This window comes from Macrotis lagotis, chromosome 7 (assembly GCF_037893015.1).
Source record: "Macrotis lagotis isolate mMagLag1 chromosome 7, bilby.v1.9.chrom.fasta, whole genome shotgun sequence".
NCBI lineage: Eukaryota > Metazoa > Chordata > Mammalia > Peramelemorphia > Peramelidae > Macrotis > Macrotis lagotis.
The window spans coordinates 200680356-200741802 of record NC_133664.1 but is presented as its reverse complement, the minus strand read 5'-3'; the positions used below and the strand labels follow the sequence as shown (position 1 = coordinate 200741802).

Here is a 61447-nt window from a genome sequence, read left to right as displayed (position 1 = left end):
CACAACAAGTCTGTGAGCTGGATACTATTATCACCCCCATTTTACAGATGAGGAAACTGAAGAAGAAAGTACCAAGGTCACACAGCTAGTAAGTGACTAGATTTGAACCCAGTTCTTCCTGACTCCAGGTTTAATACTCTATCCACTTTGCCACTTAACTGGGAGAGAGATTATGAGTTCTGGTGAGTTTGAGAAATGCCTGTAGAGGTTTCAGTATGACATGTTAAAAGGTTGTTGTTGATGATACATTTAGTGAGTATGACCTGAATGAAGATACAGCAAAGGAGACTGAGAAAGAATGATGAGATAGGAGGAAAAGCAGGAAAGAGCAGTGTTTTGAAAACCTAGAGAGATTAGAGAATTCAGATGGAGATGATCAACAGTATCAAATCTTTCTGGAAGGTCAAGAAAGATGAAGATTAAGAAAAGGTCATGGGGGCAGCTAGGTGGAGCAGTGGATAGAGCACCATCCCTGGAGTCAGGAGAACCTGTGTTCAAATGTGACCTCAGACACTTAATAATTGCTTAGCTGTGTGACCTTGGGCAAGTCACTCAAATTCCATTGTCTGAAACAAACAAACAAATAAATAAACAAATAAACAAACAAACAAATACATAAAAGGGCACCAGGCACCATTAATTGAATTGTGAACTGGACCAGTCTTTCTGAAAAAACAATTTGGAACTATGCTCCCAAAATTAGTAAACTTTATCCTTTGAATTGGCAACATCCTTAATCATTAGCCCAAAGAAGCAGACAACACAAATAATCATAGCAGATCTTTTTGTGGTAGAAATGACTTAGAAATTAAGAAGATGCCTATTTATTGGGGAATGGTTGAACAAATTATAGTATATTAATGTAATAGAATTATATTCTGTAAAAAATGATGACTTACTGAAATGTGTGACCCTGGGCAAGTCACTTGACCCATTTCCTTGCCAAAGAAAGAAAGAAAGGATGTAGGAAATTGTTTCAGAGAAACTTGAGATGCACAACCAAGAGAACAATTTTAAATTGTAAATATAAACTATTTTGAAAGACAAGTGTTTGGAATTTAAGTATTTCAGAGGACTCATGATGAAATATATTATTTCCTTATGGAGATGATGAACTCAGCAGAGCTGAGCTAACAAAGGAATTTGTTTTACTTGAATTTGCATATTTAAATTTTTTTCTTTCTTTTTACTTTCCTTTCCTTTAATGGGGAAGGGGTGGTGGGAGGAGGAAAGATAGATTTTTGTTAATTATAGGAAAAAGTAATTTAATTTTAAAAAAAGAGTAAAATGACCATTAGATTATTTGTTAATTAAAGAATAATTGATAACTTTGAAGAGGGCAGTTTTGGTTGAATGATGAAGTCAGAAATAAACCCTACAGAGGGTTTGGAAGAGAGTGAGAGGAGAGGAAGTGGGGGCACCTAGTGTAAATGACTTTTTTTTCCCTAGGAGTTTAGCCAAACAAGGGAGGAAAGATATAGACTGATAGATAATAGGGATGTTTAGATCAAGTGAAGGGGTTTTTTGTTTGTTTTAAAGAATGGAAGAGATGTAGCTGAGTTTATAGACAAGAAGAAAGGAATCAAGTGGGTTGGGTAAAATTGAAGATAAGAGAATGGGGATGATGGTTCAGAAGGGGACAGTCTGCTGGAGGAGACTGGAGGGATCAAGGATGCCTGTAGAAGTATTTGCTTTGGCAGGTAGAAGGGCTGTCCCATCAGATAAAATAGGAGTAAAGAAGGAGATCTGGTGGGAGGGTGGGAGGGAGATGTCAGTAATTTTGGCTTGGAGGAGGAGCAGAAGAACTCTCATTTAACAATCTTAGTTTTAGGGAATGGAAGAAGCTGTTGTGAGAGGTTTAATGAAGGATGAAGAAGTTTGGAATAACTGTTCTAGTGAGTGGGGGAGATATTGCTTTGGCATAGTGAAGGATGTTTGATATGAAGTGATGAATTTGGCAAAAGAAATGAAAGAAGTGTTATTGGGGATAGGAATCAACCAGCCATGACAGAGAAATAAGCTTTCCACCCAGAGATTGTGCTAGAAAATAGAAGTCCTGGGGCAGCTAGGTGGCATAGCATATAGAGCATGGACCCTGGAGTCAGGAGAACCTTATTTCAAATCCAGCCTTAATAATTGCCTAGCTGTGTGACTTTGGGGAAGTCACTTAACCCTATTGCTTTGAAGCAAAGAAAATAAAATAGAATAGAATTCTCATTGAGATCAAGGCTCCAAAGCAAGAAAATAGGCATGGGAGTCAAGATGAGAAGATCAAATATATTCCAATGTAAGAGAGATGTTATAAGCATCATGTGCAGTTAGGTGGCATAGTGGATAGAGCACCAGCCCTGGAGTCAGGAGGACCTGGGTTCAAATTCAACTTCAGACACTCATCACTTACTAGCTGTGTACCTTAGTAAAGTCACTTAACCCTAATTGCTTTGCATCCAGGGCCATCTCCAGTCCTGATTCATATCTGGCCACTGGACCCAGATGGCTCTGATGTTGATTTAGCACAGCACTCCCCCCCACCCCAACTCAAATCCAATTCATGTGCTTGTCATAGCATCACTTCCCTGATGTCATAGTCTTCTTGGAGAATGAAGGACAAACATCATCAATATTACTAGCTTCACAGGGAGGAAGGGTGAGAAGATTTTCCATACTGGCAAATTTTCAAGACTGGCAAATTTATAGAAATTTAAAGACAGAAACCTAATGAGCCATTAGAGCTATGGTTATCATTGATTAATGTAGTCAATTTGGAGAGCCTCTCTGCAACAGAATTCCATGACTTGGGCACATTATAGAGGACTTTTTTTTCACAAAGTCAATCAAATCAATTTGATTGGATCTTCCTTTTTTAAATGATTAAGAAAGGAATCTGGGCAAACCTGGCCTCATAAAGATGAAGATGAATTTCAGTCATAATTGGCTCCCCAGGGTGAAATTATAAAAGAAGATTTATAATTTGTCTAAGAAATGGATTTGGAAGAGTGAATCTGTGCATCACTTAAATGACATCAGGATTTAGGTATTACCTTACCTTGATAGATCACCTTACAGGCATGTATAGGTCACAGGGCTAAATTTGCACAAGACATCAATATTGACAGTAACCATGGATAGAAAGTTAGCTTTTGGTACAAATAAAGTCTCTGGGGTTGGGGGAAAAGAGATATTGATCTCTCCCCCAAATGCAGTATGGTGGACATGATGAAATCTCTCCTCTTGGGGCTCATGAAAATTCTGCTGTAGTCATTTTGCTATTGATTTTGTAGAATGCAACTATTTAGCTTGGAGAGGATATGTCTATGATCAGTCCAACACTCTGCACCACACATTCCCTTTGTCACTCTCACATTCTGTCTGACTCTTCTCCTTACAATGACATAGTCTATTAGGTAAATGGAAGAATGTTAGTAGTGAGAAGTTCATGAGATGAACAAGACTTCAGTAGTAAATAACCATTGCTGTTACTTTTTCCAACTCCCTTTCTCCCAAGGATTTCTGGTAGTTTTAACCTACATTAGCATTATAGTCACCCAGAATTATAAGCTTGTCCTCTTTTGTCACATTGATAATAAGGGTCTTCAGGTCTTCATAAAATTTTTCTTTGATTTCATCAGGGTTTGTCATGGTGGGAGCATAGGTACTGATGATGGTAGTGTGGCATCTTCCCACAAATGCCAATCACATTTTCCTAGGCCTGCCATTCACTCTATTCAATAGGCATGAAGCCCATCTTTGATTGCACAGGGCTCCCCTTCACTGCAGCCATTCTAGAAAAGCATGTATCCAGCTCCTTCAGTAAGCTAGCCTTCATTTGCCAGCCTTATTTCACTTATGGATGCTCTTTGGATTTGATACTTGCTGAGTTCTCTCCCAACAAGAGCTGTTCATCTATCAGATCTATAGGATCTTGTGTTGTCTATGAATGTACACACATTCCATTTACCAATGGTGAGTGAAATCATCTTTAGAGAAATTTTTGTATATTTTTTGGTGGGGTTTCAACCTTCTTCACACCAGGAGATGAGCAGTATAATCCTTAAAGGACTGCTTGGACAGCCAGGGGGCTGTTGAATCCCACTGCTGCTTCCAGAATGAAGACGACCCTATGACCTGTGACTACTGTTCCCGGTGTATCTGCACCTGCCTGTCACCACAGACTTTGAGATAGGAATAGTAAAATGGTATAGGTGATGTCTTTTGATTTGTGATGCTTCTGACCCTCTAGACTGGGTTGTCTGTGTGCAGGGCTGTGACTATAGCTCCCAATGTCTCCTCATCTGCTACCTTATCATTTGCTTGTTGCCACAAGGACTTTGAGATAAATAAAAATGATAAAAAGGTTTGGGGTGATGTCATGATTCTCGCATAAATTGGATTTAAATCAGGTAGAGTTGCAAGAAGTCATCAATCTCACTCTCTTCTAGTCATCACAGTCCAGTGGAAGGACAGAGTCAAGACAACTGGTGATAGCTCGAGATACAATGGATAATCTTGGCTTCTTTGATGTCTACTAATAACTCCACAGAGCCTGTTTTGGCTGATTTCAGTGCTGTTGGAACAAATTATTTTCATTTGCCCATTCCCCCAGAGGAAGTCTTCACATGCTTGGAGTAAATATCTCCCTTACTCTCTGACAGGTTTGTGGTCCCTTGGTTACCCCTCAATCCAAAACAGTTTACAGAGTGTGGCAGCTTTGCATACTACAGCTTCTTGGAGCCTCAGGTGAGAGTAAGGTGACTCAAGAGGACACCAAAGTAGAAAACAGCTCTGAAAAGGGCTAGCAAGTCCTCAACCAGAGGTAGTAGTTTTCCCTGAACACAGCCTAAACCTACACAGCCATTATACTTTTTGTGATTTTTGAAGTTGGTAAGAAAGGGAGATAACACCTGGAGGTTAACAGTGTACTATAAGGAATTAAACAGAACTGTCAGTTATTTTTGATTTCATCAAGGTGGTAGAACCAGGTAGCCCAGTCTCCAGGATGTGATATAGAATTGTTGACCTCATTAATGCCTTTTTCTCTATTCCTATGCCATTCTTCCCTAGGGCTTCCTGAAATGCCTCAGTCTGGTGGGCAAAGGCTTGGAAAAGGCCCCACTCTCTGAAGGCACTGATGTTCACCTCTAAAATGATGTTTGTTATGTTGATGAGACCAGACAAGATCATGATGGCAGAGGGCTTAGTTGATTGGTTGTCTGTCCATAAGAACAACAAGAGGTGGGAGAGCAACCCAAAGAAAATTCAAAATCCAGACCACTCACACAAGTTTTGGGGAATGCAATAGATCTTGAGAAGCTACATGATTCTGGAGTCCAGAACAAGCTACTAATTACTAATTTTTTCACAGTTTAAAGAAGAAGATCTCTTTGGGTTTGAGAGAACCCATATTCCCCACCAGAGTATCCCCATGACTTCTGTTAACACAAAGTAACTTCTATGTCTGCCTCTTTTGATAGCTCTGTGAGCTATCCAGTAGTTTCACCTCTACCTCCAATCTAAGCCTTTATGACTTCACTAAGATCTCTGCCCATAAAAACCAGAATGAATTGGAGTCTTTGGCAGACACCTATGGGTGGCTTCTAGAAGGAGCTGCAATCTGCCCAAAGTGACAACTTCCTATCCTACTTTTGAAGAGAAATTGCTTGTTTGTTATGGGACTCAAATTGCTATTGAACTGATGCTGCAAAACCATATACTCACCCTCCATCCTGATTGCTTATTATTATGATGATGCAAGATAGTTCCTCTCACAAAATGGGTAGGGCACAGGAAACCTCTATCATGAAATAGAAATGATATATTCAAAATATATCTTACCCAGATCCCTTTGGTGTTAGTGCTATTTGCAAACAGGTTGTCATTCTTCCCGAGGTTCAGACACCTAATCCCAGTCCTGGCATTCCAATTCCTCTATTATCTAGGTGAATGCTACCTGTTGCCACCTCTTCAACTTGTCTCTCCCACCTCCTCAACCAGAATCTGGTTCTTGAGGAATGTTGTTTTTACCTGATTCACTAATGGTAATGAGTCATATAATTGAGGAATATGCAAATGGACTTTGGTGGTCATTATTCTGGTAATGGGGAGTAACCTGAGGGATGAGACCCTGGAGAAAGGACTGGGTGGGGGGGCTCCAAGCTTCATGTCTGGTGTGTAAGAGAAAAAATGCAGAAAAGATCTCCATCTATGGTCATTCCTTGGTGGTGGTCATGGGCCTGGAAATATGGTCTAGGACCTTGACAATAAAAGATTAGATAACCAAAGGTTTTTTTTTCCTTTGGGTTCAGAACCATTAGAATAATTTTGCTGATGACTCCCATGGTTTATGGAACATAAATAGAATTCTAGTCCAGGAATTAGGAAGACCTGAGTTTATATTCAATTTCAGCCGCTTACTGTGTGACTAATCGTCACTTAACCCTGTTTGCCTTAGTTTCCTCATTTATAAAATACGCTGGAAAAGGAACCACTACAATATCCTTGTCAAGAAAACCCTAAATAAGGTCACAAAGGGTCAGATATGACTGAAACAACTAAATAACATGACTGAAACAACTGTACAGTGGCTTTTGGAGCATTTCAGTACCCTTTGAAGATATTACATGCCCTTTGCTAAACCAAACTATTAGGCTGAAGTTGTTATAAGAATAGTAGCTAGTAGGGAAGGCAACTAGGTGACATAGTGAATAGAGCAACTGACTTGAAATCAGAAAGACCTTCAAGTCTAGCCTAAGAAACTTAACTAACTGTGTGACACTGGCAAGTCATTAACTCTGTGTGCCTCAGTTTCCTCATCTGTAAAATAAACTGAAGAAGGAAATGGCAAGCTTCTTCAGTATCCTTGCCAAGAAATTCCCAAGTGGAACTATATGAACAAAATTATAAAAACTCTTCATAAATTAAAGTCACATCTAAGCAATTGGAGAAATATTAATTGCACATGGGTAGGCTGATCAAATATAATAAAAATAACAATTCTACCTAAATTAGTCTATTTATTCTGGGCCATACCAATCAAACTACAAAAAGTTATTTTATAGGTCTAGAAAAAATAACAAAATTCATCTGGAATAACAAAAGATCTAGGATTTCAAGGGAATTGAAAAAATATGTGAAGGAAGGTGGTTTAGCCGAAACAGATTTGAAAGTATATTATAAAGTGGTTATTATCAAAACAATCTGATACTGGCTAAGAAATAGAGTGGAGTAGATTAGATATACATTGAAATAAATGATTATAATCTAGTATAAAGTAAACCTAAATATCCAAGCTTTTGGAAAAAAGACTTATTATTTGACAAAACCTACTGGGAAAACTGGAAAACAATATGGCAGAAAGTAGGTATAGATCAGCATCTCACACCATATACCAAGATAAGGTTAAAATGGATACATGATTTATACAAAAATATTTGATATCATACCAAATTAGAAAAGCATGGAATAGTTTATTTGTTAGACCTATGGATAAGGGAAGAATTTAGGACCAAATAGAAAGCATTAAAAAATGCAAAATAGATAATTTTGTTTATATAAAAAGTTTTTGCATAAACCAATCCAAAATTGAAAGGAAAGCAGAAAAGTGAAAATTTTCTTTTGCAAGTATCTCTGATAAAGGATACATTTTTCAAAATTATAGAAAACGGAGTCATCTTTGTAAAAATACAAATAATTCCCTAATTGAAAAATGATTAAAGATGTGAACAGGCAGTATTCAGGCAAAGAAATTAAAAGTCTATAGTCATATGAAAACATTATCTAAATCACTGTTGATTGGAGAAATGCAAATTAAAACAACTCTGAGGTATGACTTCACACTCATCAGAATAGCTAATATGACAAAAAATGAAGATTATAAATTTTGAAGGGGATGTGGGACACTAATGCATTGTTAGGGGAGTTGTGAACTGATCAGACTTTCCTAGGGAGGAATTTGGAACTAAGCCCAAAAGACTGTGTATGCCCTTTGAGCTAGTAGTACTATTGCTAGATATATATCCTAAAGATATAAAAAAAGGGAAAAGGACTTCTTTGTACAAAAATATTTGAAGTAACAATTTTTTTTGTGGTGGCCAAGAATTAGAAATCAAAGGAATACCCATTAATTGAGCAATGGCTAAACAAGTTATAGTATATGATTGTGATAGAATATTATTGTGCCATAAGAAATGACAAGCAGAATGATTTTAGAAAAACATGGAAAGACTTATATTATATGAACTGACACAAAGTGAAGTGAACAGAACCAGGAGAACATTGTTTACAATAAAAGCAATATTGTATTGTAAAGAATTGTCAATGACTTAGCTATTCTCATCAATACAATGAACTAAGACAATCCTAAAGGAATAAAGATGAAGCATACTATCTCCAGAGAAAGAATTGATATTGTCTGAAAACAGCCTGAAGCATGCTATTATTCACTTTCTTTCATTCTTTTTAAAAATCTGAATCTTCTTATACAAAATGACTAATATGGAAATGTTTCACATGATTGCCTATTTCTGATTGTTTACCAACTTGGGGGGAGGTAGGGGAAGAAGGGAAGGTGGGATAGAATTGGGAACTCAAAACTTAAAAAGAAATAAGCCAAGTTTAAAAAATTTAACATTTTATTGGGAAAAAAATAAAACATCATATATTTTTAAAAAGAAAACCCCAAGTGGGGTCCAAGAAATTGACCTGGTTGAGGTTTGATGACCATAATATGCCATTCTGATGTCATATCTTTTGGCATTTTAATACTGTCCATGGAGTATTTTTGGCAAAGATACTGAAGTGGCTTTCCATTTCCTTCTGCAGGGGACTACCTTTTGTCAGAACTCTCCATTTTGTTTGTCTTGGGTAATCCTACATGGTATGGTTCCCAGCCTCAGAGAGCTATGTAAGCCCCTCCCCCATGACAAGGCATGATTCCAGAAGAGGACCTCTTAGCTACCTTAGTACAAATGACCTTGACCTGGTTGAGGTTTGATGACTATAGACTATAATTATAGATTATAATATCTGAGCAGTGACCTGTGTTCCTGGTGTTTTTCAGAGACTGCTTTTCAACATTGGTAGCTCCACTGTGAACTACAAAAAATGTGACATTGACAACTACGTGGTCCAGATTGTCTAGATTCAGGTCTTTGTCTTTTTCAAAATGATATGGGAAAGCAAAGAGTTTTTGTCTTCTTTCTCTACCATATTCAAGGAGCTGTTAAATTGCTGCTATTGTTTTCTTTTTTTTGCTAGTTTTCTGGTTTAGTTTTTCTTTTCATACTCTAATACTGCTTCTAATAACTTTCTTCCATCCCTGAAATTAGAGTTGTTAAGTAATGACCCTAATGCTCTGTATTATAAAATCCCCTGAAGCAGGAGTGTCAAACTGAAGCACCCCCCCCCCCCCAGCACTCCCAAGTTTTTCCAGAAACAAGACTAAAAGGCAGTAGGGAAATACTTAACAAAATAAATAAAAATACAACAAAACATTGATAATATCTAATAGGTGGTTTCCTGAGGCAATATGCAGCCCATAGGGATTCTTATGTTTTATTTAGTGGTACTCATTTCTATTTGAGTTTGATGTGACTGCTCTAAAGACCTTGTCAGCAAGGTGTGGGATATGAGAGCAACAAAATCTGCCAGTTTCACCTGACAATGGGTCTCCCTCTGTCTCTTTTGCTAATGATGCTTTTGGTCTGGTTGTTCATTCATATAATATATATGATATATTTATCTTTATATAGCATCTGTAATCAGTGCTAACACAGCCCACAAAAAACTGTATGCTGGATGAGGAATCAGCAAAATTCCTTTGGTGATTTTGAACCCAAAAGACTAGGCCACTTTTCCCTAAAAGGCTAGGAAATTGTCCCTAAGATTTGACTGGCTCAGGGAGCTAAGGGCGAAGTCTTTGACTCAGTATCCTGGTCAATTAAAGATATAAAAGAGACCAGTCCATGCTGCCCACCAATCCATCCTCATCAGATGTGATAGATGACCTTTAGCTGTCCAAGTTGACACACCCAGTGGGCTGACTAGGAAATGAGAATGACTTCTATCCGAGCCAAGAATTATGACTTTGTTGAGTATTATTTCCATACTATACCTTATTAAACCTTCTTTTTGATAATGGTGTGAGGGACTATGAGTATCTCCTTTCATTCTTCTAGAACCTGAACTATCAGAGATACTTGAGACATATCCCACTCCTCCCATCTCTAGTGGAAGCAGTAATGTGCTGCAGCCAGTACAAACTGATTGCAGAGCTGATTGTTAAATTTCATTGTGAGCAAATGCTACAAACTGGGACTTGATTTATTGTTTTGTTGAATATTTAGACTTAAAAAGTGATGAATAAAATAGTAATTTTGCAGATTAAATTAAAGTTTGTTACAACTACATTCTCCCCTACTCCCCCCAAGCTGGTTGTTAAACATTTACTAGGGACCTCAGAGTGAATGGGCTTTGGCTCAGTATATAGAGGTATGGTGGTTATGGTGATTACTCCCAGTCCACTTAGAAGAAATTGGAAGGGAATCAGAAGATCAAGATGGAGTCCAGGTATTTGCAATAGAGAATACCATCTGTATCCAGAGAAAGAATCGTGGAATTTGAACAAAGACCAAAGATTATTACCTTTAATTTAGAAAAAAAATTTTATTTTACTATGTAATTCTGCTGTCTCTTATACTTTATTTTTCTTCCTTAAGGATTTGATTTCTCTCTCATCACATTCAACCTAGATCAATGTATACCATGGAAACAATGTAAAGACTGACAAATTGCCTTCTGTGTGTGTGGGGGGTAGGGGTAGGGAAGGAAGATTAGGAGAAACATTGTAAAACTCAAAATAAATAAAATCTTAAAGGAAAAAAGATGGAGTCTAACAACATAATAGCTGTATGATAGTAAGTATGACACTTCTTTAAGATTCATTTTCTTCATTTCTAAAGTTAGGGCTAGGTCTGTTTAGTATAATAATACATACACTTCAAGGCATTGTTGTAAAGAAAGTGTTTTGTAAACTTTAAAGCCCAACATAATTATTAACCATCACCACATTATCAACATGACTATTATTTTTATTGACAGATGAGGCACCTGGGTGGCACAGCAGAGAGAGTATTGGTTCTGCAATAAGGAAAACTTGAAAGTGAATCCAGTCTCAGACATTTACTAGTTGTGCGTCCCTGGGCAGTCATTTCACCTCTCTGTCCCTCAATTTTCTCGACTGTAAAATGGGAATAATTATAGAGGATCAAATGAGAGAATAGTTTAAAATAGTTTAAATAAATAAAAAATAAAAATAGTTTAAAAAAACTGCTGACAATAGTAGGTGCTTAATAAATACTTCCTATTATTTTTATTGTTGTTGTTGCTATTATTAGATTTGAAAACTGATACTCAGAGTGACTTATTTAAGGTCTTACATGGAATTAGTGTGGCAGAATGGGAATAGAGCCCAGAATCTCTAGTCTCCCCATCATGTGCTAATTCTCCCTCTTTCCCCGAAGAGGCGGGGCAGTGAGGATTGGAGATCCCTGGAATTTTGCAAGGATTAAGTGATTTGTGGGTTTGAGGCGATGATGTTTAGAAGGTTCGAGTCCTCTGGTGGAATAGAAGAGGGGAAGGATGTCTTTGCCTCTTTGTATGGAAGTCACTGGAGACCTGGGAACCCCCCGAAGTTTCATCCAGGGCTCTGGAGTCCCAGTCTGGGCTAGGGTTAAAAGTATTTTAAAATTTTTTTCAGCCTCCTCCGCTTCACCCCGCCTCCTCCTCGGGCTCTTCCTGCCCTAGCAGTGGTTGCGACACCCTGCTTGTTCCCTCCCCTTCTCCCCAGCTTTCTCGGCTCCCTCTCTCTGCTCGGATTCGGACCCCGGCTCCAGCCGGGGCTCGGGTTCTGGAGCCCGCCGCGGCGCCGCTTCTGACTTCAGGGCTCTCGCCACTTTGCTTAGCTCTCCATCCCAAGAGTCTGGCTCAGGCGGTGACCTCGGAATCCCCTGCTCCGTTCCGAACTGGCTCTCTCCCGGGCTCGCTCGCGGCTCCCGCCGCTGCCGCTCTGAGCCCTGATGGGGGAGTGAGACGCGACAGCCAGGCCGGACATGGGCCACCCCACCCTGCCTGGCCTGGTGCCACTGGTGAGAGATGGACAGGGAAGGGGCAATGGAAGGGGGCCAGGGAGGGGCATGGCTCTAATACCGCAAACCAGGTCACCAGAGTTTCCAGGAGATCAGACCCCCGACATTCTCCCCTCCCAGCCTCCCCCTTTCAATGAAAACTATCTCTAGGATAGGTCCTGTGGCAGGCAGGGAGTTGGCCCCTGGAGGCAGGACCAGAGGCTGAAAGGTTTGGGGATTTGGGGAGAGGGGGACAGGCCATAGGAGGAAAGGCAGACGGAGTCCTCAAAGCAAAACAGGTCGGGACACCGAAAGAATGTATAATAATAGGTATCATATCAGGAAAGGGCAGGAGACAGGTTTCATTAGGGGTTGAGGGAACTTGCCAGCTGAGGAAGAGCACGGTAGAGTGGTGGTGGGAGGATCAGCTCTGAAGAGTCAGAATATTTTGAACTTTGTTCTGCTGACAACAACAACCCTGCTGAGAGTGGATGAAACTCAGAGATCTGTGGAGAAAGGAAAAGACAATGTTAGAGATGAAGGTATGGTGGAGGGTTGCTGAGAACAGGGGCAAGAGGAGTGGAGCCCTGGGGTAGGACCTAAGGGTGGTGGATGTTTTGGGGTGCTAACTGGGGATGTTTTTTGAAAGAGACAGCTGTATTTCGGTGCTAAGTATTCCCGTCTGTCCATTCTTTTATTTAGGACCCACTCTCAGCTTTCACATAGCCCTAAATCCTTACCCTTGCCTTTGAGAGTTCTTGGACGGGCCCATCATCTTCCTGAAATAACACGGTAGAGTGTGCCGCTCGACACCCCACCTCTTCCAACCCTCAAACGCTAGTTCAGTTTCTCATCCCACAGCACAGTTTGAGGAAGTTGGAAAATTGTCTTCGTCATTAGAAAGGCCCTTTTCTCTCCCCTTAGCCTTACTGGCTCCAGGCCTCTTTCCATATCTCCTTTTTTTTCCCCTCTCACTACCTAGTCCTCTCTGAAGTCTTCATCATGGCCTTGGACCCACTCTAATTCTCTGGGCTCTTGGTTCTTTCTAGGACCTCTTTATCTTCCTGAAATTTTTTTTCTCTTTTTTACTTTTCCACCTTTCTCCTATCCATTTCCCCCTTTCTTCTCTTTCTTGTCCTTTAACTTCTCAATCACTTCTCCATTTTTCTCTTCTATTTCTTCAGCTTTTCTCCCAGTTTGTCTTTTCTCCCTCTTCCCTGTCTCCTGTCTTTTGCTCATGTATTTTATTTTCATTTTCTCTTCTCTTTTACAACTTTACATTCTCATTCTTTTCTTCTTTCATTTGACTTCTCCATCTTTCCTTTCCTATCTGAGCTTCCTGAGGGTGAGGTTTAGAACCAGGAGAAACTAGCCAAATGCAGTCACTTGGTAGATTGGATTCCCAAAATGTGGGTTAGGGTCCTGGCTCTGCTACTACAAATCACTTGTGTGACTTGGGGCTAGTCTCTTAATCTCTGTGAGCCTCAGTCTCTTTACCTGTAAAATGGGAATTGGACCAGATAATCTTTAAGTTTTCTTCCAGCTCAAAATTCATCCTAAAATGGTATGTTTTGGGAGCAAAAGAGAGAAATCAGTAACAAGATGTTAGGCATCAGATATGTCCTAGAGATGTTTTGAGTTGGGAGACAAGGATTGGGGGAGAGGAGGAAAAGGTGATAGTAAGGAAATATGACATAAGCCGTATAAAAGGAAGCAAACAAGCACGTGTAAGGAGGGCAGCGAGTATATCAGCTTTCCTGTAGCAGAGTTAGAAGTCTGGAGTGCAGTTAAAAAATGGAAAGGGAGAGATTGGGAAGGAAGTGAGGACATTAAATATAAATTAAGGCAAAGGAGATCAGAACTGATATAATAGGAAATCAGCAAATTCCTGGGCAGAGGAATGACCAGATTAATATAGTAAATAAATATAATAAATACATTTAAGTATTTGAGGAAGAGATATTGGTTCAAATCAAAAAGCAGTAGATATCAGGGACATCTTTATTCATTTTTATTCATTTTTATTCACTTAGTCAATATGTGATTGACTTCCTGACTGATATCTGAGAATGAATGACCATAGTCATAAATATATATACATATATATGTATATATATATGTATACACACACACACACACACACACACACACACACACACATTTATGGGATAAAGGGAGCTAGGATAGAAGACAAGAGGTGGTTGCTAAAGTTTAGATGTGAGACAGTGAGGACTAGGACTACAGTGGTGACAGGGAAGTGAAGAAGAAGTTGAATCTATGAGTAGAGAGGACAATTGCCAGAATTTATTGACTGATTGGCTATATAGAGGACAGAAAAGTAAAAATTGAACTACAGGAATCGTAAAAATGTTAGTGTTGATGTTTAGTTGGGCATAGACATTGATGAGTTTGGTTTTTGATAAGATTAAGTGGCAGATATTTGGGAAACATTCATATCTAGACATATGAAGCTAGAAGTTTGGGACTGAAGGTATATAGTTTCTTATTTTTTTGGTGGCAGTTGGGGTTAAGTGACTTGTCCAGAGTCACACAGCTATTAAGTGTCTCAGATTGGATCTGAACTCAGGTCCTCCCAACTTCTAATCCATTGTGCCACCTAGCTGCCCCTCCCCTTGATTTATTAACAAACATTTATTGAGTTCTACTATGTACAAGACACTGTCCAATAGGGTTTTCAATATCAAGGAGTCTACCATTTAAGAAGACATGTTATGAAAAGTGCCAGATGAGCACTGTAGACATATTATAAATGCAGAAGGAACATTATAGTCCAGAAAGTCTATTGGAGCTCAGGGAGAGACAAAGAGGTTCATGGCAGACAAGAATGGTCAGAGAAGGCTTCATGGAGGGAGTGGGAATTAAACTGGACTTGGAATTTTGAAATCAGAAGCTAGTTGAGTTCTACTAAATGCCCCAAGAGTCCTGTTAATAAGTGAAAGCTATACTTGTAGATGTTGATTTAAAAGCTTGAGTACTTTTGGTCATTGGTGGGGGATGAGTGGAAAAAAGGGTTAAAGTAAGTAGAATGAGTTGAGAGAGAACTTGTTAGGGATGCTCAGGGTCAAGGTTGGAACTGAAAAATTGAGCTATATAGCATTTCTTCCTGACTCTTGGTCCCCACTCACCTTACCACAGGAAATCACATTGAATAACCCTCTACAACCGGAAGCTGTGGAGGAGGCAGGGGTGGAGGTGGTTACAGAGCCACCCCCTCAGTGGCCTCCCACTCTCACTTGAGTCCCAGCTTCCTACATTTCCTCTGTTCCTTGGGCTGGGGACCTAAAGACCAAGTCTTGCTTTCAATTCTGAAGGGCACACTTAGGGTAATCAACTACAGGCAACAAGAATTTTAATGTGCTTACTCTTTGCTAAGCCATGGGGATACCAATGTAAGAAATGTAAGGAAAAGACAGTTACTGCTCTTGAGGAAATTATATAATGACAGGGGAAGACATTTAAAAGGTGGTGGTGGTGGTGGGGAAGGGGTGGCCAGAGAAGTACCCTTAAGAGGGCATACCATCTCTTAAGATGTAAAGACCAGAGAGTCAGAAGCACAACAGGGAGGAGAATGAGCTTGAAGTTGTCCAGTGGTAGGGTCATAGATATGGAATCAGAAGACACTGTAGTTTAAGATGTGTGGCTCAAATAAAGGTTCTGTTACTTGTTTACCTTTGCAGCCATTTTATTGTATGCAAGGTGAGGGAACTGCACTTGATGGTCTCTTCTAGCTTTCAATCTGGCAGCAGTATTTCTCGAAGAAGGAGAATGGATTGATATTTAGCTGAAGGGGGATGGCACAACTAGGAAGAAGACGTAGAGGGTCTCAGTGGGAAGATGTTAAGGGCTGTTGTGGGAAATAATGTACTGAAGAGTAGGGAGATGGGCTGTGACCTGAGAGAAAGGAAGTGGAGGTCAGGGGATATTCCCCTTTGGGATAGATTGGGAAAGGAGAGTTGCTGTTTCCTGGAATCTGTGGGCTAAACAGGATTGGGAACTGTTAACTGGACTTTTTTTTTTTTTTTTTGGTTGATAGGGGGAGTGAGGAGGGGGCCTTGCATGAGAATACCAGCAGTAGGCATAAATCTGAAGCAGTAGAGCAATGGGATAATGATTCTGCTGCTATCTAGTCCCTTTCAATGTCTTTCTGTTGAGTCATGACCTTTCATGGCAAGAGAAGTTGCCTGTTCTCCTCCCTCCCTCTGGCCTGAGTCACAGGGTGGAGATTCGGGGAAGAGATTTCCCTTTCCCGGAGTTGGATTAACTCTGTACGTGCTGTAGTAGTAAGAAATATGAACCACAAAGCTGCCTGTTTCTCTTTCTGGGGAGTTTAGTATTCAGTAGCACAAGGCAGAATTCTTATGGAAAAGACTTTCTCCTTAATGTCCTTAGTGTCCATACTTCTGGATTCTGACTCTGTTTCTCCAGATCCCACTTTTCAGGGAAAGAAGTCCTTAAAGGACTTAAACTTTAAGTTCTCTTTTCTGAGGAGGTAATTTATCTGGAAAATACTATATTTGCTGGTGAAAAGAATATTAGAGATGATATGGTGACTGTATTGTGCTTGTATTTGAGAATGGGCTTCCTCAATAGCCCTATATGTGAGGCTCTGACTATGTAAAAGACAGTGAACTCAAGTTATCCACCATCTTTAGGGCCAAGGCACCAACACCAGACACCCGTGGCTCTGGTAGTTACACTGGTACTACTTCAGTATTATATGGGGCAGCTTTGTGGCAGAGTGGATAGAGCAATGGGCCAGGAATCAGCTTCCTATGTTCTAATGTGGCCTTAGACACTAGCAGTGTAACCCTAGGCAAGTCACTTAACCCTGGTTGCCTCAGTTTCCTCATCTGTAAAATGAACTGGAGAAGGAAGTGGCAAAACAATGCAGTATCTTTGGCAAGAGAACCACAAAATGGGGTCACTGAGAATCAGAGAAGACTGAAACAACACAACAACACTGCAGTAATGCAGAAAAGCAGTCCAATGGTTTGTGCTTTGCTTTCTTTAAGGCTACAAAAGGGCACTGAATCATGATACTTGACTTGGCCTTTGGTTGGTACCATATTCAAACTGCCAGTCAAGTGATCTTATGATTGTCTAGTCCTCATGCATAAGCACCTCTTTATACTACTGAGTCACACACATTCAATTGGATAAATTAAAACTCCTACCAACTGGGTTCTGAAGTTAGTGAATGGGAATGACATCAAATTTGTTCAGGATTGTTTAAAAACAAATTAGGAAGACTATTGCTCCAAATCCACTGCCCAATTTGGCTTTCTCCCCCCCCCCCCCCCCCCCCCAGTAATTAGCTTCCTTCATTCACAGAACACAGGCAGTCAACATATTTTGGCCACCTAAGTTTACTAGAGTTAGTAAAAAATGAAAGAAAACAATTGTTCCCACAAGGAGTCCTTCTTGCAAGGCCAGACTATCCTTGCTCTTGGGTATGGTGGAGAGTTTCTGAACCTCCCTTACCTACAGGATCAGGGAAAAGAAATAAGGAAAGAGTGGAAGGGGTCCATGTGTTCATGGATCAAAAAATGGAAGCATGTGGAGGGCAAAGGCAGTCAGGAAGAGAAACAAGTCCTCGACTGGCCTCTCCTTGGGGCTTCGAGGTAGCTGATGTTTTCCTTCCCTTGGATCCATTTTCTCATTTCTCCTTAATGTCTACATTTGGTCTGCTAACAGCTCTAGTCGCAGGATTGGCAAATGGCAGCAAGCCACAGTCTAGGCTCACATTTTCTCCTGTGAGTCCTAGTCACCACAGATAGAAATGTGGACTGTGGCAAACAGCAACTTAGTTGACTCTTAAAGTTCACTGATTTTCACTGTATCACATGCAGAGATTCCCCCTTTGTCTGACTCTAGTTTTAATTTTCTTAAGTGCTTAGCACTTAGTAGGTGACTAATAAATGCTCATTCCTTTCCCATCTTCCATGATTTGCAGAAGTCTTTTTTGAGGGCAGAGGAAGGGGGAAAAATTCAATTCTGGACACTTGTCTAGATATCTTCTTATCTACTTGGAGTGCTCTTTCCCTTGAACCTCAGTAAAGGGGAAATGACATAGTGATCATCAGCATTATCCCACTGGTCCTCAACTCATTAATCCCCAGGGTCTAAATACATGCTAATTTGGAAGTTAAAGCCCAACATAGACCCAGGTTACATTTATCTGAAAGCTGATTGACTTTAGCCCAGTAGTCTGGAAGTCTTTTTTTTTTTTTTTTTTGATTATTTTCTCTGATAGGATTATTATCTAAAGGTACATCAAGTTCCTGGAAAAGAGATGTCCAGGATGGCTGTTTATTAGAAGAAATTCCAGCACAGGTTTTGCAAGTTCAAGTTAGCAAGATGATGGACTAGAACCCAGGAAAACCACTCCATGAAGAGGAAGTGACAACCCCTTTAGAGTTGCTGCGGTTCTAGCTCTGGTCTGCCAGTTCCTTTGCAGTTGATAGATAAGAGTTGATCTCGTAGGTTTCTCTCTGGAACCTGAACCCATCAAGTGAGGGGCACTGGCATCTGTTTTGTAAGCTGTTCCAGTATGGCTGTTTGCCCATGGCAGTCCAGGAATATACCAAACTTTTTCTTTCCATATGATCCATATCTCTTCTGATATTATCAAGGAGTTCAGGAAAAGTCTAAGAGATTCCAACTCCTGGAGCTCTCTCTCTAATGAGTTCCTTTGCCTTGAGAGATTAAGGGTATATGAAGCTAACTTGAAGAGCTCCCTTTTAGGCTCTTGACATCCTTCTACAATGGAGAATACCTCCAGCTCATAGTCCTGACCTCCTTAGAATTTTAAATTACTTTGAAGACATGTCTTTCTATATAAAGAGGAATGGGAAATTGTACTTTCCAGTTTGCAGAAGGAAAAAAATTGAGGGATAGAGAAAGGGGCCTATCTGTGGTTATATAGCCAAGTTGAAAATGGAGCAAAGATCTGGGAAATTTCAAGGAACCTGTTTTAGCATAATGGTTGTTAAATAGGGATAACTGCCCCAGGTCTGCAGCCCAGAAAGGGGTTATGAAGTTTTTCCTCAAACCTGAAGAGTGCAGTCCACTGAGGCAAAACATAAAATCATTTTGGAACTTGTCTCTCTGAGATCATTCAGTCAAACTTCCTTCAACCTCTGATCTGAGTTCAGACCTTCTCTGACAGCAACCTCTGACCCACATATCTTTCTTTATTCTTTCATTTACCTAATCTCCTGACTCAGGTACTTTTGCCCCACTAATATACTTTTTTCCTGCAATCTGAGGGTGGTGGTGCCAGAGGTATGTATATTAGTGTTATAATTTTTGGCACTTGCCTTGGAACATTTAAAAAGACTACTAACCCCCCCCCACTCCCTCCCCCAAAATTCTGATTGTATTCCTCCCACTCTCACTCTTGTTTTCAGGGCTGTTCAGTGGAAGGAAAATTATTAGGAAGGAGTATATATATATTAGGACAGCTGAACTGAATTTGAGGAGAGAGATGGAATATGGGCAATTGCCTTTGAACCATTTAGAGAGAGAAGAGTGAAGGTGAAGTTGTTAGGAAAGGAAGGCTTCATGGAGGAGGAGAATCAAGTTAGACCTTAAAAGATAGGTGAGATTTGGATAGGATTAAGCCTGTTCAGGTTTCTATGCCTTTACCATCTGTCTGATTTTTCTCCAGGTGGCCCTGGCCCTGATGGTGGGACTGTACCTTCCCCTTGCTCCTGGGATGTCTACCCAGAAAAGACATCAAGAAAAGAGAGACATCGAGTGTTCCCCAGGGACACATAGGCATACCAGAAATGCATCTATCTGTTGTTTCAAATGTCATAAAGGTATAAAAAAGTGATAGTAGTGAGTTTCTTCAGAGTTGGCTGCACTTTTTTTGTAAAAATAAATTTTCGTTAGTATCTTTTGCTTATATTACATTTCCTTAACATTTTTTTCATCACCTATATATTTTTTCCTCCTCCAGTCATTCTTTTTCAGAGTAAAAAAAAAGTTCAGCAAAATTAACCAATGTATTAACATGTCTGATGCTATATGCAACAATTACTACCCCATACTTTGCAAAGAAGTGAGGAGAAATGCCTTCTTTCAGTCCCTGTCTTGGGGACCAAGTCTGGGTGGTTTTCCTAAAGGCTTCAGTGAACCTCCATACTCATGTACCATTTTCTCTGGGTCTCAATTCTTTGGCTTCTCTCCAAGACAGATCCTTACATCCTCTGGACTTGTCCTTGTTGGGATAGAGATTGTCCCCAATTCTTAGTTTACCCTATTGCTCTATCTCTCATGGCCCATCATCACTCAAAGTCTAACTTTCTATTTTACCATAGGGACTTATTTGGCGGCTGACTGTGGTGGTCCAGGACTTACACCTACATGTAAACCCTGTGAGAAAGGCACATTCACAGAGGTAGAGAACTACTTTTCAAGTTGCCTCAGCTGTTCTGTCTGCAGAAAAGGTGAGTCCTTGGAGGACAGATGGAGCCCATTAGCAGGGAACTTCCATAAATGGTGTTCTGAGATAAAGCTGGGTAGAGGGTGGCTAGCAGTGGGGTGAATACATACAAATTTGTGTAAGGGTAGGAGCTTTATCTAGATAGACACTATTTGGAGGATGTAGAATAATAAGAAAAAAAGAATAAAGGATGTAATTAATCTCTAAATAGATCATTTATCTCTTCCTAATTAGAGATGGGCCAGATAGAGAAGGAACCCTGCACATCCTCAAGCAACACAGTGTGTGGATGTAAGGAGAACCAATTTCAACAAAAATATGGACAAGGAGATATTGGATTCTTTAGATGTGTTGATTGCAACCCATGCATCAATGGCACGATACGTCAACCATGTGAGCACACAATTTCCCAAATCCTCACAATTTCCCCTGACTATAAGTTCCTCCCCTTCCTTTCTGGAATAGTTTAATTTCCCCACTAACATTTCCCTTTTTCCTTCTAGGTTAATTAACATTTCCTTTCCCCTTACTTCCTAAAGAGGTCTCTATAGATCATTTTCCAAAGGCCTTCTCTATTACCCTGCTTAGGGACAGGTCCTTCTTCTTGTCTTGAGAGTTCATCTTTATGCATTCCACTTACAGGCCAGGAGAAACAGGATGCTATGTGTGACTGCAATCAACATTTCTTTCAGCATGATCACAAATGCATCCCATGTAAAGAGTGAGTATTTCTTGTCAGTTTTGAGCATTGAGGGTGGGAAGGAAGAGAATTCTTAGGGAAGCTACTGGAAGGATTGAGGGAAAGGTTAGTGGGGATAGGAGGGTACCCACATATCCCACTGGCTCTTTGCTTCATTCTAAAGACCAGATAGCTCCCTTCCCCACTTTTTATCTTCACATCGAAGTCTTAGTACCATTTCCCAAATGCGAGAAGCAGAAATATATTGTCCAAGCTCTAAAGTTATATTTCTTTTCATCATTAAAGCTATTTTTTCCACTTTTGTCTATGCTACACTCAGAGCCCTTTACCAGGTCTCATCCTTGCTGAGGACTTTTGTTCAATCCTTTTGGTCATGACCTCATTTGAGGTTTTATTGACAAAGACACTAGAGTGGTTTCCCGTCTCCTTCTCATTTTACAGATGAGGCAAAGTTAAGTGACTTGCCCAGGGTCATACAGGGAGTAAGTGTTTGCAACTGAATTTGAACTCAGGAAGAAGAGTTTTATTGACTTCAGGCCCAGCACTCTATCCATTGTCCTAACTAGCTGCCCAGGACTATGTTTAGGAATTATCAAGTATGTGACAGGACTATATATCTTACTGAATACCACCTCCTCTCATCCTCCAATCTCACCAGCTTTCACTCAGTCCTTGAACCTGGAATATACTTTGAAAATAAGGTATTTAATAATGATCATTTAAGGCAGGGAATTAGGACACTATCTATGCTAGTGTCCAATTTATTGTAGCTGGGATAATTCCATCAGTTTTGAGGTTTGGGGACCTGTCTGTGGGGTGAACTTGATTTATTTTTCTAGACAATGTGCTTTTAGCTGCTGCAACCAGATGAACATTCTTGGCTCTTTCCTCCCCACCCTTCAAATATTTTCTTTTCAGGTATACCTTTAGGAAGGCAGCTAGATGGTGCAGTGGCTTACAGCACTGGTCTTGGAGTCAGGAGTTCTGGAGTTTGAATTGGACTTCAGACAATTATTAGCTGTGTGACCTTGGACAAATCACTTAACCCTGATTGCTTCGAATCTAGAGCCATCTCTAGCTGTCCTGATTCTTATCAGGCTACTGGACCCAGATGGTTCTGGAGGAGAAAGTGAGGCTGGTAACTTAGCACATCAGCCCCTCACTCAAATCCAAATCATGTGCTTGTCATGGCATCACCTTCCTGATGTCATGGTCATCTTTGAGAATGAAGAACAACCATTATTAAACTTTTAGGCCTAGAAGACAAAGAATCCAACCTATCTGTATTTAAATAACAATAAAAATATTTCTTTATGATAAAAAAGGTCAATTCAATTACCAAGGATAAAGTAGAATTAAAAAAAAACACAACTAAGGGCAAAAAAAGCAATCTTTTAATTTGATTCTAATTTAATTTGATTCTTTTTCTAGTCCAGCCCACTATCCACTGGTTTAAGTAAGATTTGAATAAAGCTGTACAGTTGTTTTTAAATAGTTGTCCCAATTAAAAAAAATAAAAAAAGATAAATAGTTGTCCCTTCCACACTGAAGATTAGGAGCTCAACACTTGTGTTCCCCCCCCCCCCCCCAAGAAATCTGAAATTTTCATTTCCTAGGGAATTTACAGTATTTTATTGTAAAATCTGGATTTAAGGATTTTGTCATAGGCTCTGTGTCATCTACTGGTCTTCATGTGTCTATTGTAAAAGTCCCTCCAATATTCTCATTTCTTATGCTGACTCCAGATAAATCAAAACTGCTATGGGGAAAAATTGAGATGACTATAAAATGTATTTAAAGGATGCATGAACAAAACTTTATAATAAAGTCAATTACTAAGAGCTGTCCATCATTTGGGTCCTCTTCATCTACTTTCCCTGTGATCAGGCAAACTGGGTTTCCTTGCTGTTCTTCCAGCTCAAAAATTATGTCTTCTGCTTTTGTTCTTTCACAAATGTTCTTTCCCCTTGCTGAAATGTACTCCCTCTTCACTTCTACCTTTCTCAGGTTCATTTGGGGCCTCTGCTTAGTTGTCACCTCCTTGTGAAGCCTTTTGTGATTCCCCTCAAGGTAGTAATGTTCTCCCCCTAAAACTATTCTTAAAACTCATGGTCCGATCCCTTCTTTGCTCCTTTTCCTCTTTACTCTGTATTATGCTTATCTGTGTTACTTCTCTGTCAATGAAGGCAAGCTCATCCGTGGACTCTTTTTTTCTTTGTGTCATTCATATATTGAGTGCTTAATAAGATATTTGTTGGATTCAAGCCAGTTGGCCTTACAAGACTATCTGAGCAATCTTTTACACAAAAAGCAGTTTTTCTGTTTGATAATTATATTATTTTTATTAATTAATTATATAACTATTATATAACTACCTACATTTGGGTGTCATATTGAAAAATGATTGAACAGTTATATTTTTATTTTGTTAAATATTTTCCAGTTTTTTTTTTTTTTTTTTTTTTTTTTTTTTTTTTTGCTAGGCAATGGGGTTAAGTGGCTTGCCCAAGGCCACACAGCTAGGTAATTTAAGTGTCTGAGACCAGATTTGAATCCAGGTACTCCTGACTCCAGGGCCAGTGCTCTATCCACTGTGCCACCTAGCCGCCCCTCCAGTTACATTTTAATCTGGTTCAGGCTGCACTTAGGAATGCTATGGGCTGCTGACAATGTGTCTGATAGCTCTGATCTAGTTGAGTTTCTTGATTTTTACAGAGAAGGCAACAAGTCCCAGGGAGATTTAAAATCTTACTTCTTCCTTTCATATCTAAAATTCTTTGACCCTGAGTTTTATTTCTTTGTGTTTTTCAGTAGTGTTTAATGCAGGCCAAATGCTGAATAAAATTACAATAAAAAATTCTGTATAAAAAGATATTTTAAAACCCCAAAGGCCTGATTTTTTTAAACTGAAATGTATTTGAAGCAAAATAATTAGCATTGTTTCAAAAGTCTGTTTAAAAGTTATTCATTGAAACATTCACTTCAAGCAAATTACAATATAAGTTATGACATTTGGAATGTGGAATTTGTTCTAAAAAGATGACCTTATATTTGACCCTAATAACAGCTTATGTTTTTATATTGCTTTAACTTTTTTTACCTTTTTTATTTTTATACTTTAAGTTTTGCAAAGTGATTTACATAATTTTCTAATTTGATCTTCAAAGCAATCTAGTGAGGTATTTATTACACAGGAGGAAAATAAGTCAAAGAAATGGCTGAAATGATTTCTATTAAGGAAGCAGAATTTAAATCCAAGCCTTGGTGCCTCTATCATATCACAGTGTCTCTTTTGTAAAACCGCACATACATGTACCTTCCATCCATGGTGCTGACTGACTGGTTTGTGTTTGGCCAGTATTTACCCATTTCTTTTTTCCTCTTTCAGTTGTGTGCAGGGAGAAAAGTGTCCGGTGTGCTCCTTATCAAAATCTATTCAACCAGATGATTCAGGTGAGACTTAACTAGGATATAGGATGCTCACCTACCCCATATACATAATTTTCCTTCCATCCTTCCTCTCCTTCCCTGATTCCTTTTTTTTTTCAGTTCACATATGAAGACTTTCTCTGCCCCCAGGTCCCGTGCTTATGTCCTTGGTGATCTTTTTGGGGTTTTCTTGCCTGTCCCTCATCTTCATTTTCTTCTTCTGCCATTACACCCGATGGAAGTCGAAATTATATTTAATTGGTGAGTAGAGCCTGGTCAGAATTACGGGATGGTCTGTGGGGGAACTGGTAATAAGTTCATATGTATTTAGTGTTAAGATTTACATAACTTTTCAGCCAATATCTGTGAAGCAGGTAGGGCGAGCGGGATTATTTCTATTTGACAGTTGAAGAAACTGAGGCAGGGTTAGTTACATAGCTGGAGGAAGGGTAGTGTGACCCCCTTTAACCCCTCATTTTAATGAGGAGGAAGCTTAGGACCCAGACAAGTGTCAGGGAGGGGCGCCCACCGCGGACACAGGTGACCCGGGACCCGGGGGGAGGGGAGGGAAAGGGAAGGGGGGAGTGAGGATGGTGACGTCTTCGTTTCTCCTTTTGCAGTCTGCGGGAGACAGTCTTCTCCAGGAAAGGAGGTAATAATGAGCCCAGGCGTGAGCCCCCCCCAGGGCGGTCCCAACCCCCCCACTCCCGAGCCCCTCGGGCTCTTCCACCCTCTCCTCCCCGCCCCCCATCCCCCAATTTCTCAAGGCCAGGGACCCGCCTTCGGCCCTCGGCCTCTCCCCCGCCCCTCAGGGAAAAGGGCGTGGCTCCTCAATGTCTCCGCCCCTCAGGGAAAGGGGCGTGTCTCCTCAATGACCCCGCCCCTCGGGGAAGGGGCGTGGCTCCGCTTTGACCCCGCCCCTCGCTCCTTCCAGGAAGAAAACGAGCGGCCTCTGTACGCTCCCGCTCCCAGCACTGTGCTCTCTGCCGCCTCCCACGGTCCCGTGCAGACCCCTAGGGAGAGTGAAGAGGGCACTGGCAGGCCGGCCGGGCCCAGCCTTCCGCCAGCCTCAGCGCTTCGTCTGGACAGTGAGTGCTCCGCCCGCCCCCTCGGGGCGGAAGGGACTGCGCCTGCGCAGAGGGAGGCGCCGGGGCGCGGGAGTCGGGCGGCTGGGAAGGGGGCGCTAGTGGCTCGAGGCAGGAAGACCCGCGCCCGGGTTCGGGTCGGGGGATAGGATCCGACCTCCGACACTCACCAGCTCTGTGGCCTTGGGCAAGTCCCTGAACCCCATTGCCTTCCAAAACCAAAACAAGGTAAATCTTAAAAAGTGCTATAGAAATATTGACTCTTGTCATCTTAGTTTTATGATTTGCCCAAAGTCATAAAGGCGGAGAGTAAGTCCCAGAGATGGAGTCCAAGACCAATCCAGTAAGGGTGGATGGAGATTCTAGTGCGGTCCGGGCACTGCGGCGGCAGTGAGCCAAAAGGCCAGAGCGGCCGCCTTCGAGAAGGGCACAATCCATCGTAAGGGGGCAGGAGGAGGCAACACGGGGCAAGAGAAATAGGGAAAAAAGCAAAAGTAAGCTACCCCCGGAGGTCACAGTGCAGTGGGAGAGAGGACGCCCTCGGGAGGGTTTCCGCCAAGCCGGGCTTTTCACCGCCGTGCTGCTTCCCTCCCTCCCGCAGGGCCAGACCAGCTGTACACCGTGGTGGATAACGTGCCCCCCACTCGCTGGAAGGAGTTCATCCGTCGTCTGGGGCTGCCGGAGCATGACATTGAACTCTTTGAGATGCAGAACCACCGCTACTTGCGAGAAGCCCACTACAGCATGCTGGCAGCCTGGCAGAAGAGCGTGCCCCAGCACCAGGCCACCCTGGAAGTGCTGGCCGTGGTGCTCACCGACATGGGCTTGTGGGGCTGCCTGCAGAACATCGAAGAGGCCTTGAAGCAGCGTGGCCCCTCCAGACCTCTGCCCACGTTCCCTAGGTGAGGCTGTACCAAGCACAGCTTTTCTTTTTTTTGTTTGTTCTCACGTGTCTTGGACCCTTCGTGCTTGAGGGACTCGGTCCCCAAGACTTATTTCCCTTCCTAGGAAGGGTGAAGAGGATCCCCTAGGCTGGCCGGCTGATGGACTGGCTGGTTTTGAAAACACCTGCGTCCATCCATGTCACCGGTCTTTGAGGGCCCCATTTCTGGAGGGCTCCATTGTTTATTTGGTGCTATCCGCTGTTGGTTGTGTACCAGCTTTGTGTACTCTGACTTTCTCAGCAACATAGGCACTGTGAATGTGGAAAAGGAACACTGCTAACTGGGGTGTAGTTTTACCAAACTCTGCGTTGTCTGAGTGGGGTTGGGGGATCCCTACTATATACCTGAGAATACAGCTAAAGCATGGTGGTCTTGTAACTAGAGCATTAATGGATGGAGTATGGGCATCTCAGACTACAGAGAAGTATATTTGGGTCCCCTGACTTGGTTACTCCTCTTCCATACATAGCAAACAAACAATCTTTGTAAGGATCCTTTTTTTTTTTACACTAATGTAAATCTGGTGTCATTCCTTCCTTCTCATAACACCTCACGTGATTTCCTCTTACTAAGAGGAATGGGAATCAAAAGCCAGGTGTCAAATGAGCTAGAAGACAGAAGACTGAGATCAGAACTCTTTGTAAATACTGTACACTAAAACTTTTGAAATTGAAGCTCTGGATCATTTGGCCAATGGATTACATTTCTTGTGCTGGCTTTGGCTGTGAGAAACCTGTGGCTTATACAGAAGGAGAGATCAGAGGGGGCAAGAGTTGGATCACAGAACCAAATGATTGTAATTTGGACTAGCAGATGTGAGGATGAAGACAGAACTGGAAGAGCCTGAGGTGGAGAAAAGTGGGAGTGATGCCAAGAAGCTATGGGTTTTCTAGTTTCTGTTGTGAAAGAATAAATATATTGTCCAGACTTGTGCTGCCCTCTCCTGGTTTCACTCCAACTACCACTGTTCATCTCACGTCCGGACACTCCAGTCACTATTATCTATACAGAATTTTATTTGAGCTTAGGGAGTGTTTATGATACAGAAATTTACAGTCTTGATCCCAAACTTTATGGCATAGAACAGGTGGGTGCCTGGGTCTGGCTCTTAGACAAGGCAGGTCAATGACCAATACTACTTGGATCAGATATCCTCTAGGAGAAATCTTGAGTGTCCTGGGTGAGGCTATACCTCCCTAGAAAGAGATAGAAAAAAGGGGGTAAGGGGAGTTCAAATACATGGGAAAGGGTCAAAGAGTGAACAGGGGATTAGTTAGTAGGGAAGATTCTAACTAGGGTGCCCCTCCTCCTTTTGGCCAACCTTTTCATTGGGCATTTCACCTTCCATATTACCCCTCCCCCACTACTGTTCTTTATATACCCCTTCTCAAGCCTTCACTCATACTCTCTTCCAGGCAGTACTTACGATGTGGTCATTGGGGTATCTAGTTGTATGATTTGAGACCCACGCATCCTTTGTAGTTCTACTACTGTCAGCTTCCGCGGTCGTCCATCCCTGGGTTCCCTTACTGTCTCTGAGGCTCCATCAATTCGCTGCCTGGCTAGGTCCTCCCGGATCTCCTGGAGTATTTCTTTTGCCCGTGAGGAGTAGGGATTGCGTTTGGGTACCATATACAGAAAACTTTCTTCCTCATCTTCCCCTGAGGAGTCCCAGGGGCTCTCTCCTGCAGAATCTACCTGAGATGGTGAGAGAGGTACTTGTCCCCGAAGTCTAGCTCGATGCAGAGTCTCCTTTACTACATCCCCTCCTACCAAGGACCCTTCTTCCTCCTCTTCTTTCTCAGACCAGGGTGGGGGCTCCCTCCTAGGAAGGCTGTGTCCTTTCTGGATAATATCCTCATCAGGGAGCTCAGGGGCACTCTGTCTTTGAGGGGCATGGGGATTGGAAGGCTGGAGTCTTCGAGGGATGTCTCGGAGGTCCAGAGTGGAGAGGGTCAGTCGGGGGTCCTGGCGGAGGGTAGGCCGGAGTCTGTGGTTCAGTGGGGATTGGGACCCTTGTAGGGAATCAGTTATTGTTCCATAGCCACTGTCAGAACCATCGTCCAGAGCTAGGTCTTCTCTGTCTTCCGTGACCACCAGGTGAGGGACAAGGACTGAGAACTCTGAAGATCTGCTAAGGAGAGGAATAAGACCCAGATCAAATTATGTCTCTAAAGTTTTTGCTCCAGCTAAAAGAGATCTCCCACTTCTTTTAAGAGAGAATTTCTCTAAAGAGAGACTCCTTCCGTCTCTCTGATCCCAGGACTGTGATGAGAAAGAAAGAGTACTAGTTTGGGAATGAACAGACCTGTGGGGCCTAGAACAAATCACTTTGGGTCTGTTTTCCTATCTATAGAATATGGAATTTAAGATTTCTTCTATGGAGCAATGAAATTCTAAGACTGCCTAAACACATTCATTTTGACCCTTCAGGTGTGAGAATTCATAATTTGAGTCTCTGTCATGATTACCCAGTGCTTTTCTTTTTCCCAGGCTGATTAACCCCACCAGGGCTTGTCTAATGCTTTTCAATTAATGTCTGATGTAGTTATCCTTTCTGTAGTCTAGCTAGCCTGGTCTATAAATACTGTGGATTGGATCTATTCACTCTGAATGATCCATTGTTACCTTTGTGGTCCTCCCCTTCCCAAAATTGTTGGTTGGATATTCGCATTTACCTCCTCTCCAGGTTGTGGTCCTCCACACTGCTCTGGGAGCCATTAAGAGAGGGGGTTGGGGGCCTGGTGCTGGGAGACTCTATGTCCCTATATAAGGCCAGGAGCTCTCTCTTCTGATGCACATACTCCTCTGCCTTTAATTTCTGCAGGGTAGCCTGTTCAGGTGAAAGGAGAAACAAATTCAGGACTAAACAAGGGATCTTATGAGTTTGGAGGCAGGACTACCAAAAATGCCTCCTTCTCAAGACCAAAGATAGTTTTCCTTAGTCAGATCCTCATTGAACAAAAGGCTCCCTTCTGTTTGATTAACTAGTTTGAGTGAAGACACCCTCCTTTCAGAAATCCCTCCTATGACTGAAAAGGGGTTGGGAGGGGGTGGTATGTTCTAAATACAAAAGTTGTTTTTTGTGATAGAGTACCCTTCAATCTACAAGGCTCCTGGGTGATGATTTGGGCTGCAGAGATTCACTTCCTGCCTGGGAATGCCAGAAAGAGAAATATTTTCTGGTTTTCTATCTCCTTTCTATTTTTATTCTCTTTTCCTTCTTCACCTCTCTCTCTCTCTCTCTCTCTCTCTCTCTCTCTCTCTCTCTCTCTCTCTCTCTAGGTAGACTCATTTGTCTTTTAATGATTCAACTCCCCATTCTTAAAAACAAAACAAAGCAAAAATAACAACTACCAAAAAATGACACCTATTTACTCTGAAAAAGCACTTTAGTTATTGATCTATATTTCTCCTATCTGTCATTGCTAAACTATTAGAAAGAGAAATTTGTTTCTACTTCTCTATCACCTATTTTTCAACCTCTTGCAATCTGGCTTCTCTCAATGGAAGTTAGGTGACCCAATTGAAATATTATTGGACCTAGAGTTAGGCTAACTTGAGTTCAAATTCAGTCTCAGACATTTCTTACTAGTGACTTACTAGCAAGTCACTTAACTGTTGTTCCCTTCAATTTCCTGACTGTAAAATGGGGATAATAACTTCTACCTTTAAGAGTTACTGGAAAGTCAAAAGAGGTAATATTTATAAAGTGCTATGAAAAATCTTAAACTCGATGAAAATACTAGCAATCCCCATAATAACCAGTGGCTTCTTAATTGCTTAATTGCTTAATCCAATGATCTTTCTTAGTATCATCTTCCATGGTCTTTTTTATAGTGCTGGATCCACTTGACTTTGGTAGCACTTTTCTCTTGGTCCTGCTTCTATCAAGTCAGCCATTTCTCAATCTTATTTACTGGGTCACCCCTTCCTCCATAAATGTATGTCTTGTCTTTCTTCTCTCTCTTCTCTCCTTTGCCAAACAACCTCTCCTATTGCTTTAATTGTTTCCCCTTAAGCAGATAATCCCCAAATTTTTATGTCTGGCCCCAATCACTTCCTTAACTTCTTCTAAAACTTAGAAACTAAAACTAAATGACCCTTGAAACCCCTTCCACCTTGGAATATCTCTTTATGTAGGTATTCCATAGCTCAAACTCAACATTTCCACAACAATCCACTTTCTAATAATTCCAAACTTTTTTCTTTGGGCATAAAAAATATTTGAATTATCTCTAATTCTTTTCCCTTCTTTATATTCTTTATATTCAGTCAACTTTTTTTTTTTTTGGTTTTTGCAAGGCAAATGGGGTTAAGTGGCTTGCCCAAGGCCACACAGCTAGGTAATTATTAAGTGTCTGAGACAGGATTTGAACCCAGGTACTCCTGACTCCAGGGCCGGTACTTTATCCGCTACGCCAGTTAACTTCTAAGTCCTGTTCATTCCATCTCCATAATCTCTCTCCTGGGCAGTCTCCTTCCAACTACTCATATGGCTGCTACCCTTGATAAAGTACAGAAATAGGACTTTGTAGCCATCCTTTGCCTGGGGGTCAGGGGAGTAGGTGAAAGAGAAACTAATATTACAGAATGACATGCAATGGGACTGAGAATATGGGTCAGGGCATCCTGTCCCTATGTCTCTTTGAAGATCTGAAATGGTCAGCACCTTAGCCAAAGCCCACCTAGTTAAAACCCACAAATAATCATATTGTACCATGATTCTTTAACACAATGACTATATGCTACATTAGCATTTGATACAATCCTTAAATATAATAGACTTTATTTGTTTATACATGTGTTGTATCCCACTTCTTGATTAACTTCTACATCTGTAATTTTTCATCTATCTCCAGCACCTAAGCAGAATGTCTTAAATTTTTAATAGCTGTACATTGCTTATAAATTAATGCTGCGTAAACTGAAATGTTAAACAGCTTCATTTATGTCTTCATTCCTTGCTGCTTTACCTAAACATCTCTGGTTGACTCTCTTCTTCCATTTGCCAGTACAGTATGTATCTATATTTCTGGACCCCAAATTCTGTCTTCTCTCTAAAAATAGGTATCTGTGACATATAAAAAATTCAAGCGATATAGTTTCTGGGTAATTAATCATTTTATTAATAATGCTAGCAGATTATTAATAAAAGGGTGGTCATTTGACTGTCTCTCTTAGACCAAAGACCCCTCATGGAACCAACTCCATGCTTATATGACTTTGGAAGAAGGGATGTTCCTCAGAATGGAAATCTACTCTTAATTGGTTAATGAGATAATGAATATTATAATGAGAAGTGGACCTATTCTAAAGAGATCTGCTTTATGGTTAGTTTTGGTCAAAGAAAATTATCTGTATCCATATCACTTGTCTGGGAAAAGGGAGAATTCATATTTTTCCAAGATCTTAGAAAAGCACAATGGACCAGAGTCCATCAATTCACCTAACTTTACTTTTTGAACAGATCTGAGTTCTCTCTTTCAGTATTAGCCTGCACTTCAAAGGTTGCCTAAGCATCAACTTACAGGGGCTAGTTTCCGAATGAGGAAGTAGAAAGCAGAAAAAAAAAAAACCTTGGTCCTAATTCAATAATTATTTATTAAATGCAAGAGAGAAACTATCATTTATCTGTCAGTACTTAGCCATCTCAACTGTCCTTTATCTTTTATGATCTTCCTTTGCAATCTCTGTTAACTTTGCTGCTTCTCCTCCTCAGTGTCATCCTTGAAGTCCAGGTCATCATCACTTCGTGACTGAATTAGTTCTTTAATAACTGACTTCTTTGTCACAGGTCTCTCTTCCATTCTAGTGTACCTCATATATGCAGTTGCCTGGCAAGTCTCTAATGATTTAATTGTGTCATTCTCTGTCTTGAGAATCTATAATGTGTCTTTATTTTCTACTGCTGCTTACAAGTCTAAATTCTTTCCAAACCTCTCATTACCTGTCCCCAAGCTACTTAGCCAATTATTCCTTCCCAGTGGTCCTGCCCTCCAGTTAGGCTAGTGTTCTTACTCTCTTTCATATAGTGCTTATTTTACCTTTGCTCACACTTTTTCCTGCTACCTGGGATGCTATCTTCTAATATAAATCCTACTTCAGGGACTAATTCAAATGTCAACCTCTTCCATAAAGGCAGGAGAGAATAGGATGAAATTATTTCTAAAGTTCTTTCCTATTCTAATATGGATAGCTAGATGGCACAGTGGATAGGGCTCTGAGGCTAGAATCAGGAAGACTTGTCTTTCTAGGTGTGTGCTGCTGGCCAAGTAACTTAACCCTGTTTGCCTTAGTTTTCTCATCTGTAAAATGAGCCAGAGAAGGAAATGGCAAACTACTTCAATATCTTTGCCAGAATAGGATGTGACTGAAAAATGACTGAACCATAACTGAAATTCTAGTTCTAAATCCTGTGATTCTTGGAATGATGGAAAGAACCTTGGACTTGGAGGTAGACAATATGACTATCAGAGAAGGTTGTTAGACCTGGAGACAGAAAGACCTAAATTCAAATCTGGTCTTAGGTTCTTTTTAACCATGTAAACCAGGTCACTTAACTTCTTCAGTGTCCTTATGTAAAATGAGAATAATATTCGCATCAACTTCCTCAGGTTGTTGTGCAGTTAAAATGAGATAATATCTATAAAGTGCTTTGCAAGCATAAAAGTGCTATATAAATGTTAGCTATTATTATTTTATTATTATATCACTTCTCAGCCTCATTTTCCTCATCTGTAAAATTACAGAGTTGATTGGATCATGAAAATCTCTTCTTTGTCATAAATTGATGGTTCTAGAAGCTTCTTTGATTACCTCAGTTCACACTTATCTTTCTTTTCTCTGAAATATCTGTTGTATACATCCTATGCAGTGCAGCACTTAATTGTTTGAAGTATATTGGTTCAGTCTCAGATCTACTAGATTACAGACTCTTTTTTTATTTTATTTAATTGGTGACTTTCTCTCATCCTACTTCACACATCAGTGAGCAAACCACAGCTCCCAGGAATCCCAAAGCTCCTTTTAGCCACTAATATAATCTAACCCTTTCTCCTCTGTTTCTCTCTCTGTCTCTCTTCCTCTTTTCCTGCTCTGTTTCTCAGCCCCAGTAAGTCCTATTCTATGTCTTGCACCCACTCTTTTGCAGGATGTATGCACAAAGTACCTGGGCCTCCTGTATCTTCTCTATCCAACGAGCACAATCGTTTGGATTGGGACAATAGAACACAAGGGCACTGGAGACACACTGGAACTCAGTAAGGTGGATCATCAGGAAGCTGTCTGGAGAGGGGAGAAAATTGGTAATGTAGGGAGAAAGAGGAAAGGCAACTTCCCTCTCCTGCTCCTTCCCTCCCCCTTCATAGAGCCAACAGGACTTTGGGAAGAGGAAGAAGGAGGGATTGAGGTAAAATGAGGAGGATTGGGGGGCAAGGGTGAGGGTAGGGATGACATACTAGGGTCTCGAAGGACCTGGCATACAAGCTTCTCCAGCATGAGGGGTGGGCGGATGACCTTAGCCTTGTCTGCTTTGCGCTGGGGTTTGGTCACCAGAATCACATCAGAGAATAGGAACAGGTACACGTCCAACTAGGGGCAGGTAGGAAGAGAAACAGTGATAACCTTGATATAGGATGATGGGAGAGATGAAAGGTTGAGGAAACTGTGGGTGAGAGTATACAGATGCATAAGATGGATGGCAAACAGAGCTCAGAGGACCATAGGGGACATTTAGAGCTGGAAGGGACCTTGGGCTAATCTAATCCACACATTTTGCAGATGAAGAAACAGGGCAATTGAGATCCAGAAATTATAAGCCCAAAGTTCACAACTTGTTAGTAGCAGAGTTAGGAAGGAAATAAAACCCAAGTCTCATGACTGAGGTCCAAAGCACATGGGCACATAATGCTAAACTCAGGAACGTAGATATGAATGCACATAGAAAAGGTCCTTTGAAGAGTCCCTGGGCCCTCTCTATATCACTTTATAGCTTTCCTTCTACCCCTTTTTCCATGCCCCAAACCTCTCCATCCTTCTTGCCCTCTCCTTATTCTTACCATCTCTTTCAAAGTATATCCTTTATTTGTTGTCTCTCCCTAACCCCCCAGTGCCTGCTCTCTTCCTCACCTTCCCCTCTCGTCCCTCCTTCATTCGAACAGGACCCTCTAGTAGCAGCTGCCGGGTGTGTTGGTGGTCGACTCCGAGTATGGGAGAGGTCAGATCTAGGTTTGAGAAGGGACGCAGGTTCTAGGAGGGACAAGGAAATGGTATTGGTGGAAAAAAGTATTATGACCCCAAACTCTAATGAGAAAAATATCTATCCTCTTTCTATCTTCTCTCCCCATCATTTATGCTTAATCTGGTACAATTTCATGATTCTCATTTCCTAATGCTGCCTTCCCCTTTTCCCTTCCCTTCCTCCTATCGCCTTGATGCAATCTCCTTCCCCTACCCTAATTTTCTTCCCTTCCTCCCAATTCTCTTTCTAGTTACCTTTCTTACCTTCTCTACCTCCTCAGTGGATGCTTCCAGTACATCATAGGGCCCAATTCGTTGGGCAGCAGCAGCCAAACTCTCGTGCTCCTCCCCCTGACGCACTTGGCTATTGATGTGGTGTAAGAAAGCCTCCACAGAAGAGATCTAAATCCAGCAAGAAGATTGTCATGGTTTAACCAGTCCTGGCTCTGCCAATCCTCTCTCAAAGAATGACCAGAGACCCAGAGTCATTTAGCATGAGAATCAAGAGACATCATGCAATTATAGTCTGTTAGAGTTAGACTAACCACCTCATTTTCTAGTTGGAGAAACAGATTTTTTTTTTCAGGAGTTCCCAGAGAGCCTTTAACCCCCCTGAAAAGGTTAGATCCTTTGTTTCCCCATACCATGCTACTGAGAACATCCTGGGTCTGGGGCTCAGGGGTCTTTTTGAGTACAGCCTGGAGCAGCAGAGGGTATTTTGTGATTCGTTGATGGGGTTTGATGAGCAGGTCACTGAGTTGCTGACGTCCAGACCTTTTGTGTTTCTCACACCACTGGGGTTCAGAGAGAGAGAGAGAGAGAGAGAGAGAGAGAGAGAGAGAGAGAAGGATCAGCAAGCACCATGGACGGAAGCAATGAGAACTATTTAAAAATGATTTCCATCAAGTGCTTGAGGTTCCAAAATACTTTCATCTTTTCCTCCTTAAGATTAATAGAGCTTAGAGAGGAGGGATATCTCTTTAATATCTGTCTCATCCCCAAACAGCCAATAAAAGTCCTTGACATTAAGCAAACACTCTCCTCACCCCTCTTTTACCCCACCTGCCCCAGCTTTATTCATGAACTAACTCACCTGCACATAAGTCTGGAAGAGAGGGTTGTTTTCCTGCTGTTCCCGAGCAAAAGCCATGGTTTTCTTCACATGAAGACAGTACTGTATATATGACTGGAACCGTTGACTAAACTTGGGGTGGTGGTGGAAAAAATAAAAATGATTAAATAGAAACTTCAGACATTGTCCATGGAGACTGGTGGATGGGAATGGTAGTGGCAGTGGTGGTGATAGAATTAGCATTTGTTCCTCAAACAGACCCTTAGTCACAGCTTGTGCTAAGTCCATCTTCTAGTATCCCAATTCATGTTGAAGCTCTTGAACAAGCTTTTGCAAAAAAGAGTTATAGGGATACTTTTTGGGTTATTCCCCTTATTGCCACACTAGATGAAGTTAGCATTCCACTTTTCTCCTTTCTATTCTTTTCAGCTCTGGTCCCTGGTCACTTTCTGATCCTATGTCCATTCTACATCAATAATGAAATGGAAATTTTTAGCAAATGGGGAGAGAAGGAGAGGTTCCCATTTCCCTATTAAAATCTCCTCAGGGGAAGCCCAGGAGGTATCTCCTCTTGGGTAGAAGACTTGTGGTTTCTGGAAAGGACTGTTATGAGCCTATGATTTTCCCCATGGCTGTTATACCACCACTCAAGTAGAATGTGCAGAACCTGTTCTGGCAAAAACTGTGACTTAGCATATTTGTCTCTGGGACTTTTTTCCCTTGAAATGGCTTCTCCTCTCATCAAAGCAATGATGTGAGGTGCTTGTCTCCTTTGGTCATTTATTCTTGTTCTCTGCAGGTATCAAAGAATTTTCCCAAGATATTAAAATATAATTAAGAGGTTTTCTTGATAGGGGCTTAAAGTAGGATGCTTTTTAGGAATATTGTCATTTTACTATGGGGCACCTAAGACCTCTCAATCCTTTTAAAATCTGAAGAAATGAAGCTAGAAGGGTAGAACAACAGTGGGGCTGATTGTTTAAAATCCTGCCTCATGCCTCTTCAAATCATAGTGTAGTTTAAATCATAAAGTCTCCAACCACCTGAAAATCTGATTCATGCATGGTTCAAGATGGAAAACTAACATGATGGTTCAACAAACATCTGCCTGAACTGAATGTACCCTCTCCTCCCATTCTCACTCATTGCTTACTGTCAGGAAACCATCTTGCAGGCTGAGAGGGTCCAGAGGCTGGCCTGAGATTCGGGTCTTCTTCAGGAAAGGCCCCAGCACCTCCTCCCAGAAACTCTGATGGGCACGGATTAGGTTGGGTACATTTCCAAACAAAAACTCAACTCGAACCTTGAAAAAAGTTATGGCTATATATCAGGACCCTGTTTTCAGCATCTCCCTCCTCCTAAGCATACAGTAATTGAATAGCATTGATGATCTGTGGGTCCTGAGGAAAACAGGTAGTAAGTAGGATGAAAATCAGACAATATGTCTGAAAAATGGACAGTTCTGCTTTTTTTTTTTTTTAAATTCGTGTTTTCTCAGCCTAGGGTTGGCAGGGGTAAGAAAGAAACTAAAAGGAATTTTGGCTGCAGATAGAGACTGAGAGTTTTCTACACTAGGGGAGATAGAGGATAGAAAGATCTAAGAAAGACAAGTAGGGAAGAACTCTGGGAAGAGGGGGTTAGGTGAGGAACTTAATGTGCCTCTTCTATGAGGTTGGGGGGGGGACCATTTTCACTACTAGAATTCAGTGTTTTAGACTGTGCCAGGACATGACCAGACCTTCAACCCCAGATGGCCTTACATTGGAGTGCCATACTCACTTCTGTCAGAAGCCCCACTCTTTGTAGATTCAGCAAACCGGCTGCCAGGAGCTAGGTATGAAAAAATGGAGACTAGGAGACACAGACTTCTGAAGCATAAATCACCACATTTCCCATTACTAACTCTGATGCCCTCACCCCTTGGCTTATCAATCTGAGGTCAGGGGATATAAACCCAATATAGATATTTTCCACAACTCTCATTTTTACTTGTCTTCCTCCCTTCTCCCCTCTTCCTCCCTTGCAGCTGGAGGTGGGGGAGTGGGGGTGTTGAGGAAAGGTAGAGGATGCCAAGTTGGTGAGTTGGATGGAGAAGGGCTGTGGGAAGACTTACATCAGTCATGATCTTCAGCTTTCGAATATAGGACAGTTCAGTGGTCAGTAGCTCCCAGAGTGCTTCCTGTTGATGACAGAGCTCCCGGCTCATCTCCTGGGGATGGATACGGTCAAGGTACTGGCTCAGTAGGAGGGTGGAAGATATGGAAGTGGGGTTGGGGTGGGGCGGATTTCCCAACCAGGATCTTGCTTCTTTTCCTGTGTGTGTGTGTGTGTGTGTGTGTGTGTGTGTGTGTGTGTGTGTGTGTATGTGTTAGTATGCAGGTGTTTGTGTCCCCAGCCTCATCCTTACCATATGTCCTGGTACCAGTTCTTTCCATGACTTCTCGATTGTTAAGCTGCTGTCCCCACCCTCCCCAATTTCCCAGTATCTCCGTTCCTCAGGGGGTAGGCGGGGCATCCCGAACATACTGAATGTATGCAACCTCATCTCCAGCTGTCGGGCCTTGGCCACCTCCTGGGTAATAAAGAAGTGAAGGTCAGGACTAGAGCCCAAAGGCAGAGTACCTAAACTGATCAGTGAAAGGCCTTAGGGTAGAGCCATTGACCCCGGAGAGAGGAGGGGCAAATTCTAAGATTCAAAGTGGGGTAGTGAGAATATGAACAATCCCCTATTTTTCAGAAGAAGAGAGATCCCAAAATATCTAGGGACTCCCTTCCTTCCTTCCTTCCTTCCTTCCTTCCTTCCTTCCTTCCTTCCTTCCTTCCTTCCTTCCTTCCTTCCTTCCTTTCTTTCTTTCTTTTTCTTTCTTTCTTTGTTTCTTTCTCCTTTTACCTTATAGAATCAAGGTGGCAGAGCTGTCAAGGGCATTGGATCTCATGTCATCTAACAGAAGAGGAACCTGAGACCCATTGAGATGAAGTGATTTCCTCAGGGAAACTAAGATTCAAAATCACAGCTATAATTAGAACTCATGTCTTCTGATTGCCTGTCCAGGAGTTTTTTTTAAATTTTATTCATAAGGCAATGGGGTTAAATGACAGCTAGGCAGTCATTAAGGGTCTGAGTTATAATTTGAACTCAGGTCCTCCTGACTCCAGGGCCAGTGCTCTAACTACTGTGCCACCTAGCTGCCCCAATCCAGGAGTTCTTTTTCATTTTCCACCAGGTCATCAGTTTTTTTCTTTAGAGGCATCTTTAGTCCCTCCTTCACAAGGCTATTGTGTGGATGTAATGAAATAATATATGTGATATGGTTAAATTATGAGAGAATATATTAAAATATAGTATTATTTTTAATACCATTCTCATAATTGGGGTTAATTAGTAAATATGTACAGTTTATGGTTCCCTTTTTTTTCAAATTTTCCCAATACCCTCAAAAGTCTGCAGTAGGAAATTTGTATAAGTTTCTGAATTTGAAATTCAGCTTCAGATACAATAATTACCTAGCTGTGTGATCTCAGGCAAGTCACTTAACCCCAATGCCTTGCAAAAAAGTTCCTGATGCAAATTGCAATCCATCTATCTATGGTGAATTTGAAGCCAGAGGACATGGGTTCAAGCTCATTCTTTATCACTTATTACTGTTTAATCTTAAAAACTACTTGACCTCACCTTGGCTTTGATTCCTTTTTCTGTAGAAAGGAGAGGTTCTATTAGACAACCTCTGCAATCCATTCCAAAAGTCTATGGTCCTTTACTTAGTAGACAGATTATAGGGAATTGCTTAAGATTCATGAAGGTTAAGTGTACCCAACTACATAGCAAGAAAGTGTCAAAGATGAGATTTGCACATGAATGACTACCCAGACTAGTATATATATTCATAATAAAATGGCTTGACCTACATAATCTTTTTTTAAATTTTTCTTTCTTTCCTCCTCCCTCCCTTCCTCCCTCCCTTCCTTCCTTCTTCCCTCCCTCCCTCCCTCCTCTTTCTTTCTCTCTCTCTTTCTCTCCCTTCTCTCTCTTTCTTCCTTTCTCCCCCCCTCTCCCCCTTTCTCCCCCCTCTCCCTTTCTCCCCCCCCTCTCCCCTCCCCTCCCCTCCCCTCCCCTCCCCTCCCCTCCCCTTCCCTTCCCTCCCCTTCCCTTCCCTTCCCTTCCCTTCCCTTCCCTTCCCTTCCCTTCCCTTCCCTTCCCTTCCCTTCCCTTCCCTTCCCTTCCCTTCCCTTCCCTTCCCTTCCCTTCCCTTCCCTTCCCTTCCCTTCCCTTTCCTTCTTTCCCCCATCATAGGTTTGCTAGGGCAGTAAGGAGGGGGAATGCAGCAAAGGACCCTTTACCTTGATTTTGGGGGAGTTTAAAGGGCTAGACCCAAAATATCCACCATATTTTTTCTCAGGTTCTGGGTCTTTCAGTCTCAGTGGTGACAAACCTCTGGACTGCCCAGAATTCTTGGTGAAGGAGACAAGGTCCTGTAGTAGGTGGTGGGAAGAATCCTAATACAGAGAACAAAAGGGAATAAGAAAATGGCATTTCTGGGCATGTTCATCAAGGGGCAATAAGGATTCTTCTGTGACAAGATTTTGCTCCTGGGCACACCCTCTCCTGCCCCTCTACTAAGGCTCTGTTTCCCTAAACCACTTCCCCCCTCAAACAAGTTTGGTGTGGTGGCCCCTCCCAGCCTTGAGTCACAGAGGGTGCTGCCAGAGAGGCTTGGCTGAGCAAGGGCAAGTTGGCCTGGCAATCAGAGCAGGCCCTGGGGCAGAAATTGCTGCCTCCTCTAGAAACACAAGCACATACACGTACACATGCAGGTACTGGTATAATTCACACAGTCTTCACATAGGTGGGCTCATGCGTTCAGGTGATATCATTTCACATGTACAGTTTCATCATTGTGTTCCCTACAACCTAGCGATTGCAGAACGATAATGCATTCATACAACTTGGCCTGCTCATTCCATACCTCTCTTTGCTCCTAGATGTTCTTACCTAACCTTTCTGTTGATATAGATTCACACTTCCCATGCACATCACCCTTTATGTGTATGCTCACACATGCATGTTCATGTGCAGAGGCTATTTATGGTCTATGTTCTACCTTGACTGGGAAGGGACTGCCCTTCCCTGGGCAGGTCCAGTCACATTCCTCTTGCCTCTATGTGGCCTGAATCATATCTCCTCTCCTCCACCCCTTCCCTAGGCCATGTGCACGCACAACCCTTCTCTTTCCCTCAGTTTGAGCCCTCAAGAGATGCCCTGGAGCCTTCACTCTCTTACTTTCTAGGAAGCTGGAGTCTGGGGAGACTTGATATAGTGGAAAACAGTGAGGAGGGGCATAAGGAGAGGCCTGGATTAAAATCTGACCTCTTATACTGTGTCTATGAACAAATCACTAGAACCATTTAAATCTTAAGTTTCTGCATCAGTAAACTGGGGATAATATTATCAACTATCTCACAGGCTGGTAGTGAGGTTCAAATATGGAAACAAGTATAAATATCTCCTTGACAACAAAAGAGAAGCAAGGAGAGTAGGAGTGAAGGGAAGTTGGTGAAAGAAGGTGAGGAGGGTGGGTAAAAAGAAGAATGGGGAAATGAGAGTGAAAGAAAGGGCAGGGAGGGGAAGGAGGACGAAGGAGGAGAAGAGGAACAGAGAAGGGAATGGAGGAAGAGAAGGAGGGTAGAGGAAAGGTCAGGAGAAAGGATAAGAAGCTAGGACTGAGGAAGAATAAGAAACCTAAACAATACCTGTCCTATATCCCCATCATCATCCTAGTCCACTCAGGGAACTAGATTTACCTTCCTTTAGGAAAAGCAGGGAAAATTACCTAGATTTATAAAACCCAAGTGTGCAGAAGTCTACATTTTTATCTTATTTGATCCTCACAACAACCCTGTGAGGTAGGTGTTATTATGTATTTTCATTTTACAAATGAAGAATTTGAGACTACATTTAAAAGATGGAAAATAAAGATGGGAAGGGCACTCTGGGAACAGTTTACACCTGTCCAGTACAGGAAGGAACCGAATAAAATAGCTAAAAAACTTCCTTTGATTAGGTTATTCTATGTTCTCACCTGTCAATCCCCCAGGAAGATGGAAAGGGGGCAAGAGAGAAGGGGAGAAAAGGGAAGAACCAAATTGAGAAGTCAGGGTTCTCACCTGTTGAGCAGTCCTTGGAAGGTACAAGTTCTTGGGGTTTCTTTGATTTGGGTCCTTGCGGCGTCTTCCCCCATAGGTTTCAATTCGAGAAGCCACCAATCCCTGGACCATGTGGTCCTCATCTGGGTTACTGAGCCCCTTCATTTCCTGTGCTCTTGGTCATCTCTGAGGTAGCATGGTTGAGAAGGGAGGGTTCACCTGAGGCTGCAACAGAAGGGAGAGAAAGGTCAGTCTCATAACAGATTTTGGTGTGGGAGATGTGTGTGGGTATGTGAAAGTTGTGAGACATAACACCGAGACAGAGAAATTGAAAGAGACAAAGGTAGTCAGAGACTGAGAAAAAGAGCGAGCCAAGGGGGCCAAGGTCCAAAGTAAAGTTTTTTTCTTGGGTAAGATTGGAATGCGTTTGACAGGTCATGGAAGGGATGGGCATAATCATAGCTGACCAGCTAATATGCATGAGGGGGTGTTGTTGACACTGGTGAATAGAGGACATTTAGGTATGTCTGTGTGGGCAGGTCATGTATATATAGAAAAGTCCTTCTTTGGGGGGGTGGAGGAGGATGAAAAGAATACAGGCATGCGTATCTAATACATACATACAAACATGTATATTTGCATACACATATAAAAAATAAAACAAAGGCATAGGGGAAAGTCCTGTTCTAATTTAGGAGGAACACCTTGCCTCAATGGGAAGCTGTCTCCTAGTTTTCTACCCATTTGACCCCATCCTCTATAGGACATTTGTCCTTTGATCCTATACCCTTGCCCCTTATAGTTTTGGGCAAAAACCACAATGAAACTAATACTATGAGGTGCCTGAACACTCTGGTTCTGCCCTTGAGTTTAGAAAGCTAGATAGCAGTACTCAGGGGAAAGGACCCAGAAAAGGAAGAGAAGCAGGAGCATCAAAGAACCCTGGGAGGGATGGGGATGAGGAGTGAGACCCATGCAAAGAAGCTGGAAGGTGAGGGTCCCGGGGGTGGGGTGGGGGGGATGGTGATGTGGAAGTTTCAGTTCTCTTTAAGAGTGTGCCCTATTCCATCCAGGACCCTTGAAGAAAGACCTGCTCTCCGGGATTCACTGGGTCTGAACTCTGATTATTTTCTGTCTTTGTTTCTCTCTCTCTTCTTCTCCTCTGTCCCCCTCCACTGACAGAACAGGGCTTTGTAAACTCTTTCTGTGTGTATCCTGGGGCCCCTTTGCCATTCTGATAATGACTATGGACTCTTCACAATAATGTTTCTTAAATGCATATATATATATATATATATATATATATATATATATATAAACATATATGTACACACAAAGAAAACTGACATTTTATTGAAACAAAAATGGTGATATTTTCCCCCACCTAACTTAATGGAGCCCTTGAAATCCATCTATGGATGCCTTGGAGGTCCATTGGATTCCAAGTTAAGAACCTCTGTGCTAGAGGATTCCCATGTGTCAGAGGTGGCCTGGTGGGATTAGGAGACCATGGAGCAGAGAACTGAATCCTGACTATTTCTGCCTCCTCTTCCCTCTTCCCTCAAATCTGCAAACCTTTTTCCATCTGCTTTGTGACCTCTTGGGTGCTTTCTATTGTGGGGATCCCCAAGCCCCCAAATTGTCTCCCCTCTCTTATCCTCACTCCCCATCTCCGTCTTGTTTTTTACTCTTCCCGAGTCTTTCGACTCTCCTCCTTTCTCCTGAACCTGAACCTTTCTGTTCTGTGTTCTCTGAATTCTGTGCCTCCGTGACTTCTCAGGCCTGTCTAGCCTCATCATGCCCACTTCCCCCTGTGCCTTCCTGTCTTTCCTAGAGCTGTCACCTGCTCCTTCGGTCCTGGGCACCACCTCCCCCCTTCATCTTTGTGCCCTCAGGGCCTTGGCCTCCAGGCTCTCTCATTCACCACCACCACCACTGCTCCTGGTGCCCACACCTGCCCCTGCCCCCTCCCTCACTGCCACTCCCCCTCTTCCATCCCACCTCCGCTAACCTGTTCCCCCAGGTGTCCCAGCTCCTCTTGCCCCTCCAGGCGTTTCCTCCGATCCACACGGGTCCCTAGAGAAGGCAGTGGAGCCAGTCCAGATTGCTGGTCCGGCAGGCGCCGGGACAGAGCGGACCTGCTGGTTCCAGGAGCAGAGTTAGTGTCAGGCGGGGAAAGACCAGGAAGGAGGAAAGGGCGGGGCCAGGCTACTGTACCGCCCAACCTTCTCAGGACTGGGACAGTGTATGCACTCTGTGGGAGGATTCCCTCAGTTTCCACCCTACAATTTACTCCTTGTTCTCCCTACTTTCCCATCAAAATATTGTAATGAAGAGTTGGACACTCCTCCTCTTGTCACTCCTTCTTTTAGGTACGGTAAAATTAATTACTTAAGGACTATGGATCTCTCTCTTCCTTCTTCACGATCCATAAAATACATTCCCAGAGATTCCCAGATAGGAACCATATGAAAGAGAATTGCAATGGTTAACTACTGCCGGGATAATTGCTTCACTATCACCATAACTACTATTTCTATTACTACTACTAATTAAAAAAAATCAGTAGAGCTGTTAAAGCCATGGGACTCATACAAAGATAAATAACTAGAGGTGATCATGGGAAATGGGAATGTGGTTAGAGGAACAAGCATATAGGCTAGACTTTTTTCTTTAATCAAACACACACACACACACACACACACACACACACACACACAAACATATATAAAACTCGAGGGGCGGCTAGGTGGCACAGTGGATAAAGCACCGGCCCTGGAGTCAGGAGTACCTGGGTTCAAATCCGGTCTCAGACACTTAATAATTACCTAGCTGTGTGGCCTTGGGCAAGCCACTTAACCCCATGTGCTTTGCAAAACCCCCAAAAAAACAACGATAAAAAATCTTGAGAGTGGTTCCTAATCTTTAAATTTTCATTGCATACTCTCAAAAAGATTTCACTTTAGGGGGTGGGATCTATATTCAAAATTAGCTTATGTTTGGGTCAATAAAATAATTTCCATTTGGACTTTAGGTTTTCCTAAATGGTGGTGCCCTACAGATGTGTGTAGTCCTTGGCAGTGTGAAAAGTATCATAATAAATAGCATAATAAATGTATAACAGGGTCCTCTCTAGCCAAGGAAATAAAGCCATGACAACAGGACATCACTCTGGTTGAACTCAATATTGGGAAGGGCAAAATACCTCCCTTATGTGGTCCTCTCAATTTCTCCCATTTGCCACAACTCTGAGGCACATCTATTAAATAGAAAAGGAATACATAGGAGGATGGGACCTGGATCTCCCTTGTCCTTAACCTCTGAAGAGTTAACAGTTGGACTGTTACAGAGAGTCCAAAGTGTGACCCTTATCTCTGAGGGAGTTCTCAGTATACCTCCTCCACCCTGTCACTAGAAAAAGGGCAATTTGATCAGACAGTGTTTCTGAACTCTGCCCCTGGAGATGGAACCTTATAGGGCTTTCTGCCAGGCTATGACTTCCCTCCCCCATCTCCAAGAGACCGGGACCAGGCTTAGGTCAGATAGACAATATTTTCAGATCTCAGCCATATGAGAGGAGCATCTTACTCCACTTACAAAGATCATACCCATCATAAAGGATCATTTGTTGCTTAGGGTATTCCTCCTTTATCTTGTCTGCTTCTTCCCAAATTCTGCTCAAGATAATCCTCCAAGAAATTTTCTCTGATTGCTCTCACTGGTTTGTATTGGTCTTTCCACTCAGTATTCACAGATTTAGTAACCCCTGCCCTCCTAACCCTTACTGCATGCATTTCCTTGGTACTCACAGGACCCCTTGTAGCAGTCATGGTGAGGAGGGAAGGTTGATCCTTCTAGACTGTACAGTGGATCCCAAGTGATGATTATATTTCAGTCACTTTGTGAAAGGCAGCAAAGAATAGTGGATAGAGAACAGGAAATCATGGGGACCTGGAATTTATACTTACTTGCTGTGTTACCCTTGTCAAATTGCTTTAACCTAAGCCTCGGTTTTTCCATAAATACAGGAATAAAAATTCCTATAGTGACTGCCTCAAAGGGTCATTGGGAGGCTTAAATGAGTGGTGTATACAAAGCAGTTTGCCACCTCTAAAATGTTAACTTTTATTATGGGTATTTGTAACAGATTATGTCTGTGAGGGTTGGACCTTTATAAAATGAGTGAAGAGGGCTATTGATATATTTTTAAATTTTGTTTTGCTTTTGTTTTTTTTTTCTGCAAGGCAATGGTAGTTAGTGACTAGCCCACAGTCACACAGCTGGGCATTTATTAAGTGTCTGATGTTACATTTGAACTCCAGACTCCAGGGCTGGTTCTCTATCCACCTGGCTGCCCCTGAGGGCTATCTATATTAAACAAATGGACACTGTAGCCTTGTATGGAATGCTTTACAAATTCGCTTATCATCTTTGCACAGGGGTCATCTTTTTTATATTGGTCTTTTGAGTTCAAGATCTTAGTGTAAAGAGACCAAGATTCCTGTCCCCCCCCCCCCCCCCCCGCATCCAGGACCATCTCATTTGAATAGGGCATCTTTTTTATTTTTTAAATGAATTCTTTTTTTAATCAATGAAAATCTATCCACTCTCTCCACTTCCCCTTGTCCTTGCTCAGCCACTAAAGAAAGAAGGAAAAAACAGAACTCCTATCATATACATAAATAGTCAAGCAAAACAAATTTCCAAATTCCAAAACATTATTTGCAATACACACATATATAACATGTATGTATGTATGTATCTGTCTGCATATATATATATATATATATATATATATATATATATATATATATATGTCTCAGTCTGCACTCTGAGTCCAGGAAATGGATAATATTTTTTATCATGAGTTCACTGGAATCATTCACAATTGGTCATTTCATTGTTCAGGGTTCCTGAATCTTCTAACATTATTTTTACCACATTCTTTTAATTTATGCATTGTTTGCTTGATTCTTCTCATTTCACTCTCTACCAATTCATACAAGTCTTCCCAGAATTCTCTGAAACTGTAATATAGAACACTTTGAAGATTAGGATGTATCTGGACTATTGGACTTTGAAAAAGCAGATGAAATTAGATCAATCTACCATGTCATCAGAAAAAAAAGTCTTCCTGTGGTATATGGCTGGTATATGGTATATGATATAGAGCACTATTATTCTATAAAAAAACTATGAGTGATTGGCCTTTAAAGAAGTATGGAAAGACATGAACTGCTGTTGAGTAAAGGGAGCAGAACCAAGAAAACATTGTACACATTAACAACAACATTGTGAGTTGATCTGCTATGATGGATACAACATCTCTCAGCAATTGATCGATCAAGGGCAATCCTGAGAGACTTGTAATGAAAAATGCCAACCACACCCAGGGGGGCACCTCCCTTCCCCCACAATATTGGAATTTATACTTTTTTAAAAAGTTTTTAAAAACTTCTCTTATATTTTTTCTTCCTATCTCATGGTTTTCTTTCTTTTCCCTTAGTTCTAATTTCTCTTACCACAAATGACTAAAATGTAAATATGTTAAACACAAGTGTGCCTGTACAATTTTTACCAGTCTATTCACTTTCAAGGATAGGGGAGAGGGAAAGAAGGGTGGTAGAAAAATGTGTAACATAAATTTGCAAATGGATGAATATAGAAAAACTACCATAGCATGTAATTGGAAAAATAAAATAAAATATAAATTAATAATAAAAAAGAAAAACTACCATAGCATATAATTGGAGAAATAAAATAAAATATCAATAAAAAAGAAAAAGATACTCTGGGATTATAATTTGTGTAGTCCCTGGTTTTCTTCCTTCCTTTTACCCATAGCTTGAGTACATTTCAGCAACAATTTTTTTTTTACTTAGGATGATGATGTATACTTCTTCTCAGTATACTATGCTGTAAGATCCAAAGGTGTCTGATGCTGAGAAGAGTAGAAGGAAGAAGAAAGACTCCAAGGGGGAGGATGAGATGTGGTGTCTGGAAAGTCCTGAGTTTCCAAGAGTGGAGTATTGAACTAGAACAAAGCCATATATCGACTTTTGGGTAGGCTGCCAACTATAAGAAGGTGAGGCACTAATGCTTTGGAGATTGCCAAAACTTCAGGTCAGGTGGAGTAGTGGACAAGAATTATTCATGGCAGAGTTCACATCTCCCAACATGTCCCATTTCCCTCCCTCTTCCCCACCCCCTCCCAGTTTTCAGGCTAGAATCTAGAATTTTCTCTCCAGACTATGAAAGGTGTTTGGAGGTTCTGTGGTTGGCCCAGGAAGAAGGCAATGGGAATGTATTCATTTAGGGAATGATTGTTGAGTTTATTTCTAATGTTTCTTTTATTTCTTTTTTTGTTTCAAGTAAATGCTTCTATTGAGTCTATACTATGGTTTTCCTAGTTTTTTCTTAGTATTATAATAATTGAGTATCTAGACCTAAGTTGATTTTACAGGTTTGAATTTCACATTGTAGTGGGAGCTCAAGCCATAACTGAGATATGCTTATTTCCATTTAGTATTCCATTGGAATTAGAGAGTGAAGTAGAAAATGGGCAACATATTTATAATTCCTAATTCTTCTAGCTCATTGTGAATTTACTTATCTATAATGAAAGGTTTGTATTAGCTGATTGTTAAAGTCCTTTCTAGGTTTAAATCTTTTGTATCTATAATTAGATGGAAGTGATAAGTATTGAAGGGTGCAACTTGGTGATACAGTGGTTGGAGGATCTGGAGTCTGGAAGACCTGAGTTCAAATGTAGTTTTAGTTGTAATTGGCAGTTTCAGGATTTGATCCTGTGTATCTAAAGCCCTTTCTGCTCTTCCACAATATTTCCCAGATCTATGATCGCTTGAATCCATTTGTTTAGTCTGGTCTCAGTGATGGGAGAGAGATTTAAACTCTCAACCTTTCCCCTCTGTTCCTCATGGCTATTGTCCAAGCTTATTCTCTGCCTCTGTCCTGATGACTCTTTCCAGTTATTCTGAGAGGAAAGATTCCTAGAGAAGGCTCCAGAAAATGGAAATTAGCAAAAGGACCTGTGGGTTGGTGGCCAAGATTCCTCATTTTATCTGTAAATTGTTACATTAACCTTCCTTCTTGAGAACTCAGCTTTCCCTCTACTTTTCTGTTTAAGTACAGAGAAAAACCCCTCTATTTTAATTCAATTAAAATATATAAATATTTTTAAAATATAAAAGTACAGGTATTAGGCCTTATGGATGCAAAGGTGAAAAGATAAAAATTATATAACTCCTGTGACCTGACAATAAATTTCATAAAACCAAGGAGGATAGCATAGGGATCAAGGAGAGATCCAGAGAAAGTACTTATGAAAATTTGAGGAAGGAGAAAAAAACAAAATAACCTCTTAGTGGAATTAAGGAAAGCTTTATAGATGAGATGGTCTCAAAACCTTGATGGAACAGGATTCAATAGACAAAGAGGAAGAGAGAGTTTATTCCAGGGAGGTTGGGTGTAATGCTTCTGTGAAGTCAAAAAGAGAATACAAAGTTTCTTTTCCAAGCTCAGAGAACTGGAGGGTCAGGGGTTCAAGCCGGGGGTGACTAAATTTTGTTGGTCTGGACATACTCAGGCTGGCCATCTTGATAACTGTGTACTTCCCTTAGCTCTACAAAGACCCATCTACATAGCCTGAACATAAATTATTTCTCTGTATACCTCTGTTTCCCTTTCACTGAGAACAGCCCTCATTCCCCAGTGGTTGATTATAGCAATGCCACTGTGAGTGGGAGGATTATGGTTCATGGTAATGGTTTCCTGGGATTAATTTCTTTAGTCAAATGACAATTAATGGGATAATAGTCTATGGACTGAGCTGTTTCAGAGTTTTGGAAGAATCTGATTACTTTGAAACCTGCTTCTCTCCTTCTCTTAGCAGAAGGGAGTCTCCCTAGAGCTGTTGAAACCATTAAGGGGTGAATCAAGGGGGTACCTGACATGCCCTCATCTCTCAAGGCAGGTGCTAATAGTTATCATGATTAATGAAGCATTAATAGGGACTAGCAACTGGTCACCACCCTTCTGACCTGGGAGTAAGTATTTAATGCTGGGGTTTATATCCCTCCTGCCTCAAGAGTGAAGAATTTACATTTGTAAATGATGGAGCACAGGTGAGGTTGGATCACTTTAAGCACTTAGGTGGACCAAGCCACTTGGTACGTGAAGCTTTCAGAGACTGCAGGTCATTGTTGTTCCCTCTATTAGAAGAGTCAGCTTGGTGTTAGTGGGAAGAGCATTATTCTCAAGCCCTGGGTTCAATGCCAGCTCTCTCATTCTATAGCCTGGGTAGGTCAGCCAGTCACTTCTCTGAATTTCAGTTTCTTCAGTTTTAAAGTGAGTGAATTGAACTAAATGGTCTCTGAAATACTTTTTAGCTTCAAGGTTTTGATTTTATGCTTTCCACTCTTCCCTCCAGAAATGTGCAAAAGGACAGGTTCTCCCAAAGATCAATAGGAAAATACCTCAATTCAATTCAACTGTAACCTATGGCTCAGAACTCCAGCTCTGAGATTACAGAGATTGTCTTTGTTCTTAGAGGCTTCTCATAATAATCTCTATGAAGTCTTGTATCCCCAAGAGGGTTTATCCAGGAAAGATCAGAAAATGACTGATTCCACCCCCCCCCCCGCCAGAATTTTCCCCAGTGTGTTCCCAGCTACTATATACTTAGGCTAACAAGGCATTGGATGAGGGACAGGTTTTATTTCTTTCCCCTTTTTCCTTCTATAAATCCTGTCTATAAATCAACTAGAGAGAGCCCTCCTTCTTTTGTTCATCTTCTACCTTTTCCAGGGTCTCATAGAAATGTAGTCTTTAACTTTTTCAAATAGCTATTGATTTAAAAAATTATATGACCTTGATTTCCAATATATTTCCTCTCTTACGTCTTATAACAAAGAATAAAAAAAACCAGTTCAGCAAAACCGATGAACACATCAATTAAATAAGAAAGTGTATATAACATTTCACTTCCATAATCCCCCACTTCTAAAAAAGAAGAGAGGAGAGGTGAATTTTCTACTCTCATCTTTGGGGACAATTTTAGTCATCATTATTATACAACATTTTTCATAGTAATCATTTATTGGAGCATAGTAATATTCTATCACCTCCATAAGCCCATTTTGTTTAGCCATTCACCAAAGAATGTTGACTTTATTTCTAGCTCTTTGCTACTACAAAAAATACTTTTATCAATATTTTGATATATGTGAGATATTTTTATCTTTGATCTTACTGGGGTATATGCTTACAAGTAGGACCTCTGGGTCAGAGGATATGGACATTTTCAGACTTCAAGTCTTATACAACTTATACCATAAGTGGAGCCTACCTCCAAGGGGAACGACATGGGTTAATCAGCCTCCTTTGGTGAGTCTTGCTTTTTTTCAGGGTGCTTTAGACTTATACTATTACCCTGTGTATGCACATGGAGTAGGAGAATGTGGCATAGTCAGAAATCATTCTAATATAAGAGAATATATTCCAATGATCTAATAAATGAAGAGCTCAAATCTATTCATTGCAACTAATATGTATTAAGTGCCTACTATATATTACATATCATTTTTGGATGATTTATGACCAGGAGAATAAGGAAAAACTTTATGGAGGAGATTGTATTTAAGATGAGTTTTGAAGAATATAACACAAAGAAGATGAGGTTAGAGTTAGGATTAGGAAATGGGTGTAAGTAAACACCTTGTGACCAAAAATTATTTGGAATTGCTGAGTAGTTTGACTGGAATGAAGAGGACTTAATAGTGTGGGGGTAGAATGAAAAGAGTTCAAATTCTGACTGTCTAACTGGCTTTTGACAAGTTTTTTGCATTTTCCTTGGCATCAGGAAGTCTGGTATTCAAATATAGCCTCAGACCTTGAGAGAGGGGATATATAATGAGGCAAGGATACAAGAATACTATAAAATCACAAAGTACTCTGTGAACATAAGCCATTTTTCTAGTTCATGATTTTTGTTCCCCAGGATCATCCCTGTCCTTGGTTTGGACCTGTTCCCACCCAAGGGTGGGGTATAAGAACTAGGGAAGAGCCTGCTTTGACTGATCCCTAAGACTAGAAAAGGCCATGGAGAGAAGGTATTGGCTAGAGAGGTGAGCTATCTAGGTCATTTAAGGCACCTCCCTCCTTCCCAGTTCTGGCTGCTCTCAAGTTCCGTTCCTTGGAATGATTAAAAATAAACCCCAAGTGGTTGATTATAGCATTTGTTGATTATAGCATTTGTTCCCTGACTATGCTGTTTCTTTCAATCACTAGACACAGCTCCACCATCTATATTGGAGAATCCATAGCCCCACCTTGCTGATGATCCCTGGAAATACAATGTAATTAGATACGGAATTTGTAACAAGATGGATACTTCTGAGCCTGCAGGTCTGTATTACTAAATCCCCTGCCTCCCCTTTTACCATGCACATTATAGTGAAGTTATATTTATGAATAGAGTTTATGTTCATATAGTTCTTAGGGCTGAGAGGGCTCACTTGGTGGGGAAAATATTGTGGACTATATCTCCCAGGAGGTTGTGGATGAGTTCCTCAGAATGGCAACGTCCAGCTCTGCTATGATAAATATAATTCTATTGTACTTAGTTTAAAAAGAAGACAAGAATCTCATAGAGAGGGTGTAAGATTTGGAGTTGTGATGAGGGGTGCTATGAAGCTCAGATGAGATAATGAATGTGAAGCCTACAATATTAGTCTACCAAGTCTAGTAATGACTTCATTTCCTGAATCTTCTACTTGTATTCCTGTTGAGCTTTATAGAGCAATATAGGAGTGTGATGATAAACATTTAGCAGCTTTCTAGGAAACTAAAGTATGTACACACACTTTTGGGTTTAATCTGCATTTTTAATACTCTTTGAAGACTAGACATCAAAACAATAAATGAGATTTGACTTGTAGGGATTGCTGATTCCTGAGGTGTAAATGCTCACACTGAAAATTTGACAACCAGCTTCTTAAGTCTCTTAGAGTTGGCTTCAGTTTACCTCTGGTCATGATGGTTGGAAATTACAGGGACAGCCAAGGGAGAGAGCAGAGACGAAAGAAATGGCAACTGTGTCCTGAACTCTTGCATCCTATCCCGAATTCAATAGTGATGGTAAGAGGTGCAGTTCAAGCTTTCAAGGTTTTTTGGTTGCTGTACTAGGGAACGATTTCTCCCAAGATTATTCCTGCACTAAAATGGAAATGGACATGACCTAATAGATAGAGTCTTCTTAGAATGCTAGACTCTAACATCCCTTTGTCAATATGGCACTTTCCATCTGTGTTAGGAAAACAAGTCAATTGGAAGACATAGACAGCTATGTATCCTTCTGGATAGTAAGTAGAATCTGGAGTCAAGATCTGTTTTCAAATCCTGTCTCAGACATTTAGTAGTTATGTAACCCTGAACAAGTCCCTTCATTTCTGTCTACTTCAGTTTTCTCATCTGTACAACAGGGAAAATAATTGTACCTATTTCTTAAGATTTTTGTGACTATCATATGAGGCACATTGTAAAGTCAAAGCATTATTTATATAAATGTTATTATTATTACTCTTTGGAAACTTTTGCTGGGGAGGAGTAGATTAGGTACCAAGCCCATTTAATATGTGATCTAATTCCTTATTTACTTTGTCATTTTATTTTTGGGACCATCACTTCCAGGAGTTCCAAATGAAGAATGAATTTTCTTTAAAACTCCAAGTCTTAGAATATTGCCTGGGACCCCTATAAATTAAATGATTTTTAAGGGTTGTATAGCTAGTGTATGTCAGAGGAGAGATTTGAATCCAGGTCTCTCTAACCCTTGACTCATCTCTCTCTATCCAATATGCCACACTACCTCTTTCTTTTTTATACTATTTTATTAAATATTTATTACTTTGACTTCATGAGTCATCTGGTTTGGGTAATCTAAAATTATTTAGAGTTTTATAGTTGAGAATATGAAAAGAAGATCCAAATAGTACCACTATCTTGGGTATAATTGAAAGGGATGCCAGACCATTAGGATTAGTGCTGAAAGAGACTTAGACATTAGTCAAACTGATCTCTTCCTTCTTCAGATCTATAATGGCATGTATGTTATTAATAAAACTAGAAGATAGAGATCATACAGGATAGTAGAAAGAACCTTGGACTTGGAGTCTTTTACTACTTACCATTTTTCTGTAAATTTGTCAAGTAAAAGTGAAGAGACTGGATCATATGATTTCCAGAGATTCTTCTAGATTTAAATTTATGATTCTATGTACAGTTAGAAAATTACATAGCCCTTTAAGATTTGCAAAAGAGCTTTATAAATATCATCTCACTTCATTCTCTCAGTAACCCTGGGAGGAAAATTTTATTATTAAATCCCCCATTTTACAGATGAAGAAACCAAGGCTGAGGGAGATTAAATGACTTGCCCAGGAACACTGGTAGTAAATTAATCTGAGCTGGTCTTGAATGCAGATCTTCCTGACTCCATTGTGCCACCTAGCTCCTCTCGATGGAAGTGGAGATGAGTTCATCATTAATTGATTATAAAAAACTAAAATTTATATAGTATTTATATGTGCCAGGCAATATACTAAGCACTTTATAATCATCATCTCATTTGATTCTGACAACAACCCTTGGAGACAGAGGCAAACTTCTCAGGGTTAGTGTTTTGGGGCTACATTTGAATTCAGGTCTTTCTGACTCCAGGGTCAATAATCTATGCACTATGGAGCCACCTAGCTGCTGCTGTGGAAGTGGAGGTGGGCTCACCATCTGTTGAGGATGGCTCATAGTGGACATTGAAACCACAAAAATCCTCCAGAATATATGGAGGATTTGGACAAGAATGACACAGAATGAGAAATCATGGAGGGATTGGTTTGCTATCATACAGATGAAACCATAGCTCTACGAAAGCAACAAAAAAGTCTAAACCCTCCTGGGACTTCTTTAAAGATGATGATTAATGTAAGTGATTTTGAAATTTTATTTGCTCATGAAACTTTATTCTTTGCCATTAGGAATCATAGCAAACTAAACACTTAAATTGGCATTTTTTTCAATATGTAAAATCTTTTTTCACTGAGTTCTTTGTGAGTTTGAGTACTGATGTATTTTGAGGTTAGTGTGAACTCATACTTCTTATTTGCACTCACATTCTTAGGTCAGGTCCAAAGAAGATACTTTTCTTCAAGCATTCTAGGGGTAACCCTGAGAGGCTGGGGTTTCTTGCTGGAGTCCTTACCCTTGTGCTTCCCATTTCAACCAGCTAGAGTGTATCAAACAGTTTTTTAGCAAAGGACAATAAGAAGAGTTGGTACAAATCACCCACTCCCCCCCCACCCCGGGGGTGCTTCCTTTCCTTGTAAGGTCCATAGGTAGAGTAGGCTCAAAAATTTAAATACAAAGGCTGCAATGAACATGTAGTGATACATATCACTAAAAGAATACCTTGAAAGTCTTGGCTACCAGAAATATTTTTTCTCTCTTTATAGAGACAAACCATCTCCAGTAAATTCTCCCTAGTTGTAACTCATGCTGGATCAGTGCCTTTCCATCATGAGGAATGATGATCCCTAAAGCTGTTGCTGTCCAGGTAATTGAGTTTCCACATCAGTCTACAAGTCATTAGCTACTTACGTTTCAGCTGGCCTCCACTAGTTATTCTAGTCCCTGGTAGGGCTCTCCAATCTCTCAAACTCACAGAGTTGCCAGTGGAATGCTCGCAGTATAATTGTTCACCCAGTAACAAGAAAGAATAAACATGAAAGAAACAGCCATATACTGATGGACACATAGTAACTAGGTGAGAGGGAGGTTTGACAACAAAATGAGAAACATTCTCTTACCCCAAGCAGCTATCATTGGGAGGATTGTGTTAAGCTTATTGGAAAAAGTAAGGGGAAAGATGAATTAATAAATGTCTTCTAAACCATTCATTAAGTAAATATGGGTTTGTTTATAGAATACATTTTATAGTAATATAGAACATATGTTTATTTATTTAGTTCTTTCTTCTTTATAGAAAACACACATGTTTAGATGTATGTAAGATAGTGCTTGCTCGAAGGTGATATCTATGGATAGTTCTGGAATTTGACCCACCCTCCTCCAAGTTTCTTTCCAGAGGAAAGCAGGAAAAGGACAGTCATTGGATGCTTGCTCTTTACTTTGCTTATGTCCAAGAGGAGCATATGGCTAGATTTTTAACAAGCAGCACCACTCAGATATTACTAGTCTTGAGGGTATTGTTTTCTGCATGAAATGAAAGCTACTTTTGTGGTCATTCTAAATGGAAAAGGTGATCCTTAGCTTGCTTCTTCCAGCTCAGCTCATTCCTATCAAATGCTGGTTTGTAGATAGGTGAAACAGTGGATGGTATGCTGGGCAGAGTCAGAAATACCTGAGTTGGGGGGCAGCTAAGTGGTGCAGTAGATAGAGCACCAGCCCTAGAGTCAGGAGGACCTGGGTTCAAATCCAAACTCAGACACTTAATACTTACTAGCTGTGTGACCTTGGAAAAGTCACTTAACCCTGATTGTCTTGCATACAGAGCCATCTCCAGTTGTCCTGATTCATATCTGGTCAGTCTGCTGGGCCCAGATGCCTCTAAAGAAGAAAGTGAGACTGGAGGCTTAGCATTTCACTCAAATCCAATTCAGGATAACACTTCTCTCCCTTCCCCTCCCCCCTCCCCATGGCATGGTCATCTTTGAGTCAACCTGAGTTTGTATATGACCTCCACCCTTGTGACCCTTACCAAGTTATTTAAACTCAATTTCTTCATCTGTAAAATGGGAATAATAATAGCACCTACCTCCTCTTCCCAAGATTGTTATGAGGATCAAAGGAGATAATATTTATAAAGTATTTAACATAGTACCTGGCAGGTACTAAGTATGCCCAACAACAACATTTATATAGAGCCTATATAGTAGACTCTATATAAATATTAGCAATTATTATTTTTATACAAAAGACTATCACAGCATATAAAAAGTAAATCATTTAAGAGAAATAGCAAACAGAAACTGGTGAAAAATACACAAGAGTGAAAGCTTTTCTGCTAGGACTGAGATAAGATTTCAGCTCAAACCAACAGAGAGGCCTTGATCTTACCCAAGGGGACATTCTCCCTCTCTGAAGTTTATAAGTAAGCTGGAAATCAAGGACACAATGAGAAACTAATGCCCCCTCCAGGAGTATAGTTTTCTCCTCTCTACCAGGAGTATAGTTTCTTACTCTCTACTGCTGAACAGTCGCTGGCACCATATTGTCTTTCCCCTAAGAAGCTCTGGCATTCACTCTATCCCTGTTGTAGGTGTCATTTCAGCATTCTCTCTACCAGCGGGTGGGAGCAGGATTATAATAATAAAAACAACCTTAGAAACACAGAAACTGAATAGAGGCAGAAGCGTTGGTAGCTAGAGAAGTGGCAGCCAAAATAAACCAGATGAGCCAAAACCACTGGTGAGTCTCAACTCAGACACCCAAATGCCTTTATTGATGGGGTAATAGTTCTATAAATATTTTTAATGGGAATTAGAATGGCCCTCACAGCTTCTAGAAAAGTTGTTTGCATTACAATAGTCAAGATAGCTATAATAACTCTTAGCTTTAAAACTTTCTAGACCTCTGATGACTCTGGAAGAGAGTGTGAGGAAACTTTTCCTCATTTAAATTCAATTCACTGGAAAGTCAAGACATCACCCTTGTGATCCTCTCCAAGAATGAAGGATGCCTAACAATAATAACAACAACATGAAGACCTCTAGGTACAGGGAAATTTACCTCAGGTGCTGAATCAGCACTGAGGCTACTCTGAAAGAACATTCAGTACAAAACTCCTGACGTGAGTCAACAGGAGCCCCATTTAGCCCACCATTCAAGTTGTAACCATTCACTGTGGCTCAGTCCAGCTCATTAGAGAGGCCTGGCTCCAGGCCAACCCAATTTGGCTGTCAATGGAGACCAAAGTATTTTCTTAGATTTGACCAACCAGAACTGCAGGAACAATGACATTTTTAAAAAATTGATCAGGATGAGGAGTAGACCAGATGATACTGGTAAGAACCAGGTGACCCTGAGTGAATGTGAATAAAAGCAAGGATTCTGCATGTTGAACCTACTTCTTTTAGATCCTGCCCAGTGTTGCCTCACTTTGATACTTCCCCTTCAAGTGCTCTGTCTCCCTCAGGCAGGCTCTATAGTCAAATTAGATTTGCCCACATAGACCACAAAGCATGCATACTCCATTGAACCAATCACCAAATTTTAACCCAGCAGCCACAAGATAGGGGGGACCTGTGGGGAATACAAAGAAGCATAACTGATGATCGTTGCCTTTATGAAGCTTGTATCCTCTTTGGGGGGAAAAAGGCAAAGCAAAAAATGTAAGAAACAGAAAAAGGGAGTCATAATGAATTGTCAAATGAGTAAGTGGTATATATTTAGAGGAGGCAGAGATTGCTGTTGTGGGGGGGAGGGGGAAGAGTGGGTGAATAGTGAAGATCTTGATGAAGGAATAGATAGGATAGACTTGTAGAGTGAGTGTGGCACAAATTCCAAAGTTTAGTTTATTAACACCAAAACTCTAATAGAGCTATTGAATATGTCCAGGATGAAAGGGTCTCTATCTGGCATAATTTATCAAAATACTGAGTTGGGGGGATGAGTAGTCTTCCTCTGAGTTGGGAGAGGTAGGAGTGTCCTCCTCTGAGTTGGGAGAGGTAGGAGAGTCTAAATAAGGATACAATTATAAACAAAAAGACCAGGTTGCATCAAAACCCAGAATGCAATTAACCAACAAGTAAAATGATAGGAAACCTGATTGTAGGAGGAGAGATTCAGGTCAGAAGGGAAGGACCTGATTGGGAGGCACAATACAGAGCATATAGGAAAAACTCATGACATTTGATTCAGCTAAATTCTTTGGAACTTTAATCTGTATCGCTGGTTGTCACTTGTATTAATATGCTCCATGTCTGGGTCCACTATGATTCTATTGACCCAGTTGCAGCAATTAAATCTTGGGCTCAGGTACTCCCTTTGAATATCCTTCCTCGGACCTTAAGGCTACATCAATTTGGGATGCATTGGAAGAAAGTTGGGCTGAGTACAATGTCTCTTTTAAGCCAAGAAGTATACCTCTGCCAATTCACTAGAAATTAGAAACAGTACTTTTACTCCTGAAAAATGCCTTGGATAGTGCTGTTCAGATACAAAGGTCTTCGATAGTGCTGTTCAGATACAAAGTGAACCATTACTACAAAGAACATGGGGTGACTTTTACAGAAAGAAGGTGCTCTCAGTTGACAGACTGAAAGATTTTACATTGCAGTGATAATATAGTTTCCAGAGAGATCTGCAATTTTGAAGGCTACAGAAAAATAGAGCAATGTGGTCCTTTACACTTAAAATCTCCCAAGGGAGCAGCTGTGTTCAGTTTCCTGTTTAGATTCCTTTTTGTGTACACATAGGATGTGCTGCAAAAACCTGGACAGCTTCTACCTTTCCCAGTCACTACTATGGCGGGGGGGGGGGGGGGGGGGGGGGGGGAATAAGTAGTCAAGAAAAAACAAAACAAAACAAAAAGTGGAGTAGAAAGTAGAGTTTGAATATCTGTGGGAGATGAATAGATTAAATTATTACCACAAAGTTCCATAGAACTACTGCTGATAGGAGATAGAACCTCTGGAGATAATGTTTGAGGGTTTGATTTGGGTGTTCTGGATGACTGTCAGACTGGGAAGGAGTTTCTCTAGATAGATCTGGAAAGCTAGAAAAAATATAGGTCAGACGAGCTAGAAACCTAAATCAAGGGGATATAAGGAAGTCATGGAATCCAGAAATTATCTTTAGAAACATGTGGAGAATATTGGTTATTCTGTGAGGTCTAGAAGACAGGATTAAAAAAAAATCCAAAACAGTCCTGCCTAGATTGAAAACCATGTACAGGATATTATCTTACTCTTTGGGTGTGTTATAGATGACTCAAGAAAGGAGGAAATCATAGAAAATATGTACTGGTTATTCTATGTATAAAATAGTATAAAAATACACTGAATACCATGCTTCATAGCTATGAATCATAACCCTATGAACTCAGAGAGATGTGAGTTTAAACTGACTTCAGACACCGTGTGATTGGTCTGTTGGTCTTCCTCACCTTCCTCAACTGTTAAATAAGGATAATAATAGGATATGCCTTCCAAGGTTGTTATAAGAACATAAGAATAAGACAATATTTGTAAAACACTTGGCACAATGTTTAATATAAATGCTGATTCCCTTCCCTTGCCTTTCTATGAACAGTTACTGGAGCCTCTTTTGTATCATTTAGCCCAGGTACAGATCTTATCCTTCTCCACTAAAGTGATATTTCCATATTAATCCTTTGCTTAATAAACTCCAATTTACTGTTACTTCTAGACTCAAATAAAAATACTTCTGTTTAATATTTTACACCCTGGCTGTAACAGCTTTTCAAGATTGTTAGACACACACACACACACACACACACACACACACACACACAATCAAATTTACCATCTTCTTGTTATTCTTATTTGACAGAACATATTTTATCTCTGTCTTTTTTACAGACTTTCTCAGTGACTGAAATTCACTGTCTTCTTAAATCTTCCCCTCAGTCTCTAGCTTCTCTAGCTCAGCTCAAGCACCAAATCCTACATTAGGCCTTTCTTGGTTTCCCCAGGTTCTAGTGCTCCCCACAAAATTAACTTGCATTTATTTTGTCTACATTTTGCATATAATTTTATGTAGGGGTATGTTGCTAACTTTTTAACAAGCAGCTTTGTGGAGGACAGGATGAAACCATGAAATGGTATTTACAGTTTTGTCCATTATGCATATCTTTTAAAAAATAAAAAAACTCAAATGCAACATGGGAGTTCCAATTCTATTCTGTTTGTCTATGTCCCTTTCTAAACTTCCTTCTATTCTTTTATTAATTTTTAAATTATTCTTTTTAAAAATTTCTTTTCTTTTTAATTTATGGAATAAAAAAATTTCCATATCATAGTAAAATAAAAAAATGATTGCACATGAAATTACAGATCTATTATGTACAAATTGCTATTCTTTTAAAATATAAAATTATCATGTAAATTTATTTTTCCCTTTTTTTCCCCCTTCCTTCCATCCTTCCACCCCCTTGCTCTAGACTCAAATTAGACACAAACAGGTAGGTATG

At 40.9% G+C, this 61447-nt stretch overlaps 2 protein-coding genes across 7 annotated transcripts; one reads left to right on the top strand and one right to left on the bottom strand.

Moving 5' to 3' along the window:
- The first annotated feature begins 11581 nt into the window (after window positions 1-11581).
- On the top strand, window positions 11582-29894 carry TNFRSF1A (TNF receptor superfamily member 1A). Of its 3 annotated transcripts, none has more exons than XM_074194434.1 (10): window positions 11582-12140; window positions 19810-19963; window positions 20465-20593; window positions 20824-20982; window positions 21232-21310; window positions 24678-24742; window positions 24869-24979; window positions 25339-25370; window positions 25653-25806; window positions 26405-29877. In XM_074194434.1, exons 1-10 carry the CDS (start codon window positions 12105-12107, stop codon window positions 26707-26709), a joined length of 1224 nt encoding a protein of 407 aa, XP_074050535.1. In that variant the 5' UTR covers window positions 11582-12104; the 3' UTR covers window positions 26710-29877. The 3 variants fall into 3 exon arrangements, with proteins under 3 accessions (XP_074050535.1, XP_074050534.1, XP_074050536.1); XM_074194433.1 differs by lacking the exon at window positions 11582-12140 and adding an exon at window positions 12154-12661 and having other exon boundaries at window positions 26405-29894; XM_074194435.1 differs by lacking the exon at window positions 11582-12140 and adding an exon at window positions 12154-12911 and having other exon boundaries at window positions 26405-29894.
- Window positions 27075-46306, bottom strand: PLEKHG6 (pleckstrin homology and RhoGEF domain containing G6). 4 transcript variants are annotated; one of them, XM_074194428.1, is made up of 16 exons: window positions 44213-46306; window positions 42223-42426; window positions 40399-40554; window positions 38468-38632; window positions 38174-38293; window positions 37840-37890; window positions 37214-37363; window positions 36082-36192; window positions 35633-35782; window positions 35253-35390; window positions 34878-34997; window positions 34208-34340; window positions 33919-34034; window positions 29426-29580; window positions 28174-28881; window positions 27075-27943 (listed from the first exon to the last, which is right to left on the bottom strand). In XM_074194428.1, the coding sequence occupies exons 2-16, from the start codon at window positions 42364-42366 to the stop codon at window positions 27934-27936; spliced, it is 2427 nt and encodes an 808-aa protein (XP_074050529.1). In that variant the 5' UTR covers window positions 42367-42426; window positions 44213-46306; the 3' UTR covers window positions 27075-27933. The 4 variants fall into 4 exon arrangements, with proteins under 4 accessions (XP_074050529.1, XP_074050531.1, XP_074050532.1 ...); XM_074194430.1 differs by having other exon boundaries at window positions 28174-28878; XM_074194431.1 differs by having other exon boundaries at window positions 38174-38269; window positions 44213-46305.
- Window positions 46307-61447: the final 15141 nt, after the last annotated feature.

What these genes read in the sequence shown, in the direction of transcription:
- TNFRSF1A (XM_074194433.1), top strand. Translation starts at nt 12,611, where the DNA reads ATGAAACTCAGAGATCTGTGGAGAAAGGAAAAGACAATGTTAGAGATG. An exon ending in AGACAATGTTAGAGATGAAG is followed by an intron (nt 12,662 to 19,809) that starts GTATGGTGGAGG and finishes ATTTTTCTCCAG; the next exon opens with GTGGCCCTGGCCCTGATGGT. An exon ending in AGTCTTCTCCAGGAAAGGAG is followed by an intron (nt 25,371 to 25,652) that starts GTAATAATGAGC and finishes CGCTCCTTCCAG; the next exon opens with GAAGAAAACGAGCGGCCTCT.
- PLEKHG6 (XM_074194428.1), bottom strand. Translation starts at nt 42,366, where the DNA reads ATGAAGGGGCTCAGTAACCCAGATGAGGACCACATGGTCCAGGGATTG. An exon ending in TTCCAAGGACTGCTCAACAG is followed by an intron (nt 40,555 to 42,222) that starts GTGAGAACCCTG and finishes TCTCTGTATTAG; the next exon opens with GATTCTTCCCACCACCTACT. An exon ending in TAAACTCCCCCAAAATCAAG is followed by an intron (nt 38,633 to 40,398) that starts GTAAAGGGTCCT and finishes TTTATTACCCAG; the next exon opens with GAGGTGGCCAAGGCCCGACA.